This window comes from Papaver somniferum, chromosome 10 (assembly GCF_003573695.1).
Source record: "Papaver somniferum cultivar HN1 chromosome 10, ASM357369v1, whole genome shotgun sequence".
NCBI classification, from domain to species: domain Eukaryota; kingdom Viridiplantae; phylum Streptophyta; class Magnoliopsida; order Ranunculales; family Papaveraceae; genus Papaver; species Papaver somniferum.
The window spans coordinates 50,395,966-50,468,054 of NC_039367.1; positions in this window are offsets into that span (position 1 = coordinate 50,395,966).

The window sequence follows — 72,089 nt, forward strand, 5'->3', positions numbered from 1 at the left end:
CAGGAAGGGAAAATAATAATAATAAAATATTAAACAAAAGTGCCAGGGGACTAGGCTCACCAGCCGACCAGTCATGCCGTGACTAGTCCCGCGCCCAATTTTATATTTTACCATATTTTTACTATTTTCACGATCTCATGAAAATCCTCTCGTTCGAGCAAATTTCCTTTATTTCAAAGAAATTATCTAAATCACATGATTTTATCAAAAAATAATAAAATTAGGGAAAGTTGTCTCAGGACCGAGCACCAGCCGGCCATGCCTTGGCCGTGACCGGTCCCACACCTCACGTCCCATTATTTTATTATTCCTTCTCAAATTATGAAAATTCCTTGATTTTATGAATTTTCCCTAAAATCATGAAAATTACCTAATTTCATGTATTTTTATCAAAATCACATGATTTTATCAAAAATAATAAAATTAGGGAAAGGTGTAGCGGGACCGCCGGCCGGTCATGCCTTGACCGTGGCCGGTCCCACACCTCACGTCCCATTATTTTATTATTCCTTCTCAAATTATAAAAATTCCTTGATTTTATGAACTTTCCCTAAAATTACCTAATTTCATGTATTTTTTCTAAAATCATGGAAAATATTAAAAAATTAGGAAAACTTGTGGAACCGGGCTCTAGTCGGCCGGCCATGCGCTAGCCGGTCCCACATGCCCATTATTTTATTATTATTTGGTGTTTTGTTTCCTGATTTCATGTAAACTCCCTGATTTCAACAAAATATCTTGGTTTTCAACAAATCCCTTTGATTTTATGCAAATTATCTAAAATCATCAAAATTACATAAAATTGGGAAGAGTGCCTTGGGACCCGCACCATTGGCCGGCCGACCATGCCACGACCATTTCCGGTCCCACACACCCATTCCCTATTTTATTTTTTAATTTATGTCTCTCATATCATGGAAGTTCCCTAATTTCGCCAAACTCTCCAGTTTCATGGAATTTCCCTTAAATCAGAGAAAAATACATAAAATCACATAAAACTGGGAAAAGCATGTGGGACCGTGTATCAGCCGGTCGGCCACGCCCTAGGCGTGGCCGGTCCCACACCTTGTGATTCCTTGTTTATTTATTATTTTCATCATCTCATGTATTTTTGCCGGTTTCAGCAAAACCATGGATTTTGCATATTTTCTCAAAATGTTGCTCAAACGTGCATCAGAAAATATCAAAATTCTCAGGACTGAAGCACGGACATCATGGTCACACGGGCACATCCCCTTGACCGACCAAGGTGACCCCGAGGCTTGCAAACAGCTTCCAGCATGTTTTAATGATTTTAACCTAGTTTGCTCAGTTGCTCATATTAGGTTCGAACTCTTTCCAAACAATTGGAAGTTCACTCAAACGACCATCTACTGGTCCCACGACCACCAAGAGCCGGTCTCATGACCTCTTGGTCGGTCCCTCATATGATTTGTCGCTCACACGAGCATTATTTCAGTAAATGAATAAATCAACATTTAATCATTCTTTCACCAACTGGTCCTCAAGAGACTTTGGTATTTTTGCTCATTCGAGCATTTGGGCGTTATATGGTGAACCCGTCATCCCATGTAGCCGGTCCTATGTGATTTGCAGTAAATCATCATCTCGGTAAAATTAGGGTTTTGAATCCAGAACTCTGCAGAAACGTGATTCTGAGCAGATTCGAACACTCTGATAACTTTATGTTGATTCCATGATTAACATTCGTATTTATTTTGCTCGACCCAGCAGTCAGTAACTTAAATTAATATTTTACTTGGTTCAGCTACCAACAATTCATTAAAAGAACGATATTTGTTCAAACTAGCAATATTTTCTCGAACTAGCAATATTCGCTCGAGCCGGCAATATTTACTCAATTAGCAATATTCGCTCGGACTAGCAATATTTGCTCAAACCATAGAATGTTGGTTCAACTACCAATATTCAACAATTTAGCAACATCGTTTTGCTCGTCTTAGGTTATGATGATACTGTAGTTGCAGGAAATCCTACACTACACCCCTCATATGATTTCATTATTGATCAACTCATTTTTAGGTTTACACTCTTAATTTTATTGATAAATCTTTGAATGTTCTTACAAGAAAGATAAAGAAGTCAAGAATGATCTCTGCTCTGAACTTTCTCTCTCCTATTTACTTGTTTCTTCAAAAAAGATCTCTCCCTTTCCTTTACAACTGAACGACTATTTATAGGGAAGTACATAGTGGATGATAGCTAATCTTTCCTTTATTTTCGAATATGACTTGCGACATTCTCGCAACCATATAAATGTTAATCTCGCAAACTCTCTAATTTTCTCAGGACCATCACGTCTTTCTCATGACTTTATCTGATGTCGTTTATTATATCATTTCTGAAATTGTTCTGCGACGCTGTTGTTGTAATGTCATTGATGATTTCGCTGAAACGTTGTCGTTGCGAGATTCTGATCCTACATCTTGCCTCTTCTCATATCTTCTCTGCAAAGTAGAGAATGATGTGAGAAATGCCGCAACTGCTTATCTTTTCATATTCTGCATTTATTACACGTATTCTTTCTTCCATTTATTTCTCGACACGTCTTTTGTAACCGTTACTTTTTAACCGCTTATATCTTTCCGTATTAATCGTGTTTATTCTCTCGAGGATAAATTCCCTCTATACATATTCCTTTTCATGCTATTTTTCTTTCTTTTTATCTTCTCTGCAACTTCATCGTTCTTCTGCAAATTCCATTATTGCAACTTTTGTTCTTTCTTCTTCAATCTTTTTAATTTCTTCTTCATCTTCATACTATTTCTTCTGCAAATCTTCATAGTTCATAATTTTCTTCGAAACATTCTCCCTGCTATTATCTTCCATGGATTCATCAAGGTTAGTTTTCTTTTTTTTTCTTCTTTATGAGTTTTGCTGAAATTGAACTTGTTTATTGCCTTATTTGATGTTGTTTATGTGATTCCCATACTCTTGTTATTTCAGCAAAAGCGCTTCCAACACTATATTTACAGTTCAGAACCCTAACATTCCCAAGTCGCAGCATAAGGTTGTTGCACATAAAAGAAAGTCTGCGAATGAGAAGGTAGTAAGAAACACTATCCTTTTATAATAACAATATTGTTGCCTTTGTTTCTTATCTGGATTGTAATTCGCAGGGTGATAAAGATGTTAATAAACCAAGCAAGAAATCTCGCCACCTTAAAACTGTTCCAACTTTTTTTCCCTTCCACTTACTCATTTCTTCTAAATCTTCTGCGACATCTTCGCAAGATAAAACTTTGTCTCAAATTCGCGAAAAATCTGCCTCAGACTTCATTTCTTCAGCTGACCTCTCAATGATTGAAACTCCCTTTGTTGATTCTGCTGTAAATGAAACCTCTTCTCTTACCATTGAGAATGTTTCTCAACCTTCTATCTCTACCAGTTCTTTACCTAAGTCTCTTCCTCTTTCTAAAGAAACCGTGGAAGGGATAGATATTGCCTTCAAAGTTTTATCTGAAGTTCTGGATGATGTCAAGAAGTCTTCTACTGATCCCATCAAGTCTAATGTTTGTGAAATTTTGATCAAGCATTTGGGTTCTGATAGAGCTGCTTCACAGACAGCTTTGGAAAAAGAATGTAATGCTCTTCGTCTCGAAAATCAGAAGCTTCAGAATGTTTTACTGGATCGTGATAATCTTCGCAAGAAGAATGATGAACTAAGAGGTATAATTTTCTTATATGTGTCTTTAATTTGCCTTTTGAATGGTTTTATCCTTCCCATATTTAATTATCCTTGAAATACCTATTTCGCATGTTAAGCTTTAAACCAGAAACGAATAATGGAGAGATATCAATTTGAATCTGATGTTGAAGAAGCTCGTATTGATAAAGAAATCTTGATGGATCAATATAACTAATTAGATAACCTCTATTCATATTCTCTTGATCATATAAATAATCTTACAAATGAAAATACCCAATTAATTCAAAGACAAGATTTATTAACTAATGAAGTATCTCGTCTTTCTTATTCTTTAACCAAAGCTAATCTAGGGATGAAAACTTTATCAGATGAGAATAAAACCTTGTCCCAAGAGAAGAGAACTTATTTAAACAAGATGGCGATATCTTCGCAACAACTTAGTATTCTTCAAAAAGTATGTGATGACCAAGAGAAATCTCTTCGCTCTTTGAGAAATGAACTTAAAGAAGTAACAGAGTCATCTATCGCTGAAAGAGATACACTCATTCAAGGTAGAATAACTTTAAGTGTAAAGGAGAATCAGCTTAAAGAACAATATTCCAAATTAGAAGAATCTTATTCTTCTCTTGCGAAGAAAAATGCCTTTCTTATTTATAAAGAGAAAAATCTTCAGTCTCGACTTAAGGGTTTAGTTGGAGATAAATTTAATGACGTCATGGATCGTTGGGAGAATAGTTGTTTGTCCTTGATTCAACACCTTATTTCGCAAAAGGAAGGTAGTCATAATAGTTTGACTGCCTTTATTATCTTTTCTTTATCATATCTCTCTGAATTCCTTGTCTTAATAAAATTTTGTATTCTATTTTTCGCAGAGTCTGAGAAGAATCTTCATTCTTCTATTTCTGTTTTGGAGGCTAAATATGCCAAGATTCGCAAAGAAAATGCATTGCTCGTCTCTACCCTTACTGGTTCTCGCGACCGAGCAGAAAGAAGACTTGATTATATTGCTTATTTTAAGGATATCCAAGATAGGAATCATCAGAGAGCACTTCTTCGCCAAATTCATCTCCGGGATGAAGTCCTTGTAAATGACATTTTATTTTCCAACTCTCTTCCTCCTACATCAATTGATCCTTTAGAAGTAGATGATGATGAAGTTCCTCGTCCTGTTGATAGTGATTATGATTACGGAAGCGGTACAGAGGATAATTTCTTAGAAGATGAAGAACAGGTTCCTTCTAAAGAAGCAACTGTTGGTGTTAATCAGAATGAGAAAGAAATTTCTCCTGAAGAAGTAATTGCTGGCGATAATCAAGATGCTAGTCAAGGCGAAGACCAAAACCGAAATGAAGGGGAGGCTTGCGAGAATGTTGGCGAAGAATTTATGTTATCTCCTGCTACTGAAATTAATACTGAAGCTTGAGCTTCTTATTTAGCTCTGTCTTCTTGAACTGTCTTATTTTTATTACTTTTGCGAGTTACATTTTTCAACCAACTTTGGAGTTAACTTTTCCCTTTAATATTTTGTTGATGAGAAAGATAATGCTTCTTGTATATTGATTCCCATACTTGCCTCTCATTATCTTTCTTGCAAAAAATAATCTGTTACGAGTACTTATAAATATTTTGTTTGATCATATGGTCTTATTTTGCCTTCCTAATTAAAGGTCTTATTATGCCACCTCTTGTCATTGCGACAAAATCGCAGGACGTCCTTGCACTTTCATGCAAAAACCCATTGATCTTGCCTTAAATTTTTCTTTTGTATTATGGCCTCTTCAGGAATGTTGCGACAATATGACAGGCCTAAATATTCTTGCGAAAATAAAGTCCCATGACATTGCCGTCTTATCCTTTTCTTTTGTATTATTGCCTCTTCAGGATTGTTGCATAAATATGACAATCCTTAATATCCTTGCGAATAAAAAGCCTCATGAAATTTGTGTCTTAAGACACTAATCAGCTCCCTAATGGAGGGTGTCGCCCTTATCTCCCCCTGGTTGCCCCTTCAAGGAGGCGTACTTCTACCATACAAGGTTAGATCCTCCCATCCAGTCTTAACAACAACCAGTTGTTTTCGCAGCCTCTTATCCCTTTTACCTATAGGGCTTATGGTTACGAGACTGCACCCTAAGTGGGGTTTTCTTCAGGCCGAGTGCAATATTAGCCAAGACTTGTCAAGAATGGCAAGGTACGCTTGAAACGTCCCTGGCACTCTTGACTCAACCGTGTACCTCGGCGCCTTGATCAGATCTGCACTCCTTGGGAGAGTCTTTATTACCTTAGTCACCCAACCCAAGTCATATGCTTAAGCTGAGAATCCAAGGTTCCTCTCCCGGATGGGCTTTATTGACCCCAAATCTCCATGATTCAGGTTCCGGTGGCGGTGTAGCCTTTCCCTAAGCCATGCAACAGGTACCCCCTAATCTGACATACTTTAGGTCTTACATTTCCTCTTGCGAAATTTTATTCGCGAACTAAGGTGTACGCCATAAAGGTTCGCCCCTTTCTTTTATGTCATTGTTCTGTAATTATCTCTGCGAAAATTTCGCACATCATGATCTTGTTTTGATATGAGTAATCTTGCAATTATTCTTTCAAAATCCATAACTTCTCAAAGCTTCTTACGGATAATATTTTTTTAAGTACAACCTGTTCCATGGTCTATCTAATCTATGACCAACATCTCTTCCTTCTGGATCCATTAATCTATAAGCTCCTGTTCCAACTATCTCCTTAATGATGTAAGGTCCATCCCATTTTTCGCTAATTTTCCACCATTTTCTCGCTGATATATAGGTGTTTCTCGCAGAACTAAATCTCCTGGTTGAAATTCGCGTATTTTGACACGTTTATTATATTCTCGGGCTAGTCTTCGCTGATAATTCTCCATTTGTTGTAAAGCTTTTTCTCTTGGTTCTTCTAAGTCATAAAGTTTACTTAAAATAAGTCCCGCACTAAGATTTTTCTCCCAAGCTTCTCTTTTTGTTGTCGGAATAACAACTTCTGTTGGTAACACCGCTTCAATTCCGTATGTTAAGCAAAAAGGTGACATTCCAGTAGCTTCTCTTCTAGTTGTATTATAAGCCCATACTGCATTATTTACTTGTTCGCACCATGCTCTGTGATGTCCTTCCAATTTCTTCTTTAATATATCTGCAATTGTTTTGTTTGTTGCTTCTACTTTCCCATTAGCTTGTGGATACAAAGGAGTAGATTTTCCACATTTTATCTTGAATGCATTAAGTAGCATTTCTATATTATGTCCTTCAAATTGTTTCCCATTATCAGATACTAATTTTGTAGGGATTCCAAATCTGCAAATGATATTTTCGAATATGAATGTAAAGATATCTTTGTCGCGAATATGCTGTACTGCCTTCACTTCTGTCCATTTTGTGAAATAATCTGTTGCGACTATTAAGTATCTTCTTTGTCCAGATCCTGGTAAAAATGGACCCATAATATCTAAGCCCCACTTTCCAAAAGGACATACACTAGTTGAAGATGACAATGGTGCTCCAGGTGCATGTATTTTCTTTACATGCCGCTGACAGTCTTTGCAACGTCTTGATATTTGTTTTGCATCTTCATGCATGTATGACCAGTAATAACCTTGCGTTTTTGCTCTATGTGCCAAAGACCTTCCTCCACTATGATTGCCAGCATCCCCACTATGTAACATTTTTAGCACCTTTTCTCCTTCCTCTCCTGTCAAACATCTGAGTGATGGTCCATTAAAGGACTTTCGGTATAACAACCCATCTCTTAATTCATAATTCGTTGCACGGCTTTTTAACTTGTGTGTTTCCAATCTATTTCTTGGTGTTTCTCCTTTCGCTAAATATGCATGAAGTTCCCTTCTCCAGTCTGCGATATTGTTCATTTGTTCTTTTTTTTCATTGTCTATTATCATCACGTCCACGTCTTCTTCTTCTTTATTGATTGATGGTGACAAAAGTGTTTGTATTTTTATGCATCTCGCAGTTGGATCTGTCATCATGCTTGAGATAAAAGCAAAAGCGTCTGCGAGTTTGTTATCCTTTCTTGAAATGTGCCTCCATCTTATTTTTGGGATTTTCGCTGACAATTCTTCAACCAGCTTCTTGTATTTCTTCAAGGATGGTTCATTTGTAGTATACTCTCCCTTTATTTGGCGAATAACTAGCTGTGAATCACTAGTAATCCTGGCATTTTCTAGTTTCATTTCTATTGCGAATTTTAATGCATGTATCACAGTTTCATATTTTGTTTCACTATTAGTGGATGCAAATTCCAATCTGAATGAAAAAGCCATTTTTATTCTTTCTGGCGAAATTAAAACAATTCCAACTCCATTTCCTTCTCCATTTGATGATCCATCTACCAATATCTCCCATCTATTTGGTTCTGTTAATAAATCTTTTGGATCTCCATGTTCTTCTTCTACATCCATCATTTCTTCTACTGCTTCATCTTCTTCTAAAGGAAATTCTGCTAAGAAATCTGCAACAACTTGTGATTTTGGTGAATTCAAAATTTCATATTTAATATCAAAGTGGCCTACTTGTGCATTCCATCTCTCCACTCTTCCTGATCTTTTAGAATTCTCCATCACTGATTCAATCGGTACTTTTGTTAATACCTTTATCTTGTGTGCTTGAAAGTATATGCGGAGCTTAAACGATGCGTAAACTAATGCTAAGATTAATTTTTCAATCTTTGAGTAATTCTTCTCAGCAGTATTAAAAGTTTTGCTAATGTAATAAATGGGTTTTTCCACTCCTGCGTCTACTCGCAGTAATACAACACTTAATGCATGCGACGTCGTCGCAAGATAGATCAATAATTCTTCTCCTGATTCTGCCTTTTGTAAAATAGTTGTATTCATAAGATGTTCTTTGATTCCTTGAAAGCTTTTTCACATTCATCAGTCCATTTAAATTTCGCACCCTTCTTGAGTATATCGAAAAAATATTTGCATTTGTCTGATGATCGCGAAATAAATCTCTCCAGCGAAGCTAGAAGCCCATTCAACTTATGTACATCTTTTATTGTTGCTGGTGTTGGCATGTCACGAACTGCTTGCACTTTTTCTGGATCAACTTGTATTCCTTCTTTTGATACAATGTAGCCTAAAATTTTTCCCGATGCAACTCCAATAGTACACTTCTCTGGATTCAATTTAATGTTATACTGCCGCAATTTCTCAAAAATCTCCCTCAGGTCTTGTACATGGTCTTTAGCTTCTTTTCTCTTTACTAACATGTCATCCACGTATACTTCTAATGTTTTGTGTATCTATTTTGCGAACACCTTCTCTACCATTCTTTGGTATGTCGCTCCTGCGTTTCGCAAACCAAATGGCATTTTCGTGTAACAATATAAACCTCTAGGATCAAAGAAAGTAGTATGTTCTTGATCTTCTTCAGCGAGAGGGATTTGGTTATACCCTTTGTATCAATCTAAAGATGATACCCAATCATTTCCCGCTGCGGATTCCACCATTTGAGGAATATTTGGTAACGGAAAACTATCTTTGGGGCAAGCTTTGTTTAAATCAGTGAAATCTATGCAAATTCTGATTCCTTTGTTTTTATTTGGGACAATGACCATATTCGCGATCCATTCTGGGTATTTAGCTTCTCTTATAATTCCTGCCTCAAGCATTTTCTGTAGTTCTTCATCTATTTGGGAATGGTAAGTTGTTGCAATTTTTCTTATTCTCTGTTTAAATGGTCTCACATTTTTGTTAATCTCCAATTTGTGGCAAGCAATTGATGGATCTATTCCTGGTATCTCATCCATGTTTCTTGCGAAAACATCTTTATATTCTCGCAACAAGTTAACAGTTCTTTCTTCTTATTCCATATCCATTTTGGTTCCAATTCTCAATATTAGAGGTTCTTCTATAGTCCCAACGTTTATTTCTTTTGTTGGTTCTGCGGCAGTGTAAGTGGATTTAGGTTCTCCCGTTGGTGTTGGTTTTTTTATTGTCTTTGTGGGTCCTTCTCCTTCTTCCGAAATTTCGCTGGGTATTCCTTTGCCTTCTTTTGCCCTTATCATATATACTCTAAATTCTTCTTCCTTCTTTGCTTCCTTTGCCAATTTTCTGCGAAATCGTTTCTTTTTTGCTTGTCCTTCATAATGTTTGACTTTAATTTGATGACATAATTTCGCATTGTCAACATCTCCTCTGATTTCACCTATTCTATTTGGAGTGGGGAATTTAATACATTTACGCAACACTGATACTACAGTTTTTATCGCATGTATCCATGATCTTCCTAATAACATATTATATGGCGATTCCATATCCACCACGCACAATATTACATGTGTTTCGATTTCTCCAAGTGGAATTCGTCACGTAGTTGTAGCGAAGACCTTTAACTTCAGCTTCCAATTTGTTTATCTAAATGAACTTAGATCTAAATTTCGCCTCTTAGAAGTTGATCATAGATCCAGTTTAGGCTTAGCCAATAGATTTAAGCGTCTCCTTATTGATTCCAAAGAGAAAACCAATGAGTTAAGAACCAAAATTAGCGGTCTCATAGATGACAAGGAGTGCAGATATGATCAAGGCGCCGAGGTACACGGTTGAGTCAAGAGTGCCAGATACGTTTGAAGCGTACTTTTCCATTCTTGACAAGTCTTGGCCTATACTGCACTCGTCCTGAAGAAAACCCCACTTAGGGTGCAGTCGCGTAACCATAAAACCTATAGGTAAAAGGGATAAGAGGCTGCGAAAACAACTGGTTGTTGTTAAGACTGGATGGGAGGATCTAACCTTGTATGGTATAAGTACTCCTCCTTGAAGGGGCAACCAGGGGGAAGATAAGGGCGGCACCCTCCATTAGGGAGTTGATAAGTGTCTTAAGACGCAAATGTCATGAGGCTTCTTATTAGCAAGGATATTAAGACTTGTCATATTTGTGCAAAAATCCTGAAGAGGAAATAATACAAAAGAAAATGATAAGACGAGATCAATGGGTATTCGCATGAAAGTATGAAGACGTCCTGCGATTTCGTCGCAAGACGACAATGTCATGAGGCTTCATTTTCGCAAGAATATTTAGGCCTGTCATATTGTCGCAACATTCTTGAAGAGGCCATAATACAAAAGAAAAAGTTAAGGCAAGATCAATGGGTTTTTTCATGAAAGTGCAAGGACGTCCTGCGATTTTGTCGCAATGAAAAGAGGTGGCATAATAAGACCTTTAATTAGGAAGGCAAAATAAGACCACACAGGAATGAGACTTTGAAAAGAAACAAAATTCACTTCGCAAAAGGTTTCGAAGTTATACAATAAGAATTTTTTTATGAAATATCTCATTTGGATTCAAATAACAGAGGCAAGTATGGGAATGTATGAAATTAGAAAATGTTATTTGTCTCCATATGAGAGATTTACTCAAAAATTCAAGAATTAATGATTATATTGATTAACTGTATTGCAAAGAAGAATTTTTTTAATTTATGCAGGTCAAAATGAAAGAAACACAAATATACAGAAAGAAGAAACAAATGTACAAGTATTACAAAGAATCAAAGAAAGAAGTGAAGATTATTTCTTGGTTAATCCTTCATTATCTTCATCAGACTTGTTTCCTTCTTTATCTGCGTCAGAATCTTCATCACCATCAGAACTTCCATCACTATCAGATTCTTCGTCATCAGCTTCACTATCAGAGATAATCAAACTGGGAGTATTCTGTGGGATTTCTTCTAAAAGACAAGGATAATCAGAATGTGGGATATTATGATCATCACAAACCATTTGGATGGTTTGACTGCGAAAATGCATAGCGTCATTCTTAAAATTCGCAACAGTGATCTTGATTTGATTCTTTAATCTAGAATACTTGTCGTTGCGAGAAGAAAGATTCTTTGCGAGTTCCTCCTTTTTTGCTTCAAGTTCTTCAATCTTTTCACGATATTTATTTTCAAAATCTGCGAACAAAAGACAATCAATTATTAGCTTGATGAAAATTCATAAGAAGCAAAAGATTAGTAAAAAAGAGCAATTAACAACCTTCTCTGTCAGAAATCATATCTCTAATCAAGGATGTATGTTTAGCTTGGAGACTAACATTTACGCCTAAATCTTTTCTAGCATCATCTAAAATTTTCGCAGCCCAAATAAATTCATCCTCACTACTTATGAGAAGACGAGAACGAATTTGATTTTCCCTTTCGCAGAGTTCAATATTCTTGCGGTTAGCTTCATCTCGCTCAAGTTGAACTTCAAGGAGAGCCTCTTGGAATTTCGCCAAATCCTTGGCACCTTGATCAGAGATACAATCCTTGTCATCTATGAGACCGCTAATTTTGGTTCTTAACTCATTGGTTTTCTCTTTGGAATCAATAAGGAGACGCTCAAATCTATTGGCTAAGCCTAAACTGGATCTATGATCAACTTATAAGAGGCGAAATTTAGATCTAAGCTCATTTAGAGAAAGAGATGAAATTCTATCATTTGAGAAGCTATTTAAGGAATTGTTAAGACGTTCAAGAAGGGTATCATTATCCAAGGCATTAGGAAATGAGCGAAGAAGGGTAGCTTCATCAGAAAGACCATAAATGTCTGCAAAAAGGATCATTTAAATAAGATAAAACAATAGGATGAATGAATAAAGAGAAAAGAGAAAAGTAACATACCATAAAGCTGATTATTAGCTTGTTGAAGACTAGAAATTTTGTTCTTATACGAGGAAGAATCAATTTCTAATTGTCTATTCTTCTCGCGAAGACCTTTAAATTCAGCTTCCAATTGTTCATTCTTTTTGAGAAATTGAAGATTGTTCTTTTCAAGATTTTCACGTCTTCTCTCTAGATCTGAGGCAACAGCAAAAGAAGCTTTTCCAGCCTGCGAAAAATATTAATATAGAAAGAAATATTTAATTATAAAAATGAAGAAGTAAAAGGATAAAGATATACCAGACTATTGAGAGAATGCTAAAAATCGGGAGTTCATGATATGGAAACTCCACGAAGAGAGCTATCACCATCCAGTAAAGGAACATCGCAAAGAGTAGCGAGAGCTTTGCAGGTATCTGCGAATTGTCTATCTCCCATTCCGTGTAGAGAATCAGAAAAGAGGCCAGATAACTTAGCCATAGAAGATTCTGGTGGAAAATCTTCACTTGCAGCAATATCATCGTTGTCCTCATCACCCTTATCACTTTCAGAATTTTCGTGAGGAGGAATATTTGAATGGGAAGAAGAACGAACTTTCCTTTTCTTTGGAGGAGGACCAGTTGATTTCTCTCTGCGAAGAGCACCTTTACCTTTATCACCAATCTTCGCAACATCAGCAGATTCTTCTACTTCAGTATTAATCTTCACACACAGATAAGAATAAGAAATAGAAGCATGGAAGTAACAGTACTATTTAAAATCATAAGAGAAAATTTCTTACCTCATCTGTGTATGAGCGAAGAGCTAACAGAGTACTATATTTCCCAGTCCTGTTATAACTATCTTTCAGTTTTTCGATCTGCGAAATGTCGCAAGAGTTAGCGAACATAATAGAAAAAAAATCAATAAATAAATATAAAATGAGTTAAAGGGGAAAAACATACCTCTTTCTCCTTTTCGGGCCAAGAGAAAACCCAAGGTCGATAAGCAGCGAGATTCACAAGAAGAATATTTGACCCAGCAATGTAGGGTCCCTTTAGCATTAAAGGAAAAACACACCATTTATCATCTTTAGATTGGCGAGGAGTTGTGTTTTTACTAGAATTCCAGTCAATATCTTGCATGAGAACTTTTGATTCATCGAAATTATCTTTCCTTTTTAAACGAATACCCCAGCGAGTATTCTCTTTCTTAATGGAGATAAGTTCATAGTTCTCAAAGAAATTCGCCACTGTATACTTCTCAGCAACTATCTCTAGGTTTGCGAACTTAGGATCCCTAAGTTCTTTGAAGTACATAGATCCTCTACCAGCACCACGATTAGCGAACTCTAGCATCAGACGGATGCAGTCCCCACTCAGTTGGAAGATGGCTCGCGAAAATCCCGAATGAGCGAGAATTTCATAAAATAAAGGAAGATCTGGTTTATAAAGAGGAATGGGGAGACCTGTGAGAATCTGACCTAGCGAAATTATGATTGATTGATCATCACAATATTGATCAGAGAAAAGCTTGACAGAAAGAATTGATTTGGCATTCTCACCAGGAATGGTGGAGAGTGTGAAACCTTTATCAGCAAGATCTTTTTGGACATCTTGTAAATTCTTCTCATATCTATGACCACTTGAAGCCATGTTTGAATATAGAGTATGGGAATGTATGGAAAGTAAAAGGATTGAAGGAAGAAGAAGTTACAACAGCAGAACTTGCAGAAGAATAACAAAATTGCAGAGACGAGAGAATAAAAATAGAAGAGAAAGTAAAAAGAAAAATAGAAAGAAGAGTAAGATGAATATATAAAGGAGATTTTTTTTACTCGAAGAAATAAACACCGTTAAGACAAAGAGACGTGAGAGGTTCAAAAGTTGCGGTTACAGAAGACGTGTCAAGAAACAAATGGACGAAAGAATACGTGTGATAAATGCAGAATATGAAAAGATGAGCAGTTGTGGCATTTCTCATATCATTCCCTACTTTACAGAAAAGATATTAGAAGAGGCAAGATGTAGGATCAGAATCTCGCAATGATAATGTTTCAGCGAAATTATCAATGACACAGCATAACAGCGTCGCAGAACAGTTTCAGAAATGATAGAATAAATGACGTTATCTAAGATCACGAGAAAAATGTGATAGTCCTGCGAAGATTAGAGAGTTTTGCGAAATTAACAATTGTAAGGTTATGAGAATATCGCAGATCATATCCGAAAATAAAGGACAGATTAGCTGTCATCCACTATGTATTTTCTTATAAATAGTCGTTCGAGTTGTAAAGAAGAGGGAGAGATCTTTTTTGAGTAAGAAACAAGTTAATAGGAGAGAGAAAGTTCAGAGCAGAGATTATTCTTGAATTCTTTATCTTTCTTGTAAGAACATTCAAAGATTTATCAATAAAATTAAGAGTGTAAACCTAAAAATGAGTTGATCAACAATGAAATCATATGAGGGGTGTAGTGTAGGATTTCCTGCAACTACATAATTAATCATAAATTTAAATTTAGATATAAGTTCATATTCCAATTTGTTTCTAGCGCCATTATGTAGTTGCAGGAAATCCTACACTACACCCCTCATATGATTTCATTGTTGATCAACTCATTTTTAGGTTTACACTCTTAATTTTATTGATAAATCTTTGAATGTTCTTACAAGAAAGATAAAGAAGTCAAGAATGATCTCTGCTCTGAACTTTCTCTCTCTTATTTACTTGTTCCTTCAAAAAAGATCTCTCCCTTTCCTTTACAACTGAACGACTATTTATAGGGAAGTACATACTGGATGAAATCTAATATGTCCTTTATTTTCGAATATGACTTACGACATTCTCGCAACCATATAAATGTTAATCTCGCAAACTCTCTAGTTTTCGCAGGACCATCACGTCTTTCTCATGACTTTAGCTGACGTCGTTTATTATATCATTTCTGAAATTGTTCTGCGACGCTGTTGTTGTAATGTCATTGATGATTTCGCTGAAACGTTGTCATTGCGAGATTTTGATCCTACAGATACCTCGTCTCAGCAGACACGTTAAATTCATGATTTTCGAAACGTTTACTCACACATGTTCAACTCAGCGCTACATGGACTCATCGTCCCACAAAGTCAGCAACTGACTCCATGAGATTTCAATCGTGTCACATGGGGGGATATTAACTAGGGTTTTGGTCTGGCGGTCTACGACACGTGTGTTCACCCACGATGAGAATGTGAGCAAGTCGTGCAATCATTTGGAAAATTCAGCAAAGTAGTGGGTGGAAAGTTAACCAAGTCCTCCGCACGATGAGTAATTGGTTTAACGTGATTTCCCACTTCCCCACTCTCTGATTCCATCAACTGTCACACTTCATGGGATCATGGTGTTTTCAACTCCGGCATTATAAAATGTCTCTGAATCCTGATTGAAAAGACAGAAGTTTTCGAACATTCGAAGAACATTCGCCAAAACGAGCAATTTCTCATCAAAAGTTCATACAAACGATCTTTCGTCTACACGAAATCACAGAAATTACTCTCAATTGAGCAAAATTCAATCATTCAGAGCATTTTCACGCTGAATTCACAACACACCTACAATCTCAGATCACCATTGATCTCACGCATTTCTCAGCTTCCCTCCTACAGATCAACCAATCCTCTCTTGTGACCGAATTGACTCTGGAACGACCATTGTTCTTGGTTTAGGCCGGGTCTTACACGTTGATATCTCGAACTTAAAGCACTCCCTTCTTGCAGTGCATCTATGTGAGGTTCAACATTCTTCTCGGTTCAAGGAGTCTCCACACGGTCGACTCTTCAATTCCGTAAAAACCAGCAAATTGTTTTTCCCCACTCATAGATTGGCGACCACAGTGGGAGGTTAATCTCTCGGTTGCAATCCCACGATTTCACAAGATGGCTGGTCTTAGGTATGGGTTAGTTACAGGTTCCAACACAAACGACGCTAGTACTAGCAACAACAACAATGACAATCAGAATATCCCGAAAACGATTCCGGCCTCCAACACTGATGGTGGTGACATTACTCCTCCTCATGCTGAATGTCATCCCCTGTTCGGTCGACACCCTGAAGAAGTCAGAGGAAATCCACCACCTACCATTGCTGATCTTATCAAAGTGCATGAGACTCTCGCAAAGAATCAGACTGACATGGCTGCTACACAGAAGGAGCTGTGTAGTTATCTCAAAAATCTTACTGATAAGATGACAGAGAAGACTCAAGAAAAGGGAAAAGAGAAGGAGAAATCCTCAGATGCTGCTGATCCTGAAGTAATCCCAATCCATATAGTGGATGATGATGAAACTGGCGAAGTTGCAGATTCGTCAGCAAAGGAACCATCAAATTTTATTACTCGGGAAGACGTGGAGCGCCTTCTGGAGAACCGCGGAAAAGACAAGACATCACATGTCCATAGTCACCAACCTCCTTATCTTGCCGCTACGAAGAGGATTCCCCTTCCAAAAGGTTACATTTCTCCAACTTTTACTCTGTATGACGGAACTGGCAATGCTCGAGAACATGTCTGTCGTTTCCTCGAAGCCTTGGGAGATCATGAACATAACCATGTTGTTCGCCTCAAGGAGTTTTCAAAATCCTTGAAAGGCAGAGCATACACCTGGTACAACAACATCGCACCGGGGACTATCAACAATTGGGGAGAAATGATCAACGCCTTCTACAGGAAGTACTTTTTCGTGTCAGAGCAAGTCACTCTCTCTGATCTTGGAAGAATGTTCCAGAGGGTCAGTGAAAATCCCAATGATTACGTGAAAAGATTCAGAGTCCAGGCCCTGGACTGTCATGACCCAAATGTCACAGAGCAGCAGCTGGTAGATTTGTGTATCAACGGCATGCTCCCGGTTTACAGAGCTCTATTGGAGAATCTTCTATTCCAGAATTTCTCAAAGCTTCACGAAGCCACGAAGAGATCAGCAACCACTGCACCTGCCCTGTTAGAAAGAGAAAAGTACACAAAGACTGAGGAATCACGTGACACTCGAGGAAGCAGACGCCTGATCAACAAGCAGTACAACCTGCAACCCTCTGCAAATGCTGCTGAAGGGAGCAAGCGCAAGGCAGAATCCCCGAACAAGCATACTGCAGCTCCTCCAAAGACGTAAAAGAAGGACAAGAGATATAGGCTCTTATCCACCGCACATAAGATACACCTGATTTTCCTCTCCCCATTGGAGAAGTGCTCGAACTATTAGACACCTGGATCCAATATGGTGCAATCAAATTGCCATATGTCAGGAGAGACCCAACTGAGAAAGACATGGAAAATCCTCGTTACTGCCGATTCAACAGGTTCATCAATCACCCCACAAGTAGCTGCAAAGTTTTGAAACACATATTCAGAGAAAAAGTTGACTCAGGAGAACTTAACCTTGGAGCCGAAGGAGTACACAAAGATCCTCTTCCTGTCAGGACTTTCTCCATTTCTGAAGCACCAGTCAAGGAAGCGGTTCAGTCATTGATAGAGCATGTCTGTGAATTGCTCTATCTGTCAAAATTACAAAGGGGAGACATGTTCACAGCTTTGAACCACATAGTGACTGGGAAACGGCTATGATTCCAGAAGTACCTCCTGAACCTTCATCCACCGACAAAGAAATGTATGACTGGGGACTGCTCACCACCGTGCATATTAAAGGAAATGATTCAAAAGAGCATTCGTTGATGTCGGCACCGCCGTCAACATCATCCCTTTGAAAACTCTCAGAGCTGCTGGCATTACTCGACAAGAGGCTACTCATGCTCCCATAGCAATCAGGGACCACGAAGGAATCTCCAGAGATGCATACGGCTTCATCATTCTCAAAGTCACAGAGAATTTGGTCTGCACTGAGACCAAGTTTTACATAATTCGAGAAGATCCTGGATATGACATGATCCTTGGAAGAACTTGGATTCATGCTGGAAGGGTAATTTCAAAGCTTTCAACACTCTGTCGTCGACAAAGACTCCAAGTTGGAAGAGGAAACAGAGGACACCCCACCGTTCGAGCATCTGGAGGAAGTAAAAACCTTGATGGGACTTACGCAAGAACCTGGGGAAAATCCACATACCTTTGTCAAAAGGTTTCGAGCTCAGGCAAGTCTTATTCCTTTTCGTGCTCCAATATTACCAATGTTCAAATATGATGCTTTGATTCAAGGACTTCTCCCTACAAACGATTTAGCAATTACCAAAAGTTATGAATGGACAACTTCACCCCGCCAATATTATACCCAATGGTTGGGTTCAGAGCTTCTCCAAGTCGGTCATTCTATCAAGAGGTTTATTGCTGAAGACCTGGCTAAGCACGACAGACAGTATGCTGGGTACTCTCCTCTACATGAGTGCCCATACGTGCCACAACCATGGAATCAGCAAAAGATATTCAAGGCGCGAACTACTAAGCCGAACAAATTCGAGGAAGGGAATTTGGTTCTCAAGGCGGCTAAACGAGATCTCCACCGCAAGGAGCTCCAATTGGGAAGGACCATTTATGGTTGCTAAGTCCATAACTGGAGGATACTACAAATTGGTCAACACGGATGGCAGAACCCTGCCAGTAATTCACGAGAATTGGCTTAAGGCGTTTGTCTGAAATTATTGGGTATTTGAGGTACTGAGCGTTTGAGCACTCATGATGTCTGGATTTGGCATTTAGGATTTTCTTTCATTGTATTTCAATTCCTCCAAAACGTTTGCAATACTTGCAATCAGTATTTGAATTCACAATTTATCAAAAATTCAGTTCACTTTACTTAAAGGAAAATCTCAATCAAATCCAAAAGAAAATCCTTAACCATCTAGCAATCCAAAACCAGCTAATATCAAAACCCAAATGAAAACCTCACATCTCTCAGAAGTTCAGAAATTCATGGGATTATGGAAAGGAAACTAAAGAAAACCATCGAAGAAAGATTTCTTCCTCTGCCTCCTCCAAGACTTTCAGAGCCGCCTTTTCCACCTCCAGCTTCCTGGTTAGATCAGCAACTTCATTCATCTTCTTCAAAACATCACTGGTAGGGAAGGGAACATCGCCCTTTACTGCTTTCCTGATAACTTCAAGTCTTTGACGGAGCCACTTCAGATTGAAGCCAAGATCTTCAGCATTCTTCAAGTTGTATTCCCAATCAAGAGTACATCTTGAGTAACAACATTTCTGGCAGTAATCCGGATATCATCTATGACACGCAAGATAGCCTCCACTTGTTTCGTCAGAAAATAACTGCGTTCTGGATCCCGAGTGACAACAATGTGTCCATACATTTCCCACAGTTCCTTGTACATAGCAGCATATCCGATAGGAACGCTAAATCCTCCAACAAGCTGGTGATACGGGAGTAACTCACCAAATTGAGGATCAAAGGAAATCCCTGCAGTCGGATACTCATGCACTATCATCTGGTTCTCAACTACTGGAGCAGCATCGGTGATCATAGAGACAATTTCAGAAGAAGTAGCTTCCGCTATTTCGGGTTCGGGTTCCACCGTCTGAGGCACAATTAGAGTTTCTTCTACCTCCACGGCATCAACGACCAGCGCTTCATCATCTTGAGGCACAGATATGGAAGTCTTGTCACCGACAACTCCTGGATTGCCCAAACCATCATTACTGGATTCATAATTCCCAACTTCGTTATTCGGCACCTAATGCGAAGATTACATGGGATTAGAATGATTCAAGGATGGAAATCCAATACGATTATAAAATTAAAAAGTAAGTGAACTAACATCATCTAAGTTCCTTATCATGCATCTAAGACGTGTACAAGTAGCATCAAAGTCATGAAACACGTTTTCAAAGAAACTCAGCTGAAGAAATTTTACACTGCCCTGTGTTCAATGACGAACTGGGAGCAATTGGTATGGAGTCTAGAGTTGGGTCATATACCATTCTCTTCGTATGGAAGTCCTCTACAACATGTCAAAATTTCATGGCAATTGGGCGAACGAGCTAGGAGTGTGGTCAAAACATCGGGCAACATGCAATCTGAAAAAGTTCTGAAAGTCTCCTGGAAGTTTACTATTTCGTCTTTTTCAGGCCCTAAACGTGCTCAAAACTTAAAAATCTTCTTTAAAGCTTGGAAATTTCCTGGGCTTGAGGATACATATGCATATTGAAAATCCGACTCCAGATGAAGATTTTACGGCGTTTTTGGTAAAAAACTGGGTTCTGAATTTTCTGACGACGAAGTTCGACCAAGTTTTTCATATATACACAGATTCTCATTCATTCATTCACAAATCAGCACTTTCATACTTCTATGAAGAGGTACAGGGTATATACTTACTTTGGAGGTCTCCGAAGTACTCGAGGAATTATGATCGTCCGTATTAACGACAAGGGGTTCATTACTTCTATTTGGCTCCGAATCTTTGGAAGCGCCTTCATCTATATTCTCAGAGGAAGGTCGAACATCAGCACTTTCCGCCTCCATGATGACATCCTCCTGGACATATTATCAAGTAATTAGCATCTTCACATGAAACTTTTATGTCCGATGGTAAAGGAAATTACTCACGGCGACTTCTTCTTCAACGCTCAAATCAGAAGTCTCTCCCAGCAGCAGAGAATCGAAGACCGTCAATACTAGACGGAGCAAAGTCCTGTAACCAAATAACAAATATTGGTTTTGAGATCCTGATAATGCGGATGGAAGAAGTCACAGCGGAAAAATATCAACAACTCACCAAAAAGGCGACTGGGGACTTTATGGTGTTGGGCAACAACTTGCAATTCTTGCTCCTCCTCTCCACCGTGGGCAATTGCCTCCGCCTCTGAGAAATTCACTTCAATTCGAGGTCTCACAGCACGACCCTCCTGCAAAAGAAATTGATGTAGTAATTAAAGACGATTATACGAGTTGTATGAGGAATATGCAAAAGAATACATACCGGTGAACCTCCTGGAGATGTCTTTCGTTTGTCACCACCAGAAATATTCCTTAGTCTGGGACGAGAGGCACTCATCTCAGAAGAAGGGGGATCCTTCACTAAAGGTTGGGAGGCCGTCACATAATCATTAAGACGCTCAAGCTGCTGATCCCAGAATTCCATGTAACCTGGAGTCACGTACGTGGTTCGATCAATACAAGGGAACCAATAGAGCTCCCTTCATCATGTGTGTGATCTAAACAAGTCTTAAGTTGTTCCACTGATGGTCTTCTCCTTCTGAAGGTTGGAACACATTGGTCCATACCCATCTGACGGGCGGTTCTGTCAATTATACTCCTCCACCGAAAAATCTCCATACGCTGCTGATATTATGTGACCGGGAGTACAACTCAGCATGAAAGATCTTTCGCCATCACTCAAATCAGCACCGGATTTCAAATACTTACTTTCTCCAGCATTGAAAGTCTTCAATTGAGAAACGTGAGGAGGAACCACCACCCAAGGACGGAAGTTGAACTCAGACTCGTCATCTAATACGTCGATGAAGCGTGTCTTGGACTGAATTTGCTTCGTAGACCAGCGCATAATCCTAGCGTTGTCTTTCTCATGGAAGATACGTCGAGCATCAGCAGAGTTCAGACTTTGTAAGACACTACGGGGAATGGGTGCATAGTTTCCGAAACGCTCCCACATCAGAGCTTGGAGGAACATCGTATTGGCGTAGCATTCAATCTTCATGAAGCCGTTCGAAACACTGGAGTCTACGACTAAAGAGTCCAGGTTAGAATAAAAACCCAAGAATAAGCTACCGAGCGGAAGTTGTTCACCTTGAGCCAGTTTAATAGCGAAAGGAATTACAAACGGCTTCAACAAGGTACCAGCATCTTCAAACACATCTCTGGACAGCCATAAGCACAAGAAAGCAGCAATAGACAACATACCGTCGGGTTCATCAAGAGGGGCGTCTCGTGGCCACCAATGTGTCAACCAATGAGCGTAACAACCTTTACCAAAAACCTTGTTGATTCTCTCCATCTCAGCTGTTAAAGTTTTGGAAACTGCTTTCTCTTCCGCGTCCAAAGTTCTTCAGGAAAGTTACCTGTAATTGGAAGATGCAACAAAGCAACTACATCTTCCAAGGTAATAGTGAACTCTCCCCAGCTGCATATAAACGTATGAGTTGGGATGCACCAGCGAGCAAGAAGAGCTACAATACCTCGTGTCATGAAAGATATACAAATCTCCAGATGTTTGAAACCCTGGTAATTTGTGCTCTATCCAGCATAGCTCTAACACGAGGAAATCCAGCATGTGTCTAGACCATCCCGAGAACTTCTCTAAGGGCGTCGAGAAAGCTTGAATTCAATCATTGAAGCCTGGAATATCCTCGTTCAAGACAGAACCGAATAGCAGCACGAGGAGTCACCAATTTTTTTGAGTGACCGTCCTGGGATTGATCAGAAGGCGAATATACCGGGGACTTGAGACGATTTTCGGGCTCCTGAACCTCAAAGAAAGCGTCATCTATGTTTGGGACATTCTTGACTCCAGGTGTTTCGTCTTCCTCACCAACGGAAGTCTCATCCGTGCATGTTTCCTCTATGGAGATATCATCATCTGCACACCTTTCATCTCTGGAAGCGTCATTGGCTGGAGAATCAGACATCCTCGCAAAGCTGCTGTGAAATCCACACAATGTTTCAGTCATCCGGGAATTCAATAAGATGATGGAATCATGCAAATTAAAACGTTGGTGTCTACAAACGGTAAATCTTGAACTCTTACCTCTTTCAATTTCACTAACAATAGTGGTTGCAATACAAGAGTTAACAAACGAAATCAATTCGTTTCTTGAAACCTGCAATAACGAACAACACTTCATTAGTTCATGGAAAATGATTTTCTCATAAAATCATGTACATAATTTTCATAATGTGAACATTCACACAACTGAACTATGATATTTACAATAAGACATGACTTCATCACAAATAAGTTGTATAGTTTAAAGGTTACTCAAAACCCATGTCTTGATTTTACAAAACAATAATTAATGCAATTTGTTCATATAAATTTTCAGAATGTATCTAATAATAACAAATCCATGTGAATAAAATATGTCATCATGTTTCACATAAAATATGTCACGGCTACATATATATAAAAAAATCTATTTTCCTTCGTATTAGCGTTTTATTAAAAACGAAGGTTTATGCTAGTTTTGTGAAAGCTCACACCTATTGTGATAAAATACTAATTCTCATGAAAACTCATAAATAAAGTTTTACCACTGGACATAAGTTCACATACAAAAAAATATATATTTATTTTCCTCGAATGAGCATCGTCTTCTAAAATGGGGTTTATTTCGGTTTTGTGAAAGCTCACATCTATTAAGGTAAAATCTTGGTTCACATGAAAGCTCATACACTAAGTTTTATCACTGGACCTAAGTCCATATATAAAAATAAATAAATTACCTGGACGTTACCAGCCGGACGGTGAACGGACGGCGCCGGCGGTGGAATTCTGGCGAACTTCTCCTGCTGCTCCCGATGCTCGGACGTGAGATGGGAGGAAGATGAAGATGGTGGTCGGTTGTGGGAAGAAATTAAAAAAAAAAAGGATTAATTTCCTTTTATACCTAATTTTATTTCCAAAACCTAATTCCATAAGGATTTCCCTTTTGGGCCCGACCCGTGAATCCTAAACCAACCAAGGTTCCACCATCGAACCAGCGGTTCTACACGGTTTTATGTTCACTGGATGACGCTCTATTATGCCACAGAGGTTCCCACTCAAACCATGGTTTGCTCATTCAGTCGAAATCTGGTAATATCTTATCTTATGACTAAGTTCAATTACTTATTTTTATACCTGGAAAATCACCATTAAATGCTGATTGAGGAACATGATTGTTCTTCACTAAGCAGGGGACTTAATGTAGATGGTGGATTTTCGACAAAGGGTAGAATTGTAAAACTATACTCCAGATTCGGAAACCGGATGAGTATTGAGACTCATGTCTCTCATTAAAGCATGAAAGCTCATGTCATAAATCTCTGACTGAGAAGGCTGTCTCTCAGAGTACGTGTGTAGTCTCTCAGCTGAGGCCACGACACATCTCATGAATACTGAGCAATTTTAGTAATTACTCCGGATCCGGCAATCGGATGAGTATCGAGACTCATGTCTCTGTGCATGAATGCTCATGCCACGTCCGATGGAGAAAGTCTCTCAGAGAAGGTGAAGATGTGCAGTCTCTCAGCTGAGGCCACGACACATCTCATACTGTATAGAATCGAAATATTGGGCGGCTCCTAGACAGTATGTGTGCTAGTATAGAGCGACAACGTCTTCGGGATGTAACCAGATTTTCCCCGACTATGCAAGAGGAATATGACACTCCAGCAAGTTCATATTTCTCAACCCTCAGATAATTAATGCTCCTAGATAGGAAGCCCTTCTAGTATAGAGCCAGCAATTAATTATCTTAAATCGTCTGAATATCCAGCAATATTCTACGAGTCGTCAATTAATCGCTTGAATATTCAACAACATTCTACGATTCCTCGTTATATTTCGCTACTTCAATCTGTGGTTCTTCCCAGCAGAATTCCACAGGTTAGTAATAAATATTCAACAGAACAGGCATCTGAGCATCGAATAAGCCCTGACAAAAATGGTGCAAGTGTAATTAGCAGATAATGCACAGACCATCATTTTAAATGCACGAACGAGCATTTCAAAAGTACGAACGAACGAGGAACCTATGCAAAACAACAAGGGAAAATAATAATAAAATATTAAACAAAAGCGCCAGGGGACTAGGCTCACCAGCCGGCCAGTCATGCCGTGACTAGTCTCGCGCCCAATTTTATATTTTACCATATTTTTACTATTTTCACGATCTCATGAAAATCCTCTCGTTCGAGCAAATTTCCTTTATTTCAAAGAAATTATCTAAATCACATGATTTTATCAAAAAATAATAAAATTTGGGAAAGGTGTCACGGGACCAAGCACCAGCCTGCCATGCCTTGGCCGTGACCGGTCCCACACCTCACGTCCCATTATTTTATTATTCCTTCTCAAATTATGAAAATTCCTTGATTTTATGAATTTTCCCTAAAATAATGAAAAATACCTAATTTCATGTATATTTATTTAAATCACATGATTTTATCGAAAATAATAAAATTAGGGAAAGGTGTCGCGAGACCGCCGGCCGGCCGGTCATGCCTTGGCCGTGGCCGGTCCCACACCTCACGTCCCATTATTTTATTATTCCTTCTCAAATTATGAAAATTCCTTGATTTTATGAACTTTTCCTAAAATTACCTAATTTCATGTATTTTCTATAAAATCATGGAAAATATTAAAAAATTAGGAAAACTTGTGGGACCGGGCTCTAGCCGGCCGGCCATGCCCTAGACGGTCCCACATGCCCATTATTTTATTATTATTTGGTGTTTTGTTTCCTGATTTCATGTAAACTCCCTGATTTCAACAAAATACCTTGGTTTTCAACAAATCCCTTTGATTTTATGAAAATTATCTAAAATCATCAAAATTACATAAAATTGGGAAGAGTGCCTTGGGACCCGCACCCATTGGCTGGCCGACCATGCCACGGCCATTGCCGGTCCCACACTCCCATTCCCTATTTTATATTTTAATTTATGTCTCTCATCTCATGGAAGTTCCCTAATTTCGCCAAACTCTCCAGTTTCATGGAATTTCCCTTAAATCAGAGAAAAATGCATAAAATCACATAAAACTGGGAAAAACATATGGGACCGCGTGTCAGCCGGCCGGCCATGCCCTAGACGTGGACGGTCCCACACCTTGTGATTCCTTGTTTATTTATTATTTTCATCATCTCATGTATTTTTGCTGGTTTCAGCAAAACCATGGATTTTTCATATTTTCTCAAAATGTTGCTCAAACGTGCATCAGAAAATACCAAAATTCTCAGGACTGAAGCACGGACATCATGGTGACATGGGCACATCCCCTTGACCGACCAAGGGTGACCCTGAGGCTTGCAAACAGCTGGTTCCGCATGTTTTAATGATTTTAACCTAGTTTGCTCAGTTGCTCATATTAGCTTCGAACTCTTTCCAAACAACTGGAAGTTCACTCAAACGACCATCTACTGGTCCCACGACCACCAAGAGCCGGTCTCATGACCTCTTGGTCGGTCCCTCATATTTTATATATCAGGTTTTATGATTTGTCGCTCACACGAGAATTATTTCAGTAAATGATTAAATCAACATTTAATCATTCTTTCACCAACTGGTCCTCAAGAGACTTTGGTATTTTTGCTCATTCGAGCATTTGGGCGTTATATGGTGAACCCGTCATCCCATGTAGCCGGTCCTATGTGATTTGCAGTAAATCATCATCTCGGTAAAATTAGGGTTTTGAATCCAGAACTCTGCAGAAACGTGATTTTGAGAAGATTCGAACACTCTGATAATTTTATGTTGATTCCATGATTAACATTCGTATTTATTTTGCTCGACCCAGCAGTCAGTAACATAAATTAATATTTACTTGGTTCAGCTACCAACAATTCATTAAAAGAACGATATTTGTTCAAACTAGCAATATTTGCTCGAACTACCAATATTCGCTCGAACCGGCAATATTTACTCAATTAGAAATATTCGCTCGGACTAGCAATATTTGCTCAAACCAGAGAATGTTGGTTCAACTACCAATATTCAATAATTTAGCAACACCTTTTTGCTCGTCTTAGGTTATGATGATACCTCGTCTCAGCAGACACGTTAAATTCATGAGTTTCGAAACGTTTACTCACACATGTTCAACTCAGCGCTACATGGACTCATCGTCCCACAAAGTCAGCAACTGACTTCACGAGATTTCAATCGTGTCACATGTGGGGATATTAACTAGGTTTTTGGTCTGGCGGTCTACGGCACGTGTGTTCACCCACGATGAGAATGTGAGCAAGTCGTGCAATCAGTTGAAAGAGTCAGCAAAGTAGTGGGTGGAAAGTTAACCAAGTCCTCCGCACGATGAGTAATTGGTTTAACATGATTTCCCACTTCCCCACTCTCTGATTCCAGCAACTGTCACACTTCATGGGATCATGGTGTTTTCAACTCCATAATTATAAAATGTCTCTGAATCCTGATTGAAAAGACAGAAGTTTTCGAACATTCGAACAACATTCGCCAAAACGAGCAATTTCTCATCAAAAGTTCATACAGACAATCTTTCGTCTACACGAACTCACATAAATTAATCTCAATTGAGCAAAATTCAATCACTCAGAACATTTTCACGCTGAATTCACAACACACCTACAATCTCAGATCACCATTGATCTCACGCATTTCTCAGCTTCCCTCATACAGATCAACCCATCCTCTCTTGTGACCGAATTGACTCTGGAACCGCCATTGTTCTTGGTTTAGGACGGGGTCTTACAGATTGATCTCTCGAACTTAAAGCACTCCCTTCTTGCAGTGCATCTGTGTGAGGTTCAACATTCCGCTCGGTTCAAGGAGTCTCCACACGGTCGACTCTTCAATTCCGTAAAAACCAGCAAATCGTTTTTCCCCACTCACAAATACTAAGGCCAAGAAAATTCACCCAAACATATGCTGAAGTTGTTTTCTGTGCTGCAGGATTAAAATTTGGCTCCCAGTTTTTAATATAAAGGGTTTGCTCTTCCACAATCCAATTACCAGAACATATATAAAATTTATCCTCTTCATTATATAATTTTATTATAAAATAACCTTTTCCCAGAGGAATAAGTTGAACAGAACCCTTTAATCTCCATTGTCTTCTAAGTGTTGATTCTGCAATCTTAAACTTAACAGCCACAAGATCCAATCTACCAATCAAACTAAACTTTCATTCATCAATACTATCATCAATAATATCATCAGGAATAAAAAGAGATGGTGAATTCCCATGAGAACCACACTCTGGAAAATCAGAAATAATCTTTGATGTTTCGCTAAAATTAGATTCAAGAGTTTTTTCTTTCAGACCAGAACTAGATCCCGATTCTGTCATCTTATTTGCAATTAAAACTAACTAATCGGAATTTTTTTTATTACCAATTATTGAAACAAACCTGAAAAATCACCTGAATTAATTAAACTCTTACCAGGATCGAAGAAGATTGAGAATTTAATGAACGGGTTGAAAAGCGATTAGAAGCCGGGTTGATCGCCCTTTTTACTATTTACAGACACTCTCTCTCCTCCCTGACTTACTCTGACTTATGATCTGTTCAGACTTCACCATAAGGGTTTTATCTGAAATGAATTTCAAAAGGTTTTCAAGTACCATACTTAACCTTTTATTTTCATTGATCTCCAACTCAGGTTATAGGAGTTGATTAGACTCACAGGATTCATCACTGTTTGAGTTGGCAAGGAGTGCATTACAATTAGATATTTCTTCATTGGATTCTTCCTCTGGAATATCGTTAAGAGTGGAGACGTATGCCTTGTTGCACTTATAAATTCTTATGCTGGGACAGTGTCTTGCCATATGTCTGAATCTACGGTACTTGAAGCATTGTACTTCTTCGTTACCCTTTTTATGGCAAAACGATAGTGTATCAGGAACACATTTATCAATGGATAAAGTGTCATTTATTCGTTGTGATATAAGCACAAGAGTTGAGTCAAGATCTTTTTCAACATATACCTTGTCTTCTTGACAATGATTCTTAGTTTGATTCTTCAGCAGAATTTCTTTATCAAAGATCTTTAACTTTCCTACAAGAGAGTTTCGAGAAAGTATAGAGAGATCATTTCCTTCTATTATGGCATGTTTCTTATACTCGTATTTGGATGGTAACGATCTGAGAATTTTGCATACTATCTCCTTTTCAGGTATGACCATTCCAACAAAGTAAGATAGCAATAGTTTTTCTTAACCGGAACCAATAGAATCACACACACATCCATACACACATAATGGAATAAAAACATCAATTGTACCGAAATTTTGTTAAGCAAAAGCAAAAAGATATAAGCAATAACATTAGGCTTTTCTTAAACAGGAAAACAATTAACTAACAAGATTGTTACCTCAATTTCGCATCCAACTTCTCCAATATGATCGCATCTTCTTCTTCCAGGGAGAACTGATATCGAAATACCATTATGTTGTCATCCTTATGCAAAACAAAAGAATAACAACAACCAACCTTTACCACAGAAAGGTTGAAAACCGATTTTTAACTATTGCAAGCAAAAGTTGAAAACCCATGAAACACATATGATTTTATGCTAAACCAAACCGATTCAACATATTGTGACTTTTTCACATATTGTTTCTATCAGAACCCCTCATGATCCTTTGATAAAGCCTACCAACATGGGCTAGAACTTAATCCTTCTAAATCAAAAAGTCACCCAAATCATAAGGGTTCATATTATGAGATCGAATATCAAGGTAATAAAACCGAAATCAAACATCTCATAAACATACATAGCATTAAATAAAGCATTCAAGCACATGATATGTAAATCAAAAACTATCACAAGAAAAATTATAAATAAAATAACTTTATTCATAATAGACTCAATACAATCAATGAAAGAAATCAAAAATTGCAGCCTATTTTTTTTATCTCAGTTCTCGTGACGATTGCTTTCAAAAACTGGATTCAAATTCTTGTGAGCACTTTTCTTATCATTAGATAATTTGTTCATTTCAGACAATTGAGAATGAAAGTCCTCTAGTACTTCTTTTGAATCCTTTATCATCAGCTCATGATTTCTAATGAAACCTTTAACAGAAAGGATCTGTTTTCTCAGAGAATCTTGAGAGTTATCATCATGAGTTTCCGTCATAACAGATGCACATAGTGTTAAATCATCAAGGGATGACCCTTCCTTTCCTGATTTCTCCATTGAAACACAAGTAGTCTTCTTTCGGACAAGAAGAAGATATATAAGTTTGGAGAAAATCAAGGAATAATTCGATTTATGGAAACCGAGATTGTTTTTCCCAAAAATAAAAGATATCTTTTATTTTTCTCAAAAGGAGCAGACATCGTCGACTTGCCCATATTTATGCTTCCTCACAATCAGAATTTTTGGGCAACAAGTGAGGATGCATATTTCAACACAATCTATACATGTTGAGGTGGGAATGATTCTCACCATAGTTAACAAGGACATCCTTGGGATGACGTATAAACACAATAAACTGTGTTTCCTTTTGTTCTTTATTTCTCTTGTAATTGCAAGAGTTTGTAGTTTTCTTTTGAGATCTGATAAACCTACCAGTCTTCTTTATCCCCTTGCGAATAGCTTTGATAAGTTTATTTCCGAGAAGGACTGTAGTGAGATTACTTTCTCCACATGAAGGACTTATCATGTTATCAGAAAAACTAGTTTCTGATTCTCTTGGCTCTTTACCCAATTTTTCTTGTTCAGACTTCACCATACGGGTTTTATCTGAAAGGAAATTCAAAAGGTTTTCAAGTACCAGACTTAACCTTTTATTTTCATTGATCTCCAAATCAGGTTATAAGAGTTGATTAGACTCACATGATTCATCACTGTTTGAGTTGGAAAATAGTGCATTACAATTAGATATTCCTTCATTTGATTCTTCCTATGGAATATCATTAAGAGTGGAGACGTATGCCTTGTTTCACTTATAAATTATTCTGTTGCGACAGTGTTTTGCCATATGTACGAATCTACGACACTTGAAGCATTGTACTTCCTCGTTACCCTTTTTATGGCAAAACGATAGTGTACCAGGAACACGTTTATCAATGGATAAAGTGCCCTTTATTCGTTGTGCTAGTAGCACAAGAGTTGAGTCAATCTCTTTTTCAACATATACCTTGTCTTCTTGACAATGATTCTTAGTTTGATTCTTCAGCAGAATTTCTTTATCAATGATCTTTAACTTTCCTACAAGAGAGCTTCAAGAAAGTATAGAGAGATCATTTCCTTCTATTATGGCATGTTTCTTAGACTCGTATTTGGATGGTAAAGATCTGAGAATTTTGCATAGTATCTCCTTTTCAGGTATGACCATTCCAAGGGAAAAGACGCAATAACAATCTCAGAAAGTTTAGAGTTAAACACCTCAAAGGTATCGTTATCACCCATCTTGAGATCTTCCCATTCAGATGAAAGGGAAAGAAGTCTAGCTTCTTTTTCAGAATCATTTCCTTCGAATACAGTCTCAAGACTATCCCATGCTTCTTTAGAAGTACTGCAACTCAGCACATGATGTAGAAGATCATGGCTAACTGCATGTATGATGGCGTTCAAACCAACAGAATTATGTATTGCACGAATTCTTTCTTCATGAGTGTAGTCCGCTAAGCGCTTAAACTCAGTTCCGAATAATCCATCGGTTGTTGATATCCGTCTTCGATTAATAACCATTTATTGAAATCTCGGGATTGAAAAAAGGCTTTCATAGCAGATTTCCACAACGGGTAGTTAGTCCCATTAAATCTTGGTGGTACGTTAATTGAATCACATAATAGATTCATTATTATAGGATGGATCGCACCAAACACAGATTCTTAGATTTTTTTCGTGTTTGCCTGCTCTGATACCAATTGAAAAGGTGAGGGTAACCAAATATACCTCAAGCTAAAACTTTTCCTTCCTATAAGTCCTTTCTCCGAAAGTGATTGTCTATGGACTGAATCAAGACAATACAACTAATCGGTTCACACTTCGTGTGATCGTCTATGGATACGAGATCGAGACAATACAACAACAAAGTATGTTTACTTGATACAAAGGTTAGGACTTAACCAAACACAATAGGATTGCTTATCAAGTAAATAGGAATTAACGTTTGTGTAATTTACTTTAATTATAATAAAACAATTATAATGCGGAAAATAAAAGTAAATGACACAACAAGATTTTGTTAACGAGGAAAACCGCAAATGCAGAAAAACCCCGGGACCTTGTCCAGAATTGAATACTCTCAGGATTAAGCCGCTATACAAAATAAACCAACTTCGTATAGTTGAGACCAAGCAACTAAACCTATAGTTAACCTAGTTCCGTCTGTATTCCCACGTCTCCAACTTATAAATAAGTCACGTACTTGGAACAATTCCTTTGGTTCGTATTCCAAACAATAAAGGAACAAAAAATTTGTTTGGTATCAACTCTCTTCAACCAAGTGATATGAGTCGTACAAAGGCTCTTCTGTTTATATTAACATAAACTCCTTCGTCAGGTTCTTAGATCTATCTTATGTTCAATTACCCAAAGTAATCACAAAAATTTTGCAATCAATACCTTTAATCCCAAGGAACCGTATTGATGCCGATCTACTCAACATTTTATCCAGTCTACCACAAGGATAAACTGATTATATTGAGATCCTATTTTTACCAAAACAAGTATTGTGCACACCAAAGATTTATATAACCAAGTCAGAAATCTTCTATCTCTTCTTTGTCTTCAAATATTCTTAGATCTTCAATAAATTCCTGCACACAACTACTTGAATCTCTTGTGATCAATCACACACAGAACAGAGTCTGTTAATAATGGATTATCACAAGATCGTCTTTAGTACTAACAACAGTCTAAGGATTCTTGTCGAAACTTCGAACTAGTTTGAGTGAATCTTATACCAGAAGAGAAGATTCTCAAGCATAAACAACTAGGTGCAATCAAAGTTCAACCACCATTAGTCAATCAAATCAATCGAAAACAAAAGATAAACCGCAATTATCTAGTTTCCCACCAACGGTACTCGTAGAGCTTCTCAATCCCAAAGCAGTCTTTAAATTGAGCGACCGTAAGAGATTTCGCCAAATTAGGTTACTCTCCTCTCCGAATAGGCGTCTTCACCAGTAACAGTACAACAAAGGAAGTTTACTGTCACGAAGGATTAGTTTGCTAGAAATGCAAACTTCAAGTATTTATAGACAAGGAAGTTTGGACACCAAGGATTTTCTAAACCGAAAATATTCTCAAAATATTTAATAAAAATTTCCATATTCGGTTTTCATAATTCTTGAGAACGCTCTGTCCAAAATTATTGATCGAAATTCTCCTTGGAAAATCTTTAACTAGCAAATGCACACTACTAATTCTTATTTTCCATATATAATTAAAAACCTTAATTAAAAGATTCTTAACTTATTTAATTTCGATCCTGGGATTTACTTCCTTCTTAGCCGTTAAGGAATATCTTTGAACAATAAAAGATACGCATAAATGCACGTGTTCAAAGTGTGTCGACATCCTTACTTTGTAAGTCCTCTTTCATACTTACAAAATTGAAACCGATTTACCATGCTTCCAAACAATTTTGGAATTGGTTCATCTGACTTTCAAGAGCTATGCGATTGATTAAGAACTCTCAATCACAAATCATGGGTTTAACGGTTCTACCAAAACAAGTTTCGGTTCTACCTCCATGTGAGTACTGTGCATAGTCACACTAGCTTCCCAAAGGTTGACTAGGTACTAGGATCGGTTCCCCACATATATATGGTATCTAACTCATATGTGTTGCGCATGTCCATAGGATCGGTTCCCCTTTGCCTAAAAACGTGTTGCACATGTCCATAGGATCGGTTCCCCTTTCTGCTATAAACCTTGCTGCACCCCGTACAAGGATCGATTCCCCTTTGTGATGTGTTGCACCTCTTACTAGGATCGGTTCCTCTTTACCCATTGTTAGGTCTGACAAACTACACAAACTCGATCATACCATCAGGTGATTACTTAGATCGTTTTCACTAATAAAAGTCATACCAATACAAAAGTCAGGCCTCATGTGAATAGTTTTACCAAGAACACAAACAAGTCATGAGCGGTTATACTAATCACACATATTGGTCGTTCATAAGATATGCAATAAAGAACAATCCCTATAACGCCTGGCGATTTCCTTTTCGATTCACAAACAAAGTTCATTAACTTACTTCCTTGAAACACATGTAAAAAAATTGTTTCCTAGGATCAAATCCTCACCTCATACCCATACATAATCACAATAGCATTCAAACGATTATGTCGATGTCTTGTCTACAAAGTTTAATGGTTAAGCAATAAGCCTCGTATTGTATTCCTTAATACTATGTCTATCTAGAGTGTTCATGCTTCGCAGTTTTTTTTTTCAATATGCACGACATGAAAAATACGTTAGGGAATGAAACAGTTCAAGTCAAATATCGCTAACCTCAAGTGGTAGGATAATGTTGTGGTTGTAGATCCTTACTTCTTCACTTCTTCAAGTCTTCGCAATACTTGTAATGTCTCAAATCCTAATACTTTCAAGCTAACCTATACGAAGTTGACTCTAGTACATTTAATCAAGCGACTTTTAAATGAGTTTTGGTTCACTAAAATATGACAACCAAACTTGACATACCAACGCTTGGTGGGTTCAATCGAGCTATGCTCTAACAGTGCATATTGAAAACATAACTGCTAAGCTGTGAATGATTATACTCTAGTTAGACATAGTATTAAGGAATACAATACGAAGTATAACGTCTATCTTTTGAACTTCGTATATACAATATCGACATAATAGTATGAATGCTATTGTGATTATGTATGGGTATGGGTGAAGATTTCGTCCTAGGAACCAATGTTTTACATTCGTTTAAAGGAAGTAAATTTATAAACTTGTTTTGTAAACCGAAAGGGAAATCACTAGGCTTATTGGTATTGTTATTCATTGCAAATCTTTTGAATTACCAATATGTGTGTTTAATATAACCGCTCATAACTTGTTTATGTATCTTGGTAAAATTATTCACAAGGCCTGACTTTTGTATTGGTATGACTTTTATTAGTGAAACCGATCTTAAGTAATCACATAAGATGGTAAGATCTATATATTGAATTTGGTGTGACTACATACTAGCCATTGGGTAACCGATCATAGTAAGAGGTGTGATTGATCACAAGAGAGAGTGTAATCGATCCTTGTAAGAGGTTTAACAAGTTTTAGTAAGTTGGTGTAATCGATCCTATAACTTGGTCAACCGATCACAAGTTTTACCATAAGAAGTGGTAACCGATCCTAGAACTTAGTTAGCCATTTTTTGGTAACTAGTGTAACCGATCCTAGTACCCACTTGGAGGTAGAACCAAAACTTTATGTTGAGGTAGAATCGTGAAACCCATTAATGGTGATTTGATAGGATAATCAATCACATAGTTCTTGGAAGTCAGATGAACCAATTCTAAAATTGTTTGGAAGTGTGGCAAATCGGTTCCAAGATTGTAAATGAAAAAGGATTTACAAAGTAAAGATGTCGACATACTTTGAACATGTGCAGTAACTCTTATCATTTATTGTTCAAAAATATTCCTTAATAGCTAAAGGAGAATCCCGGATCGAAATAAATTGAGGCTCTTTTAATTAAGGTTTTTAGTTTTTATATGCTTTTAATTTCCAGCAATTAAAATGTATATATTTAGAAAATAAAAATTAGTAATGTATACTAATTGAAGATTTTTTTCTGAGATTTCGGTCATTAATTGGACAGAGAATTTCCAGGAATTATGAAAACCGATTTGGTATTTATTGCATATCTTTGAGAATATTCGGTTTTGGAAATTCCTTGGTGTCCAAACTTCCTTGTCTATAAATATTGAAATTTGCATTTCTAGCAAACTAATCCTCAGAGCCAGCAAAACTACGTAGTTGTGTTGTTACTGGTGGAGCCGCCTATTCGGAGAGGAAAGTAACCTAATTAGGTGAAATCTCTTACGCCCGCTCGGTTTAAAGACTTCTTTGGGATTGAGAAGCTCTATCAGTACCGTTGGTGGGAAACTAGATAATAGCAGTTTATTATTAGTTTTCGATTGATTTGATCGACTAACGGTTGTTGAACTTTGATTGCACCTGGTTTGTTTATGCTTGAGAATCTTCTCTTCTGATATAAGATTCACTCAAACTAGATCGAAGTTTCGACAGGGATCTTTAGACTGTTTGTAGATCTAAAGACGTCTTGTGATAATCCATTGTTAACAGACTCCGTTCTGTGTGTGATTGATCACAAGAGATTCAAGTTGATTGTGTGCAGGTGTTTGTTGAAGATCAAAGAAGATTTGAAGACAAAGAAGATATTTGGGTTCATAATCTTTGGTGTGCACAATACTTGTTTCGGCTGGAAAAGGATCCAACTATAATCGGTTTATCTTTGTGATAGATTGGATTGATTAGTTGAGTATATCGGCATCAATAGAATTCTTTGTGATTCAAAGTATTGATTGCAAAATCTTGACAATTACTTTCGTAATGTTTATTGGATATATCTAAGGACCTGACAAAGGAGTTTATTGGGATAAACGGAAGAGCCTTTTGTCAAACTCATATCACTTGGTTGAAAAGAGTTGTTACCGAACAGATTTGTTGTTCCTTTACTGATTGGAATACGAACCAAAGGAATTGTTCCAAGTGCGTGACTTATTGCAAGTTGGAGGCGCAGGGATACAGACAGAACTAGGTGAACTATAGGTTTAGTTGCTTGGTCTCAACTATACGAAGTAGGTTTAGATTTTGTATAGCGGCTTAATCCTGAGAGTATTCAATTCTGGACAAGGTCCCGGGGTTTTTCTGCATTTGCGGTTTCCTCGTTAACAAAATCTTGTTGTGTCTTTTACTTTTCTATTTCCACAATTATAATTGTTTTATTATAATTAGAAGTAAAATACACAAACGTTAATTCCTATTTACTTGATATCAATCCTATTGTGTTTGGTTAAGTCCAAACCTTTTATTAAGTAAACATACTTTGTTGTTGTATTGTCTCGATCTTGTGTCCATATTCAACCACACAAGTTATCTTGTTGTCGTATTGTCTCGATCTCGTTTTCATAGACGATCGCACGAAGTGTGAACCCGATTAGTTGTATTGTATCGACTCAATCCATAGATAATCACTTTCGGAGAAAGGACTTATAGGTGGAAAAGTTTTGGATTGAGGTATATTTGGGTACCCTCGTCTTTTCAGCGATCTTACTTTCACAAGAAAAGAAGGTTTTCTTTAGACATTAACAAATTACATAAGAATATGAACTTGTATCCAAAAATCTCAATTAAATTAACCACAAGAGAACCTATGATTAATTCAACCAGAAATGCTCACCTAGGAGAACTTACGGATCCGCACAGTATTTACATAAATATTATGGATCAGGGAAGATCAATACTGCGGAATAAACAAAAATTCATTCTATTTCTCATCACCATTTGCACAATGACATATAATTGACTTAATCTTTGTAAACAAAAGTTCATCCTTTCTTCCATCAATATTTGCATAATGACACAAAAGGCTTAGCTTTTGTTTGTCAAAAGTTCATTCAATCTTTTATCAATACTTGCATATTGACATATGAAAGACTTAACTTTTGGCCACGTATGGGACAATCACAGTTCACGAACGCAAATACACATATCCCATAACAAATTGCAATATATGAAACCATAAAGGTTAATACTGCAAAATCATCTTCCAAATCAACTTTAGAATTTAAATAAATAAATCTAAAAACTTTGCAAGATGAAAACGTTGGACATAGCTATGTGTAATCACAGTAATGGTTATTCCAAACTCTAGTTATCCTTCTTAAAACACAAGAATAAATTCTCATAAGAAGTTTCCCTGGACAAAATAAGAAAATCAACAAGCTAATAAGCAAAAAAAGACTCCTAAACCACCAAAACCGATCACGAACTGAAGTCAAATAGACGTTTCGGAATCCTCACGAGCCTTGAGATCTTTGATCTTGTGATTATAGCATCCATTGCATCTTCAGAGAAGATATCCTCATTGAGATGTTCTTTAACACGTGTCTTTATGAGACCAAGGTCAGAAGTAACCTTTTTCAACTCAGTTCTTAACACATCAAGGCTCTTCAAAGTATCAACGAGTTGCAGTTTTGTATCCTCAAAGTATTTAAGAAAATCATGAACCACTTCAGCAGAAACCATATCCTCATTCTCAATATCCTGATGTGTATAGGCATAATAACATGAGGTATTAGGATGGTCATCTTCTACTAGAGTTCTTTTCTTCCTCCCTTTGGACTCGAAACCGATACCTTTATCAAGAAAACCTCTTGCAAAGCCACCAGAGCATGAAGATCATGAAGAGGAGGACATTCTTGACAATCCACAAAAAAAACAGAGTATATGTACGAGACTCAAGGATTTGGTATTTAAATGGTTTCTTAGGGAAGGTAACTTTTAGGGTTTCCAAAATTGATTCGTGACAGTAACAGGTACTCGTACGAGCACGACGTGACCCAAAAGAAAATAAAAACACAAAAGGTCGTATTTTACGACACAACAAAAAATTTTCTATGTGAAAATTTTTAAAAAAATTTGGCTCAATAAATTTTATGAAAAAGTGGGGGTACAACAACCACACCCAATATTTCGCTTAGCAATCTGTATGGACAAACTCCAATATACTTTCTAGAGAATCAACTAGACAGTTAGACTCAATCTAGATAAAAAGTATATCAAAGAGTTTATATCTCTATCTCTCAATTTGATATATACTCAAGCAAATAGAAATTTGCGAGTCTTTATCAAATACAAGAGAGATAACTTGGATGGTACCAAAGACCAATATCCAAGTGTCAATCAATTTAAATCAACAACCAAAAGGTAGGATATTCTAATTGATTGAACAACGCACAACCTGTGATATTTCAATTATATAAACAAATATAATGCGGAATAGAAATAACACAGACACCAGAATTTTGTTAACAAGGAAACCGCAAATGCGGAAAAACCCCGGGACCTAGTCCAGATTGAACATACACTGTATTAAGCCACTACAGACAATAGCCTACTCCAAAATAACTTCGGTCTGGACTGTAGTTGAACCCCAATCAATTTCACACTGATCCAAGGTACAGGTATGCTCATACGTCTCTGATCCCAGCAGGATGTTACGTACTTGATTCTCTTAGCTGATCTCACCCACAACTAAGAGTTGCTATGACCCAAAGTCGAAGACTTTAATAAACAAATATGTATCACACAGAAAAAGTCTACGGTAATAGATAAATCCGTCTCCCACGAATATTCATACGATTTTTGTTCCGTCTTTTGATAAATCAAGGTGAACAGGATCCAATTGATAAACCAGACTTATATTCCCGAAGAACAACCTAGTATTATCAATCACCTCAGAATAATCCTGATTGACGCAGCGAAAAAAAATATTGTGGAATCACAAACGATGAGACGAAGTGTTTGTGATTACTTTTCTATATTGCCTATCAGAGATATAAATCTCGAGCCAATTATTACAATTGTACTCGTAACGATAGAAGATGCAAGATCAGATCACACAACTACAAGAAAAGTAGTATCGATCAGATCACACACACGACATACACTCTTTAGAGAATCTGTTACTGAGGTTGACTCGTGAATGGTTGTTGTTCTGTCTATGCGAATTGCAAAGTTAAGATGGTAGAATTAAGTTCCACACTATGTAAAAGTTGTTGCTTGTTGGTAAGACCGGCCGGCAAGCAAACCAACGTGAACATGTGTACATGTCGACAGCTTCTTAAGACTAAGTAAGGACATAACTACCTTGCGCATCCAAGACACAGCTTCTACCTAACTCAAACCTCATATGAGCTTCTTTTCGCTTTGCTTGCTGTCCCTGGAACTACCCTACTGAATATTAGTTTTGAGGGAAGGGCGTTTTCTTGCCCAGCTAGAGTAAGAGGACCTATTGCCCCCAACTTTCTTGATTCGTTTCATAGATGCCTGGATGTTCCAATTGGTGGGATGGTTGAGGTAGAGATGAAGATCCCATCCCGGGGGCTATGCAGCTCCTTTGGCGCCTACAAATATAATTTTATAATCCAGGAGATAGCAACCACTTCCACACAATCCCAATGAAGTCTTTAAGTCATTAACCTGGTTTTAGAAGAAACCAAAGGTTAAAGGAGAATCGACTCTAGCTATGCAACTAGTATCACACGTAAGGTGTGGGGATTAGGTTTCCCAGTTGCTAGAGTTCTCCTTTATATAGTCTTTCAAATCAGGGTTTCGCAATCAATGTTAGCTTGGTAACAAATCATTCAATATTCACAGTTAGATGAAAACCTGATTAGATTCAAGCTAATATTTCTCAACCGTTGGATCGAAAACTTAGCTTGTTACACACAAATGAAATGTCCAATTTTGGGTTTATGTAGTCGTTCCCAAACATTAACATTTGTTGGTTCAACAATAGTTAACCAAATGGTTATCCATATGATCACTTTCATATCCACGATATTCTTCTTCACCATAACTAGTTCAAATGACTCAAATGAACTAGTTAGAGAGTTGTTCAATTGCTTAGATCTTATGTAACTACACAAGACACATCGAAGCAAAAACGGTTTGATTCACTCGAATCGGTTCATGAACTTTATAGCCACGGTTTGCAAAAGCATTCCTTAGTTTATATAAACATGAGTTCTAGAACAACCGATTTTAGATATAACCTGCTTAAGTTCGTGGACTGGGTTCGCGGACTTAAGCTCACGTAAGGAGTTCACAAACTCCAGCAGAAATTCTCCGGTCGAGAACTTTCGCCAGTTCGCGGACTTGGCTCACGCCACATTTCGTTTCTCTTGATCAACAAAGTTCGCAAACTTTGGTTCAAGGAATAAGGACTTATACATATATGTGTTTCCACAACAATGCTTATATCCTACCAATGGTTATGTAATCTAAACTCTCATTTCAATCATTGAAACATTCTCAGAGGACGTTATATAGCCGTTATTCACAGACCATTTTTCGTCAGAGCAATTTACAAAGTGATTGAAACATAACATGACATTATTCACTAGGTAAAGATGAATTTGGCTAAAACGAAAGCTTACCAACACATATTTCGAGAAATATTTAGGCGAGTTACACTCGGCTCGAAATAACAAATGTGTATAATGAAAGTCTATATATCAAAACGACTTTTGTCTCAAGAATGGGAGATAAAGTAGATAGACTTTTGAGTGACAGATAAGTTCAAGTCTCCGTATACCTTTTAGTCGATAAAGATCCACCAGTTCCTTGAGTAGTCCTTCGTCTTGTATGATGATTGCCATGGAGTCTTGAGCTCAACTACACTTTTTATCCTAGTCTGAGACCTTTAACTATATAGGCTATAAATCAAGACTTATAGTTTTGATCACTAACATTGACAAACATGATTGAGATAGCAACGCATGCGAGTTCGACCGAGCAATGCTCCAACAATCTCCCCCTTTGTAAATTTTAGTGACAAAACTATTAATACATATGGAATACAATAAATAGATAAATTAACTTTTGTAGCTCCTATTCCACATTCCTAATCTTCAACATTACTCGAAATCTTCGTCACTTCCAAGTACTCCAATGATCCCAAAGGTTGTAAGTTTATCATCATCGTTGTTCAAAATCCGTAGCTATAACAACAAGAAAACAATAGTTCTCAATCATTACACAGTGTCACGGTATCATTACACAGCGTCAAAGTCCAATTGTATCACAACTTCAACAACGATACTATGGTGATATGTATCACTCCCCCTTAGTCAATACTCCATCTTACATGGAAACCACTCCCCCTTACATAATGATCCGAAAACCATATGTATTTGTAGTGTGAACTACATATTAATTCTCCCCCTTTTTGTCAATAAAATTGGCCAAGGTACAAGAACGGGTCCTAATGAAATTTCCGAAAGAGACATTTCTTGACCAAAAGAAAGCAAAGGTATATCATCTTATTTAGATGCAATCATAAATCCTAAGCTAAATGCATTCATCAAGGAGTTTGTAAAGATACAAGATAACCCCTAAAATATTCCACAGCCGCACTCCCCACAAAGATTTGGCAATTAAGCACAAGTTCAAAAGAACTCTCCCCCATAAAATGTCATTCCCGAAAGAACAACAAGAGCGACCTTAATTTCGAAAGAAAAGAAGGATTTCTTTGGACATAAAAAATCACATACAAGTATGAATTTGAATCCAAAATATTCAATTAAACTAGCCACAAGAGAATCCCATGATTAATTTAATTGAAAAATGCTCAGCATAAGTGAACTTATGGAGACTTAAAATATACAATTAGATTAATCACAAGAGAACCCATAATTATTATAATCGAAATACACAATCAAACTAATCACAAAAGTAATCAATTTAATTGGTCATACTCGACATAAGAAAACTTACGGAGCAACAACTAAATAACCAAACAAGATGATTAATTTAGTTGAAAATGCTCGACATAAAGTACCTCACGGAACAACAACATAGATAATCATAAAAATAATCAACTTGGTCGTCCAATGCTCAACATAAGACACTTTAAGGAGCCTCACAGTAATACATAAAATGTGGATCAGGGAAGATGAATTACTGCGGAATACACAGGATTCATTCTATTTTCCATCACCATTTGCACAATGACAAACAATAGACATAATCCTTGAAAACAAAAGATTTTAACCTATCTTCCATCAATAATTGACATAATAGGCTTAACTTTGTATTTATCAAAAGTCTATTTATTCTTTTATCAATACATGCATATCGACATACGAAAGACTTTACTTTTGACAAGGTATGGGACAATCATAGTTCACGGACACAAATACAAATATCCCATAACAATATTGAAATATATAAAATCATAAAGATTGATACTGAAAAAATCATCTTCCAAACAAATTTAGAATTTAAACCAATAAATCTAAAAACATGAAGATGAAGACGTTGGGCATAGCTTTATGTAGTCACAATAATGGCTATTCCAAACTCTAGTTATTCTTCTAATAAAAACAAGAAAAAGGAAGATTTACTAGACAAATATGAACACAAATTACTCTTCTTCCTCATCAGAGATACTCCAAGATGCTTGAATTTTGTTCAATTCTTCCTTGAGCTCGGGAAACTTCGTTGCAACCAAAGACAATTGTTCTTGGACACACTTTACCCTTGAATCGACCTTACACACACCCTTATGATTTTTTTTGAAGAAGACTCAAAGTGGTAGGGTCACAATCATTAAGTGAAGCATATCTTTGTCTTTTGCACACATTCTCCCTTATGCGTCTAAAGATACACGGACGAACTGGTTTGGGAACTCCTAGAGAGTTGCTAATCGAATCAAGACCACGATCACGAAAAATTTGTCCAATCATGCAAGGGTAACCTAACATCTTGATGTGTGAGGTCATCGAAGTCATTTGATGAATGATAAAACCACAAATATCGAGACTTTGAACACCCGATTCAAGGAAGTAGACTAATTCCACAAACTCATGACTCCACCAAGAATTCTAAATTGTGGAGGGACAAAGATTGGGGATACCAAGTTTCCCAAAATCCAATAACGGGATACTAAGATCATTAGTAGGAAACTTCCCTTGATTCCAAGCTACCTTCTTGCCACCAAGACCAAGAGAGATTTCATCACATGATGGTCGTTCATCACTTAGTCTAGGAAGACGTACGTTCCCCAACGGAATGTTGGTAATCTTCGAAATTAATTATCTATCAACAAGAAACCTTTCTCTATTTATCATGGATTTGAATTCCATCTTATTAAGATCAACATCATGAATGTTGGCATAGAAAATTTTGTGAGAGAATCAAAACCTTGACCATTACCATCAAAGATATTTCCAAGCTTGAAATTTTTAAAGCAAGCTAAATCCTCTTCATGCCCACTAGAGAGATCCAATTTATTTTCTAGGATAAAACATTTAGATGAAATCTTTTCAAAAATTCTAGCATAAGAATCATCCAAAAACCTAATCCTAAGAGAGTTTTGGTCACAAGGAACATTCATGCTAAAGATATTTGAGCTTTTGGAGCTTCTTTTTGAGCCCTTAGAATTCATCATGAGATCTAAGAAATTGAAAGGGACAAGAGGAATTTACTTACTTCGAGTGAAACTTGAACACCCTTTCTTTCAACTTCTCCAAAAAGGATTCAAATAAGGAAAACACACAAAACCCTAGAGGTTCACGTACGCGGACGGGTGATGAAGAAGAGGGTGCGCGAACTTCTTCTCTATAAGACCAATAATGGGATTGGACCCGTTTGTGAACCGTGACCCATATAAGGAAAGTGGGATTTTCTTAGCCAGTTGCACATCAAAGGCTATGCATCCCGTGACAACACACTTTTGTGAGAGACGATGGATGCAGTAGAAGACTTTATTCGGTATTCTAAAAGAGAATAGCAAAACTGTACACAACTCAACCATTTCTTGCCCCATTTCAAGATATATATACAAATGGGGTAGTGCCAAACTTGTTACCAAGAGGCATAATGTGCTGAGGAATTCTCATGCAACATTTCTGGTTCATATGTGTGAACAGTCCCCGTTGTATAATCAAAATAATGATGATAATCAGGGCAGTCAGAGCTTCCTATCCGTCGTTTGATCTGGCTAGAAGGAAAAATCTTCTGATTCCCATGTTGTACAACATGTACAGAATCCTTTTTGGAAGAATTCTTAGACTTAACCGAATTAAGTTTTTCTAAGAGATTAAAAACGCCTTCGAACGCTCTAAATAGACCTTTATGAATTGATCCATTACGATATTATTCCTAAAAGAGACCAAGAGTTAACCTGTTGAGGGTCCATATCCTTGAGTGTGACGAACGTTTCCTCAATTTTTTCTTCTTTTTATTTTTTCCTTTAGTAGGGTTCTCATCATCTAAATTTTCCCTTTTAAATGAGATAAGATTATCATGTGAACCAGGAGGTTTTGACCATAATAAATCTTGAGTAATCTTTAAGAACTTCTGGCGTGCGTTACAGATTCCAAGAGCAAGTTTTCTAAAGAAATTTCCCATGAGACAATTTTTAAGGAACGAACAAACACAAACTTATCGGGTTTGGAGTGTTTGCATGCTCTGATACCAATTGAAAAAGTGGGGTACAACAACCACACCTGTAGATGGTGGATTTTCGACAAGGGCTAAAATCATAAACTCATAATTATACGAAGCTCTGATCCAGCAATCAGACGTGAGTATTGAGACATGGGTCTCTCATCGAATTCTCAATGGAGAGTACTTTCTCTCAGAGTACATGTAGATATGTAGTCTCACGACTGGACAACGGCATATCTCATGAATACTGAACACTTTCAATGATTATTTCTATATAGTATCACGAGATGGACGGCTCCTAGACAGCTTGCTCTGCTAGTACAGAGCGATAACGTCTTCAGGAACAAAGAACGAGTTTACCCTGACTATATAAAGGATATGACTTACCGACAAGCTCATATCGGGATAATTAATGCTCCTAGACAGCTTGCTCTGCTAGTATAGACCCACAAAGTTAATTATTCCTAATTAAGATTAATTCTGCCGGGACATTCACTACTGAATTCCCAGAATAATATATTATTGCTCCTATTCCATGGTCAAATCCACGACTGGTCCCATGGAATGGCAATAACAATTGCTCCTACTCCATGGTCGAATCCACGACTAGTCCCATGGAATGGAAATAAACAATTGTTCTGATTCTATGATCGAATCCACGTCTTGATCTCATAGAATAGAAATAACTATATTATCTCATTACTCCATGATCGAATCCACAACTGGTCTCATAAATGGTAATAGATAAATCTTAATTACTCTGATTCTATGGTCGAATCTACGATCTCATGGAATGGTAATGCTCACTTTATTATTCTGAATTCGTAGTCGAATCTTCAGCCGATCCTATGAATTAATAATAAACATCTTATTACTCAGTTTTGTGAATTATTCTCCACTGAATTCCACAATTAGTAATAAATAATCAACAACCGGGCGTCTGAGCTACCTCTAAGTAAGCCCCGATTCAAATGTTGAAGGTGTATTCAACGACGATACACTAACAGTCACCGCACGAACGAGTATTTCAAAAATACAACGAAACGATGAACCTATGCAAAATAGAGAAGAAAATAATAAATAATTAAAAATATTGACCAGGTTGCTGGGAGCACGGACACACGACCGACCGACCGTGTCGTGGTCATTCCACGCCAGTTTTTATATTTTTAATGCATTTTTATTATTTTCCATTATTTGATGAAAATTCTCTCATCTTATCAAATCTCCTTCGTCTCGAGGAAACTCCTCGGTTTCATGGTACTTCCATAAATCCATAAATCCATAAAAAATAATATAAAATTAAGGAAAGGAGTGTGGGGCATGACCATTGGCCAACCGGCCATGCCTTGGTTCCAACCGGCCCCACACTCCACAGATCCTTACTATTTTATTATTATTATTATTTCTCTAATTTCATGAAAAAACTCCTTGATTTCATGGTATTTTTGCACAAATCATCAAATAATAATAAAATAAAATAAATTATGAAAACTGGTAGGACCGGACCTTGGCCGGCTGGCCATGCCCTAATCGGTCCCACACGCCCCTTTGTTTTATTATTTTATTATTATTAGTTTTCCTTGAATTCATCAAATTCCTTGATTTCATGGTATTTCTCTCAAATTAGGAAAAATTCCCTCAATTCATCAAAAATACATGAAAAATACACAAAAATTAGGGAAACTCGTGGGACCGGGCCCATGCCGGCCGGCCATGCCTTCCACGGTCCCGCACGCCCTTGTTTTTATTATTTTAATTTTTTTTTCTTCCTTGAACTCATGAAAACTCCTTCAATTCATGGAAACTCCCTAAATTCATCAAAATTCTCAAAATTCATGAATTTTTCATAAAATCATCAAAATATTATAAAATTAAGGAAAAGGCACCACGGGACCGTGGTCACGACCGGCCGACCATTCCTTGACCACGGCGGTCCCACGCCTCCTCATTCCTTATTTTATAATTATTTTTCATCATCTCATGGTGTTTTCCTCAGTTTCGTCGAAACCCTAATTTTGGCATATTTTCTCGAATGGATGCTCAATTGCACGCCAGAAAATATCAAAATTCTCAGGACTGAGATGCGGACGCCTTGGGGACACGAGCACGCTATCTTGACTGACCAAGATTGACTCTTAAGCTCACGGAAGCCGGTCCAATCAATTTTCACAGTTTTGACCTAATTTGCACAATTGCTCGTATTGGGTCCAAAACTCTTCCAAACACTTTGGATTTTCATGAAGTGATCGTCAGGCGGTCACGTGACAATCCAGGGACGGTTTCATGAATCCATGGTCGGTCCCTCGCCTCGTCATAATTAATTAGGTTTTCCCTCCTAAGGCTCGGACGAGCATTTTGAATAAATGATTAAGCCAGCATTTAATCATTCTTCCACCAACAAATCGTCAACTCTTCAGGAGTTCTTCGTATTTGCTCACGTGAGTATATGTACACTACATGGTTGATCCACGGTCCCATGTAGTCGCTCCCTCCTTCGTCCCATGGTTGAAATTATGACGAACCATGAATTGATCATCAATTGATCAAATTAGGGTTTCTGAATCCAAGGATCATCATTCCATATTCCAACCTTAATAATTTTACGACGACCTCATGGTCGTTAATTTTATTAATTATGCTCGGTTCAACGACCAGTATTCTAATTAATATTTTTGGTACGCTGCCAATAATCCATCAAATGAGCAACACATGCTCAGACGATCAAATATTCAACAATTCATCACATTAGCAACACTTGATCAGATGATAAATATTTGCTCAAACCAAGGGATATTGGTTCAACAATCAATATTCAACGATCCATTGAATGAGCAATACTTGCTCACTTCATCGTAAGAATTATACCTCTGTCTCATGACATGTTCAACTCAGCAACTACATGGAATCATCGTCCCATCAAACCACGAAGTCATCAATTGACTAAAAAACCACGAGACGTCAATCGTGTCACTTGGGGGATATCACTTAGGGTTTTGGTCTGGCGGTCTACGACACGTGTATTCAAACACACGATGGAATGTGATCAAGTCGTGAAAATCAGTTGAAGGAATTCACGAGGTAGTGGGTGGAAAATCGACCAAGTCTCCACACGTTGAGCAACTAGTTTCAAACACGATCTCCACTTCCCCACTCCTTGATTCCGTCAACTGTCACACTTCATGGAATCATGGTGTCTACAATTCCAGCAATATAAATAAGTCTCTGAATCATGATTGAATGATCGGCATCAACAGTATCATCAATCTCACGTCTCATCAACAACACGAGATCATCAACTCATCAATTGAGCAACTACTCTCAATTGAGCAATTTCAATCATTTAGAGCTTATCATATTCAGAATTCACACACCCACAATCTTTGATTACCATTGATTCCACACATTTCCCAGCTTCCCTCCTACATATCAACCCATCCTCTCTTGTGACTGAATTTACTCTGGAACGGTCATTGTCTTGATTTAGGCCGGAGTATTACAGATTGATCTCTCAAATCTAAATCACCCCCTTTGCAGCGGTGCATCTGTGTGAGGTTTAACATTTCGCTCGGTTCAAGGAGTCTCCTCCGTACGTTCGTTGCCTCAATTCCTTAAAAACCGGAAAATCGTTTTTCCCCATCTACAGATTGGCGACCACAGTGGGAGATCATTCTTTCGGTGGCAATCTCAATTCGGCAGAATGGTCGGTCTTAGGTATGGTTCAGTTACCAATCCGGGTTCAACACCCAACTATAACATTGCAAGTCCTAGTGGTACTCCCAGCAAGTACTACTCCTATTAACGTTGCAGGCTCTAGTGGTAGCGCTAACACCAATCCTCCGGCCAACAATATCACGTCACATGTTACTATCACTCTTCCAAGCACTGGTGCTCCAGAGATCGCCCCTGCAAGTGACGACGCTGGCGTCATCAACAATCCACTCTTCGGTTGGTCTCATGAAGAAACCAGAGGAAATCAGCTTGATCTCATGAAGGTTCATACTGACGTGGCTGCAACACAGAAAGAGTTGTATGCTTATCTCAAAACTCTCACAGACAAGTTTGCGTCTGAACGAACTCAGCCTCAGCGCGGAAAAGGAGAAGCTAAAGAAACATGTTCAACTTCTGATCCTGAAATCTCTCCAATCCATGTTGTACAAGATGAAGAATTCCGCAAAGCTGCAGATGACTCTCCAGCAAAGGAACTTGCAGGCTTCATCGCTCGTGAAGACCTGGAGCACTCTTTTGAGGATCGAGGACATCATCTGTCCATCTTCGCCAACCTCCATATCCTGCTGCCAATACTCAAAAACATATTTCTCGATTTTTGGAATTATTGGTCGAACAGGAGCAAAACCATGTCGTCCGTCTGAAGGAATTTTCAAAGTCTCTGAAAGACAGAGCATATACCTGGTACAACAACATCGCTCCAGGAAGTATCACCGATTTAGGAGAGATGATTAATAGTTTCTACAGAAAATACTTCTTCGTGTCAGAGAAAGTCACTCTCTCTGATCTAGGAAGGATGTTTCAGAGGAGAAACGAACATCTTGATGATTATGTGAAAAGGTTCAGAGTTCAAGCTTGGACTTCCACGACCCAACGTCACATCGCAGCAACTAGTAGACTTGTGCATCAACAGAATGATCCCGGTCTACAGAGCCTTACTGGAAAACCTCCGGTTCCATGCTTTCTCAGAGTTTTATGAAGCAGCCAAACGATCCGCAACTACTGCACCTGCTTTACTGAAAAGCAAAGTCTGCAAGATCGAAGAACCTCGAATCAGCCGAAGCCTAGTCAGCAATCAGTGCAATCTTCAGCCTTCGACAAACATTGTTATTGAAAGAAGTGAAAGGAAATCCTAGACACGGCATCAGATCGCTTCTCCAACATCCCAGACTCCTTTAAAGGCGCAAAAGATAACCAACCTTGAAATGCACAAACCTCGACCCGACATCAAAGAATGGGGAAATGATCGGGGACTCAAAATGCCATCTTCCAACTGAAGAGGTGATCGAGTTACTGGAATTATGGGTTTAAGATGATGCAATCTACTATTCATCATAGAGGGCCAACTGAAGGAAAAATGGAGAATCCAAGGTGCCGCCGTTTTCATAGACTCATCAATCATCCAACAAGTAACTGCAACATATAAGGTGGATCCACTATGGCTTCAACTGGGGACTGAAGGAGTACACAAGAATCCTCTCTCAATCGGAACCTTTACACTCTCCGAACAACCAGTCGAAGAAGCAGTTCAATCGTTGATTGAGCATATCTGTGAATTTCTCTATTCATCAAAGGCACAAAGGAAAGACATGTTCACAACACCGAATCATATTGTTTCAGACGTCTTTCCATCCTGGAAAACTCCTTAAAACCTTCATCCACATACAAGGAGATGCACGACCGGGGACTGCTTACCACAGTCAATCTCAGAAGAAACGAATTTGCAAGAACGTTGATCGATGCTGGCACCGCCATCAAAAACATTCCACTGAAAACCATCAGATCCGCAGGCATCACTCGACAAGAAGCCGCTCATGCTCCCGTCTCAGAGACCTTGAAGGAGCGCTCGGAAATACTTCTGTCTACATCACTCTCAAAATGAACATAAATCCAAACTGGGCAGAAACCATGTTTCACATAACCAGGAAGATCCATGACATGACATGTCCTTCAGAAGAACGTGGATCCATGCTGAAAATATGGGTACCTACAAAGTGCCTCTGGTTACACATCTCTCCAACGAAGAAATTTCTGATCCAGAAGATTTTACGGACATACCATCATCAGAGCACTTGGAGGAATTTCGAACTTTGACGAGATTGAAGCAAGAACCTGCAAAAGATGCATAGACATTCATCAAGAGGTTCCACACTCAGGCAAGTCTCATTCCTCCCGTGTCTATGTCATTTATTTCTTCACATGCTATCCTGGCATAGGGACTCAATTCTGCTAGAAACTCTGCAAGACGTTGTGAATGGTAGCCTCTCCAAATCGAGCACCGAAAATTCATTACCGAGATGATGTCCAAGCATGGAAAAGAATACTTCGGGCGTTTCTCCATAGCTTTGCAGGAGCGTCCATGTGTGCCACAAAATCAGAAAAATCTGATGGTTGCACAAGTGTTGAATCTTACTACCGCAACGAGAAGAATGCTGCATCAACAGAAGATACTCAGGGCCGAGATGATCAAAGCTACGACATTTGATGCTTAAGGGATATGATGCTTCAAAAATCAAGCATCTAAGAAGCCTTCAAATTGTACTCCCAATCAAAGAGTACACCTTCGATAATGGCGCCTCTGGCTTCAACACAAATATCTCTACACTGATTCAACACCAGCATGATCAAAGTATTACTAAACTACAATAGATAAGTCTTCATTATCCCATGATAATACTTCTGAAGCAGATGCAACATCATTCATACATGGATGGCACGCCTTACAAATTACAAATGTGCACGCCTCGTTAGCTGACTTCTAGAACTCCAAGTTGAGTGATTCTTTTCTCATGTGATAACTCAATCTCTTAGATTCAAAAGTTGGGGTCAAGCATCGAATTCCGACGTCGTATGAGGTTTCTACAGCTTCCAGAGCATACAACGCGCAACCAGAGATTCGTGGACGGGATTCATAACTTCCACAGTCGATCGGTGTCCACCAGGTCTTTTCGATAAGTCCTTTATCAAGGTACCTCCAACTTCGACCACCTAGGTCTTTACATCGATTTTTCTACCCGGGTCCTCTATCTAGGTCTTTACATAAGAAGGAAAACGAAAGAGGGAGATTCAACAATATACTGGGGACTGTCGGTCCACCAATCATGACGATCAATTTCACAGCCCAACACTCGTGGTGCCGGGATCTCCAGTGCTAATCATTCGTCATAAAAGAAATGCTACCACCGGGACATGAAACCATGGTCATTACATCATCCCCTCTTGAGAGCAACCTCAGTTATGGTCCCTTGACCAGGGTTTCAGAAGTAATGTTTCTACGACTGACAGAAACAAGGTGGTAATCAAGCACCATGCTCATGTACCAATCAAGGAGTCCTGATCTCAATTGAATCAATGGCATTAATCCTTCACCAACCGTTCAAGACACAAGCGAATGGTCTAAAGACGCAACATGAGTGTTTTACAACAAGCCCGTCTGAAATAATTTTATGCTGTCCTGTACAAACCGACGAGATGGGAGCAATTGGTGAAGAATCTAGGTATGGGTCATATACCATTTTCTTCGTATGGGTGTCCTCTACAACATATCCACAATTCACAACAATTGGAGAAACGAGCAAAGAGTTGTGGCCAAAACATTAGACCCCATGCCAGCTGTAAATTCTCTGAAGGTTTCCTGGAAGTTTACTGTTTAGTCGATTTCGGATCCTAAACAAGCTCTAAACTCAAAACGCTTCTTTTCAAAAGCTTGGAAATTTCCTGGGCTTGAGGATACATATGCAGATGTCGAAAATACGACCCCAAACAAAGATTCAACAGCAGTTTTACTAAAGGCTGAAGTCTGAAATTTCCTGGTGACGTATTTCGGCAAAATTACTCGTGTATTCACATGGGTTTTCATTCATTCACTCACAAATAAGAAATTTCATACTTCTATGAAGAGGTCACAGGAGATATACTTACTAGGGGAGTCTCTAAACCATTTGAGGGTTCGGCAATGTTGGAATCTCCATTGGCAACTCCATTATCTTCATTCGGTTCGGGATTTTGGGAACTCTCCATATTCTCATATCCCAAATAAGAGCACGCTTCATCAACATAATGCTTATATACCATGATTTCTTCCTGGGTTCGTCAACAATAATTATTATTATGTCATTCAAGGAGATGCCACGATCACGTGCACGAAAAAGGGTACTTACATCGACTTCTTCATCAGTGCTGGATTCATGAATTGTTTACCCGGGAACAAATTGAAGACCGTCAATCGATGGAGAAAAAGTATGAAAAGAAGTAACAAACCTTGATCTCATGATCCTAATTACACGGGTAAAGTCATGACACAAGGAGCGGTTGGGGACTGCACGTTATTTGCTAACACCCTATAGTCCTTACTTCTGGGCTCTCCGCTCCCGTAGATTTTCCTCCATTTCCATGGAGTTTACATTGATCCAGGATCTCACTACACGATTATCCTATGGTAAAGCTAACGGAATAACCAGGAATACAACTCAGTATGAAGGATCTCTCACCACTCAGAGCACATCGTTCATACAAAGCGCAGGATTCGACAGAACAATGAATCATGGATTAAAGGTTCTCACAACAGCGTCTACAAAAATGGTAATCCTCCACTCTTACCTATTTACGTTTCACGAACTTAGTGATAATAACGTAAAACCCTCGAAAAACTTGCTCGCTTCTTCAAACTTGCCAAGACGATCAAAATTCATTATTTAAAGTCAACACCTGACTTTGCGTGAAACTATGAATAATTCACATAACCCTTCATGTGAACATTCGCTGATTTTCTACATGTGTGCATACACTATAAAATCACAAAACTCATACATACATTATTTCATCACGTATACAATTGCTTACTTTCAGCAATTGCTCAAAAATCATGACTTGATTTTCATAAAGCCGTGAACAACCCACGTAAATTTTTACTATGTGAACACTCACTGATCTTCAAAAATTGTACAGACGTCCATTCTACAATTGTGAAGACTCACATATAGACATTATTTCACCATGGATAATTGTCTACTTTCAACAGTTGTTCAAAATCAAAACATTGATTTTACAAAATATATATATTCAACGTGAAACTCACGTAAATTTGAAAAATATATCTATATATTTTGCTCCCTCGAATGAGCATCTGTCTTTGAAGTGAGAGTATATTTTCAAAGATTTCCGAAAGCTCGAAGATAAAAATTTTCATGAAGGCTCATAAATAAAATTTTATTACTAACAGACGCACGTCTATCAAAAAAAAAAAAAAAATTCTCATGTACGAGCATCCACCTTTGAGACAAGAGTTTATTTCACTTTGTGAATTCGCACATATTTAAAATATAAAATTCCGGTTTCGTGAAAGCTCATAGACGAATTTTATATCATTAGACTCAGGTCTATTTTGTTTGTTCCTTAAACTAACGAACGAACGAGCGTCTACTCATAAAATAAGGATTTCCTTATTGGGCCCGGCCCGCGAATCCTAACTGACCAGGACTCGTCGTCCAAACCAGCGGTTCAACACCAATTTATGCTCATCAAACGACGCTCAAATCATGACATTGAAGCCTTCATCAAGTTGTGGTTTTCTCAGGCTCTCTAAATCCGGTAACTTCTCAACTTACGACTAAGTTCAACTACTGGTATTATTATTAATGGCCGGAAAATCACCATCTAATGCTGACTGAGGAACACAACTTTCCTCAGTAAGAAGGGGACTTAATGTAGATGGTGGATTTTTGACAAAGGATAAAATCATAAACTCATAATTATACGAAGCTCTAATCCAGCAATCAGACGTGAGTATTGAGACATGGGTCTCTCATCGAATTCTCAACGGAGAGTACTTTCTCTCAGAGTACATGTAGATATGTAGTCTCACGACTGGACAACGGCATATCTCATGAATACTGAACACTTTCAGTGATTATTTCTATATAGTATCACCAGATGGACGACTCCTAGATACCTTGCTCTGCTAGTATAGAGCGATAACGTCTTCAGGAACAAAAAACGAGTTTACCCTGACTATATAAAGGATATGACTTACCGACAAGCTCATATCGGGATAATTAATTCTCCTAGACAGCTTGCTCTGCTAGTATAGAGCCACAAAGTTAATTATTCCTAATTAAGATTAATTCTTCCGGGACATTCACTACTGAATTCCCAGAATAATATATTATTGCTCCTATTCCATGGTCGAATCCACGACTGGTCCCATGGAGTGGCAATAAAAATTGCTCCTATTCCATGGTCGAATCCACGACTGGTCCCATGGAATGGCAATAAACAATTGTTCTGATTCTATGATCGAATCCACGGCTTGATCTCATAGAATAGAAATAACTATATTATCTCATTACTCCGATTTCATGATCGAATCCACAACTGGTCTCATAAATGGTAATAGATAAATCTTAATTACTCTGATTCTATAGTCGAATCTACGATCCCATGAAATGGCAATGCTCACTTTATTATTCTGAATTCGTAGTCGAATCTTCAGCCGATCCTATGAATTAATAATAAACATCTTATTACTCAGTTTTGTGAAATTATTCTCCACTGAATTCCACAATTAGTAATAAATAATCAACAACCGGGCGTCTGAGCTACCTCTAAGTAAGCCCCGATTCAAATGGTGAAGGTGTATTCAAAGACGATACACTAACAGTCACCGCACGAACGAGTATTTCAAAAATACAACGAAACGATGAACCTATGCAAAATAGAGAAGAAAATAATAAATAATTAAAAATATTGACCAGGGTGCTGGGAGCACGGACACACGACCGACCGACCGTGTCGTGGTCAATCCCACGCCAGTTTTTATATTTTTAATGCATTTTTATTATTTTCCATGATTTGATGAAAATTCTCCCATCTTATCAAATCTCCTTCGTCTCGAGGAAACTCCTCGGTTTCATGGTACTTCCATAAGTCCAAAAAAAATAATATAAAATTAAGAAAAGGAGTGTGGGGCGTGACCATTGGCCAACCGGCCATGCCTTGGTCCCAACCGGCCCCACACTCCACGGTTCCTTACTATTTTATTATTATTATTATTTCTCTAATTTCATGAAAAACTCCATGATTTCATGGTATTTTTGCACAAATCATCAAATAATAATAAAATAAAATAAATTATGAAAACTTGTGGGATCGGGCCTTGGCCGGCCGGCCATGCCCTAACCGATCCCACACGCCCCTTTGTTTTATTATTTTATTATTATTAGTTTTCCTTGAATTCATAAAATTCCTTGATTTCATGGTATTTCTCTCAAATTAGGAAAAATTCCCTCAATTCATCAAAAATACATGAAAAATACACAAAAATTAGGGAAACTCGTGGGACCGGGCCCAAGCCGGCCGGCCATGCCTTCCACGGTCCCACACGCCCTTGTTTTTATTATTTTAATTTTTTTTGCTTCCTTGAACTCATGAAAACTCCTTCAATTCATGGAAACTCCCTAAATTCATCAAATTTCTCAAAATTTATGAATTTTTCATAAAATCATCAAAATATTATAAAATTAAGGAAAAGGCACCACGGGACCGTGGTCATGACCGGCCGAACATGCCTTGACCACGACGGTCCCACGCCTCCTTATTCCTTATTTTATAATTATTTTTCATCATCTCATGGTGTTTTCCTCAGTTTCGTCGAAACCCTAATTTTGGCATATTTTCTCGAATGGATGCTCAATTGCACGCCAGAAAATATCAAAATTCTCAGGACTGAGATACGGACGCCTTGGGGACACGATCACGCTATCTTGACCGACCAAGATTGGCTCTTTGGCTCACGGAAGCCGGTCCCATCAATTTTCACAGTTTTGACCTAATTTGCACAATTGCTCGTATTAGGTCCAAAACTCTTCCAAACACTTTGGATTTTCATGAAGTGATCATCAGGCGGTCACGTGACAACCCAGGGCTGGTTTCATGACTCCATGGTCGGTCCCTCGCCTCGTCATAATTAATTAGGTTTTCCCGCCTAAAACTCGGACGAGCATTTTGAATAAATGATTAAGCCAACATTTAATCATTCTTCCACCAAAAAATTGTCAACTCTTCAGGAGTTCTTCGTATTTTATCACGTGAGCATATGGACACTACATGGTTGATCCACGGTCCCATGTAGTCGCTCCCTCCTTCGTCCCATGGTTGAAATTATGACGAACCATGAATTGATCATCAATTGATCAAATTAGGGTTTCTGAATCCAATGATCATCATTCCAGATTCCAACCTTAAAAATTTTACGACGACCTCATGGTCATTAATTTTATTAATTATGCTCGGTTCAACGACCAGTATTTTAATTAATATTTTTGGTACACTGCCAATAATCCATCAGATGAGCAACACATGCTCAGACGATCAAATATTCAACAATTCATCACATGAGAAACACTTGCTCAGATGATAAATATTTGCTCAAACCAAGGGATATTGGTTCAACAATCAATATTCAACAATCTATCGAATGAGCAATACTTGCTCACTTCATCGTAAGAACTATACCTCTGTCTCATGACATGTTCAACTCAGCAACTACATGGACTCATCGTCCCATCAAACCACGAAGTCATCAATTGACTAACAAACCACGAGACGTTAATCGTGTCACTTGGGGGATATCACTTAGGGTTTTGGTCTGGCGGTCTACGGCACGTGTGTTCAAACACCCGATGGAATGTGAGCAAGTCGTGAAAATCAGTTGAAGGAATTCACGCGGTAGTGGGTGGAAAATCGACCAAGTATCCACACGTTGAGCAACTGGTTTCAAACACGATCTCCACTTCCCCACTCCTTGATTCCGTCAACTGTCACACTTCATGGAATCATGGTGTCTACAATTCCAACAATATAAATAAGTCTCTGAATCATAATTGAATGATCGGAATCAACAGTATCTTCAATCTCACGTCTCATCGACAACATGAGATCATCAACTCATCAATTGAGAAACTACTCTCAATTGAACAATTTCAATCATTCAGAGCTCATAGTATTCAGAATTCACACACCCACAATCTTTGATTACCATTGATTCCACACATTTCCCAGCTTCCCTCCTACATATCAACCCATCCTCTCTTGTGACTGAATTTACTCTGGAACGGTCATTGTCTTGATTTAGGCCGGAGTACTACAAATAGATCTCTCGAATCTAAAGCACCCCCTTTGCAGCATTGCATCTGTGTGAGGTTTAACATTTCGATCGGTTCAAGGAGTCTCCTCCGTACGGTCGTCTCCTCAATTCCTTAAAACCCAGCAAATCGTTTTTCCCCATCTACAACCCCAATATTTCACTTGGCAATCTGTATGGATAAACTCCAATATACTGTCTAGAGAATCAACTAGACAGTTAGACTCAATCTAGATAAAAAAGTGTATCAAAGAGTTTATCTCTCTATCTCTCAATTTGATATATACTCAAGCAAATAGAAATCTGCGAGCCTTTATCAAATACAAGAGAGATAACTTGGATGGTACCAAAGACCAATATCCTAGTGTCAATCAATTTAAATCAACGACCAAAAGGTCGGATATCCTAATTGATTGAACAACGCACAACCTGTGATATTTCAATTATATAAACAAATATAATGCGGAATAGAAATAACACAGACACCAGAATTTTGTTAACGAGGAAACCGCAAATGCAGAAATACCCCGGAACCTAGTCCAGATTGAAGATACACTGTACTAATCCACTACAGACACTAGCCTACTCCAAACTAACTTCGGTCTGGATTGTAGTTGAACCCCAATCAATCTCACACTGATCCAAGGTACAGTCATGCTCCTACGTCTCTGATCCCAGCAGGATGCTACGTACTTGATTCCCTTAGCTGATCTCACCCACAACTAAGAGTTGTTACGACCCAAAGTCGAATACTTTAATAAACAAATCTGTATCATGCAGAAAAGTCTACGGTAATAAATAAATCCGTCTCCCACGAATATATATACGAGTTTTCTTCCATCTTTTGATAAATCAAGGTGAACATGAACCAATTGATAATCCGGACTTATATCCCGAAGAACAGTCTAGCATTATCAATCACCTCACAATAATCCTAATCGACGCAGCGAAAAAGATATTGTGGAATCACAAACGATGAGACGAAGTGTTTGTGATTATTTTTCTATCTTGCCTATCAAAGATATAAATCTCGAGCCAATTATTACAATTGTACTCGTAACGATAGAAGATGCAAGATCAGATCACACAACTACAAGAAAAGTAGTATCGGTCTGGCTTCACAATCCCAATGAAGTCGTTAACCTGGTTTTAGAAGAAGAAACCAAAGGTTAAAGGAGAATCGACTCTAGCTATGAAACTAGTATCACACGTAAGGTGTGGGGATTAGGTTTCCTAGTTCCTAGAGTTCTCCTTTGTATTGTCTTTCAAATCAGGGTTTGCAATCAATGTTAGCTTGGTAACAAAGCATTCAATATTCACCGTTAGATGAAAACCTGATTAGTTTCAAGCTAATATTTCTCAACCGTTGGATCGAAAACTTAGCTTGTTACACACAAATGAAATGTCCAATTTTGGGTTTATGTAGCCGTTCCCAAACATTAACATTTGTTGGCTCAACGATAGTTAACCAAATGGTTAGCCATATGATCACTTCCATATCCACCATATTCTTCTTCACCATAACTAGTTCAAATGACTCAAATGAACTAGTTAGAGAGTTTTTCAATTGCTTAGATCTTATGTAACTACACAAGACACAATCGAAGCAAAAACGGTTTGATTCACTCGAATCTGTTGATGAACTTTATAGCCACGGTTTGCAAAAGCATTCCTTAGTTTATATAAACATGAGTTCAAGAACAACCGATTTTAGATATAACCTGCTCAAGTTCGCGGACTGGGTTCGCGGACTTAAGCTCACGGAAGGAGTTCGCATACTCCAGCATAAATTCTGGGGTCGAGAACTTCTGCCAGTTCGCGGACTTAAGCTAACGGAAGGGGTTCACAAACTCCAACAGAAATTCTCGGGTCGAGAACTTCAGCCAGTTCGCGGACTTGGCTCACGCCACATTCCGTTTCTTTTGATCAACAAAGTTCACAAACTTTGGTTTAAGGAATAAGGACTTATACATATATGTGTTTCCACAACAATGCTTATATCCTACCAATGGTTATGTAATCTAAACTCTCATTTCAATCATTGAAACATTCTCAGAGGACGTTATATAGCCGTTATTCACAGACCATTTTTCGTCAGAGCAATTTCCAAAGTGATTGAAACATAACATGATATTCATCACTAGGTAAAGATGAATTAGGCTAAAGCGAAAGCTTACCAACACATATTTCGAGAAATAGATAGTGAGTTACACTCGGCTCGAAATAGCAAATGTGTATAATGAAAGTCTATATATCAAAACGACTTTTGTCTTAAGAATAGGAGATTGAGTAGATAGACTTTTGAGTGACAGATAAGTTCAAGTCTCCACATACCTATTAGTCTATGAAGATCCACCAGTTCCTTGAGTAGTCCTTCGTCTTGTATGATGATTGCCATGGAGTCTTGAGCTCAACTACACTTTCTATCCTAGTCCGAGACCTTTAGCTATATAGGCTAGAAATCAAGACTTATAGTTTTGATCACTAACATTGACAAACATGCTTGAGATAGCAACGCATGCGAGTTCGACCGATCAATGCTCTAACAATATCCCCATTTGTCAATTTTAGTGACAAAACTATTAATACATATGGAATACAAAAAATAAGTAAATTAACTTTTGTAGCTCCTATTCCACATGCCTAATCTTCAACATTACTCAAAATCTTCGTCACTTCCAAGTACTCCAATGATCCCAAAGGTTGTAAGTTTAGCATCATCGTTGTTGAAAATCCGTAGCTATAACAACAAGAAAACAATAGTTCTCAATCATTGTTATACAGTGTCATAGTATCATTACACAGCGTCAAAGTCCAATTATATCACAACTTCAACAACGATACTATGGTGATATGTATCACTCCCCCTTAGTCAATACACCATCTCACATGGAAACCACTCCCCCTTATAGAATGATCCGAAAACCATATGTATTTCTTTGGACATAACAAATCACATACAAGTATGAATTTGAATCCAAAATATTCAATTAAACTAACCAAAAGAGAATCCCATGATTAATTTAATCGGTAAATGCTCAACATAAGTGAACTTATGGAGACTTAAAATATACAATTATATTAATCACAAGAGAACCCATAATTAATCTAATCGAAATACACAATCAAACTAATCACAAAAGTAATCAATTTAATTGGTCGTACTCGACATAAGAAAACTTACGGAACAACAACTAAATAACCAAACAAGATTATTAATTTAGTTGAAAATGCTCGACATAAAGTACCTCACGGAACAACAACATAGCTAATCATAAAAATAATCAACTTGGTCGTTCAATGCTCAACATAAGACACTTTACGGAGCCTCACAATAATGCATAAAATGTGAATCAGGGAAGATCAATTACTGCGGAATACACAAGGATTCATTCTATTTTCCATCACCATTTGCACAATGACAAACAATAGACATAATCCTTGAAAACAAAATATTTTAACCTATCTTCCATCAATAATTGACATAATAGGCTTAACTTTTGTATTTGTCAAAAGTCTATTCATTCTTTTATCAATACATGCATATCGACATACGAAAGACTTTACTTTTGACAAGGTATGGGACAATCATAGTTCACGGACGCAAACACACATATCCCATAACAATATTGCAATATATAAAATCATAAAGATTAATACTGCAAAAATCATCTTCCAAACAAATTTAGAATTTAAACCAATAAATCTAAAAACATGAAGATGAAGACGTTGGACATAGCTATGTGTAGTCACAATAATGGCTATTCCAAACTCTAATTATTCTTCTAATAAAAACAAGATAAAATAATATTTACTAGACAAATAGGAACACAAATTACTCTTCTTCCTCATCGGAGATACTCCAAGATTCTTGAATTTTGTTCAATTCTTCCTTGAGCTCGGGAAACTTCGTTGAAACCAAAGACAATTGTTCTTGGACACACTTTACCCTTGAATCGACCTTACACACACCCTATGAATTTTTTGAAGAAGACTCAAAGTGGTAGGGTCACAATCATTAAGTGAAGCATCTCTTTGTCTTTTGCACACATTCTCCCTTATGTGTCTAAAGGTACATGGACGAACCGGTTTGGGAACTCCTAGAGAGTTTCCAATCGAATCAAGACCACGATCACGGAAAATTTGTCCAATCAAGCAAGGGTAACCTAACATCTTGATGGTTGAAGTAACCGAAGTCATTTAATGAATGATAAAACCACAAATATCGAGACTTTGAACACCCGATTCAAGGAAATAGACTAATTCCGCAAACTCATGACTCCACCAAGAATTCTCAATTGTGGAGGGACAAATAATGGGGATACCAAGTTTCCCAAAAGCCAATAACGAGATACTAAGATCATTAGTCGGAAACTTCCCTTGATTCAAAGCTACCTTCTTGCCACAAATCCCAAGAGAGATTTCATCACATGATGGTCGTTCATCACTTGGTCTAGGAAGACATACGTTCCCTAACGGAATGTTGGTAATATTCGAAATTAATTCTCTATCAACAAGAAACCTTTCTCTATTTATCATGGATTTGAATTCCATCTTATTAAGATCAACATCATGAATGTTGGCATAAAAAATTCTTGTGAGAGAATCAAAACCTTGACCATTACCATCAAAGATATTTCCAAGCTTGAAATTTTTAAATCAAGCTAAATCCTCTTCATGCCCACTAGAGAGATCCAATTTCTTTTCTAGGATAAAACCTTTAGATGAAATCTTTTCAAAAATTCTAGCACAAGAATCATCCACAAACCTAATCCTAAGAGAGTTTTGGTCACAAGAAATATTCATGCTAGAGATATTTGAGCTTTGGGAGCTTCTTTTTGAGCCCTTAGAATTCATCATGAGATCTAAGAAATTGAAAGGGACAAGAGGAATTTACTTACTTGGAGTGAAACTTGAACACCCTTTCTTTCAACTTCTCCAAAAAGGCTTCAAAGAAGGAAACACACAAAACCCTAGAGGTTCACGTACGCGTACGGGTGATGATGAAGAGGGTGCGCGAACTTCTTCTTTATAAGACCAATAATGGGTTTGGACCCGTTTGTGAAACGTGACCCACACAAGGAAAGTGGGATTTTCTTAGCCAGTTGCACATCAAAGGCTATGCATCCCATGACAACACACTTTCGTGAGAGACGATGGATGCAGTAGAAGTCTTTATTTGGTATTCTAAAAGAGAATAGCAAAACTGTACACAACTCAACCATTTCTTTCCCCATTTCAAGATATGTACACAAATGGGGTAGTGCCAAACTTGTTACCAAGAGGCATAATGTGCTGAGGAATTCTCATGCAACATTTCTGGTTCATATGTGTGAACAGTCCTCGTTGTATAATCAAAATAATGATGATAATCATGGAAGACAGATCTTCCTATCCTTCGTTTGATATGGCTAGAAGGAAAAATCTTCCGATTCCCAGGATGTACAACATGTACAGGATCCTTTTTGGAAGAATTCTTAGACTTAACAGAATTAAGTTTTTCTAAAAGATTAAAAACGCCTTCGAACGCTCTAAATAGATCCTTATCAATTGATCCATTACGATAGTATTCCTAAAAGAGATCAAGAGTTAACCTGTTAAGGGTCCATATCCTTCAGCGTGACGAACGCTTCCTCAATTTTTCCTTCTTTTTATTTTTTCCTTTAGTTGGTTCTCATCATCTAAATTTTCCCTTTTAGATGAGATAAGATTATCATGTGAACCAGGAGGTTTTAACCATAATAAATTTTGAGTAATCTTTAAGGACTTCTGGCGTGCATTACAGATGCCAAGAGCAAGTTTTCCAAAGAAATTTCCCATGGGACAATTTTTAAGGAACGAACAAATACAAACTTAACAGGTTTGGAGTGTTTGCCTGCTCTGATACCAATTGAAAAAGTTGGGGCACAACAACCACACCCAATATTTCACTTAGCAATATGTATGGACAAACTCCAATATACTTTCTAAAGAATCAACTAGACAGTTAGACTCAATCTAGATAAAAAGTATATCAAAGAGTTTATATCTCTATCTCTCAATTTGATATATACTCAAGAAAATAGAAATCTGCGAGTCTTTATCAAATACAAGAGAGATAACTTGGATGGTACCAAAGACCAATATCCAAGTGTCAATCAATTTAAATCAACAACCCAAAGGTCGGATATTCTAATGGATTGAACAACGCACAACCTGTGATATTTCAATTATACAAACAAATATAATGCGGAATAGAAATAACCCAGACACCAGAATTTTGTTAACGAGGAAACCGCAAATGCAGAAAAACCCCGAGACCTAGTCCAGATTGAACATACACTGTATTAAGCCGTTACAAACACTAGCCTACTCCAAACTAACTTCGGTCTGGATTGTAGTTGAATCCCAATCAATCTCACGCTAATCCAAGGTACAATTATGCTCCTACGTCTCTGATCCCAGCAGGATGCTACGTACTTGATTCTCTTAGCTGATCTCACCCACAACTAAGAGTTGCTATGACCCAAAGTCGAAGACTTTAATAAACAAATCTGCATCACACAGAAAAGTCTACGGTAATAGATAAATCCGTCTCCCACGAATATACCTACGAGTTTTGTTCCGTTTTTGATAAATCAAGGTGAACAGGAACCAATTGATAAACCAGACTTATATTCCCGAAGAACAGCCTAGTATTATCAATGACCTCGCAATAATCCTAATCGACATAGCGAAAAAAGATATTGTCGAATCACAAACGATGAGACGAAGTGTTTGTGATTACTTTTCTATCTTGCCTATCAGAGATATAAATCTCGAGCCAATTATTACAATTGTACTCGTAACGATAGAAGATGCAAGATCGGATCACACAACTACAAGAAAAGTAGTATCAGTCTGGCTTCACAATCCCAATGAAGTCGTGAACCTGGTTTTAGAAGAAGAAACCAAAGGTTAAAGGAGAATCGACTCTAGCTATGCAACTAGTATCACACGTAAGGTGTGGGGATTAAGTTTCCTAGTTCCTAGAGTTCTCCTTTGTATAGTATTTCAAATCAAGGTTTGCAATCAATGTTAGCTTGGTAATAAAGCATTCAATATTCACCGTTAGATGGAAACCTGATTAGATTCAAGCTAATATGTCTCAACCGTTGGATCGAAAACTTAGCTTGTTACACACAAATGAAATGTCCAATTTTGGGTTTATGTATCCGTTCCCAAACATTAACATTTGTTGGTTCAACAATAGTTAACCAAATGGTTAGCCATATGATCACTTTCATATCCACCATATTCTTCTTCACCATAACTAGTTCAAATGACTCAAATGAACTAGTTAGAGATTTTTTTCAATTGCTTAGATCTTATGTAACTACACAAGACACAATCGAGGCAAAAACGGTTTGATTCACTCGAATTGGTTCATGAACTTTATAGCCACGGTTTGCAAAAGAATTCCTTAGTTTATATAAACATGAGTTGAAGAACAACCGATTTTAGATATAACCTGCTCAAGTTCGCGGACTGGGTTCGCGGGCTTAAGCTCACGGAAGGAGTTCACAAACTCCAGCAGAAGTTCTCGGGTCGAGAACTTCCGCCAGTTCGCGGACTGAGTCAGTGGACTTGGCTCACGCCACATTCCGTTTCTCTTGATCAACAAAGTTCGCAAACTTTGGTTCAAGGAATAAGGACTTATACATATATGTGTTTCCACAAAAATGCTTATATCCTACCAATGGTTATGTAATCTAAACTCTCATTTCAATCATTGAAACATTCTCAGAGGACGTTATATAGCCGTTATTAACATACCATTTTTCATCAGAGCAATTTCCAAAGTGATTGAAACATAACATGACATTCGTCACTAGGTAAAGGTGAATTTGGCTAAAGCGAAAGCTTACCAACACATATTTCGAGAAATAGATAGGCGAGTTACACTCGACTCGAAATAAAAATGTGTATAATGAAAGTCTATATATGAAAACGACTTTTGTCTCAAGAATAGGAGATAGAGTAGATAGAATTTTGAGTGACATATAAGTTCAAGTCTCCACATACCTTTTATTCGATGAAGATCCACCAGTTCCTTGAGTAGTCCTTCGTCTTTTATGATGATTTCCATGGAGTCTTGAGCTCAACTAAACTTTCTATCCTAGTCTGAGACCTTTAGTTATATAAGCTAGAAATCAAGACTTATAGTTTTGATCACTAACATTGACAAACATGCTTGAGATAGAAACGCATGCGAGTTCGACCGAGCAATGCTCTAACATTTTATATCTTCAGAGAGAACCAATTTAGAGCACAAAAGTAGCATGCAACTTAGTTGCAACAAAAACTTATTTGAAAGAAAAAAGAAAAGAAAAAAAGAACAACCAGGGTGTTAGTCGTCAAGGGAGTTGGGGGAGTTGGGTGTAGTTTGGTTTTTTCCTGTTAGTCGTGGGGGAGTTCAAAGAAGTCTCTCGAAATCTCTGTTAGTCGTGGGAGAGTTTAGAAGAGTCTCCCAAACTCCCTAGAAAACCCTGTTAGTCGTGGGGGAGTTTTAAAGAAACTCTCAAACTCCCTGTTAGTCGTTAAAATTAGAATTCTAGGGAGTTGGTGTTTTTGGGGGAGTTCTGGGGAGTTCTAGGGAGTTTATAGTGTATTTTTTCCTCACTCCAAATCTCTCAAAAAAGTAGAGATTTCTGGAGAGTCTCTCAAACTCCCCACGCTCAAAACACCAAACTCTCTCAAACTCCCCACACTCTCTTACACTCCCTCAAAATCCCCAAGATTCAAAATACATTAAACTCCCCTAAACTCATTCGTGGACTAACCCCTGGAACATCAGACACAACTAATACTTAAGCAAAGTTTTCTGCGGACAATAGTTTAGCTATGGACGATAAGAAAATAGCTCAACTAAACAGAAAGCAATTTTTCCAACAATATACCTGATTATTAACACATCTTACTCACACAGGATTTTTATGAGTAAGTTCTCAACCCTTGTGATTAATTAGCACAAGTATGAGCCCTAAGCTCATTAGATGAAATGTGTTTAATGTTGGGTCTCTTTTTCCTTTCGAGTTTAGGAAAGAATCCCTTTTGATGTGAGAAAATATCATAAAACTTACGGTCATCAAAATACAAGACATAGTTTGAGTTCTTACCGGAAGAATTTTGACTAGAGGAAGTTGTCAACCTGTTGACGATTTCTTTAAAACCTTCAATTATCACCTTTAGGTTATTTCTCATTTCATCATTTTTGCTTCCTTCTCCTGATACTTTGTTCACATCAAAAGTAACATTATCACCCTTTTTGATAGAAGAAAATTCTTGATCTCTTCTTAGATTTGTTGAGACGTCTGTTATGCTTCTGAGCATTTGAGGAACTCATCAAACTGACTTTCCTGGTAGAAAACACATGATGAGTACTGAAACCAATTGGTTTAGACATACGAATGTCAATTACACCTTTGAGGATTAAGTCTAAGGTGTGTTGAAGTCGAGCAATGGAATTGTTATTCAACCTAGAGTTTCTCTTTTGCTTAACAGGCCCCTTTGAAGCACAAAAGAGACATACTATCTGATTACGAGGGTGATTAGATAGTACAGACTTAACATCATCGTTTGGAGATTTATTCCTTCCATGTGATGTGCAACATCCTTGATTAGAGGAGGCTATAGGCACATCTTTTCCAATAGGAAGGGATTCCGGTTTTACTTCTGGAACTGGAACTCTTTCAGTTGTGATAGAATTAGATGGTATAAAGGACTTTTTGGAACATCCTTGAATCGAGAGTTTACTTAAGCGATGTTCAATTTCCAAAGCATCATTTTTGAGGCTTGCCTCGAGTAAGATACGTGAAGACTGAACTTCAACATTTTCTTTGGAGTCACAGTCGCTTACTATACCAAGAAGAATATTGACATTGTTTTTCAACCGATTAAATCTATCAGCTTGGATTCTAACAAGGTTAAAAATCAGTTTACTCTCTTCAGCTGCTTCCCTTTCATCAACAAAGTTAGACTCTTTTGAAGGGTGATCGGGATAACACATGTCAGTGTCTGTCTGTCTCGTCAGAACACTAGGTTCGTCTATATTTAAGATTGAAGAATCTTTCTCTTTAATAGACATTGTCGAAACAGAACTTTTGTTTCTGGTGACGCGTTTATCAGAGATAGTACTCCTGTCCATAGAGTCAGATCGCTACAAACACAGACTTATAAGGTCTTAACCGTGTTTTCCTGCTCTGATACCAAATGAAAAAGTGGGGGTCTAACAACCTCACCCAATATTTCGCTTAGCAATCTGTATGGACTAACTCCAATATACTTCCAAGAAAATCAACTAGACAGTCAGACTCAATCTTAAGAAAAGTTTATCAAAGAGTTATATCTCAATCTCTCAATTCAATCTGCAATCAAACAAATAATAATTTGCGAGCCCGATTGAGTATAAGAGAGATAAACTTGAACGGTACCAAAGACCAATGTTCAAGGATCAATCAATTTCAATCAACAACCAAAGGTTGGATTTACCAATTGATCGGTTCAACACACAACCTGTGATATTTCAATTATATAACAAAATATAATGCGGAAAAGAAATAACACATACACCAGAAGTTTTGTTAACAAGGAAACCGCAAATGCAGAAAACCCTCGGGACCTAGTCCATATTGAACACCACACTGCATTAAGCCGCTATAAACACTAGCCTACTACAAACTAACTTCGGTCTGGACTGTAGTTGAACCCCACTCAATCTCACACTTATTCAAGGTACAGTTGCGCTCCTTACGTCTCTGATCCCAGCAGAATACTACGCACTTGATTCCCTTAGCTGATCTCACCCACAACTAAGAGTTGCTATGACCCAAAGACGAAGACTTTAATAAACAAATTTGTCTCACACAGAAAAGTCTACAGGAATAGATAAATCTGTCTCCCACAGAAATACCTACAAGTTTTGTTCCGTTTTTTGATAAATCAAGGTGAACAAGAACCAATTGATATACCAGACTTATATTCCCGAATAACAGCCTAGAAATATCAATCACCTCACAATAATCTTAATCGACTAGCAAAACAAGATATTGTGGAATCACAAACGATGAGACAAAGATGTTTGTGACTACTTTTCTATCTTTCCTACCATAGAAATTAATCTCAAGCCAATCTTAAGATTGTACTCAAATACAATAGAAACAGCAAGATCAGATCACGCAACCACAGAGAAAATAGTTGGTTCTGGCTTCACAATCCCAATGAAGTCTTTAAGTCGTTAACCTACAAAGTCTGGATAGAAACCTAAGGTTAAAGGAGAATCGACTCTAGATTATAACTAGTATCACACAGGAGGTGTGGGGATTAGGTTTCCTAGTTGCTAGAGTTCTCCTTTATATAGTCTCTAAATCAGGGTTTGCAATCTAAGTTACCTTGGTAACAAAGCATTCAATATTTACCGTTAGATGAAAACCTGATTAGATTCAAGATAATATATTTCAACCGTTAGATCGAACTTAGCTTGTTATACACAAATGAAATGTATCTTCATTTAGGTTTGAGTAACCGTACCTAACCGTGTACACTTAGTTGGTTCAACAATAGTTAACCAATGGTTATCCATATGAGCACTTTCATATCAAGCTTATTCATTTTCACCATAATTAGTTCAAATAACTCAAAAGAACTAGTTAGAGAGTTGTTCAATTTCTTATATCTCATAGAAGTATACAAGACACGATGGAAGCAAAAAGGGTTTTGATTCACTCGAATCGATTCATGAACATTATCTCCACGGTTTGCAAAGATTTAATTTATAAATGTCTTAGTTCACGAATAAACCATTTTTAGAAAATAACCCACTTAAGTACGCATAACGGTACACATACTTAAGTACTCGGATTGAGCTTGTTTTTTGGTTCAAAAACTTCAGCAGAAATTCATGGGATGTGAACTTCCAAAAATACGCGTACAGGCACGCGGACTTAGCTCCAGACATCCTAAACCAGTAAAGTACGCATACTTTGGTTCAAGGATTTTGGACTTATACAAGTATGAGTTAACATACAATGTTTATATCCAATCATGGATATATAGATTAAACTCTCATTTCAATCATTGAAACTTTCTTAGAGGATGTAATATAGTTGTTATTCACAAACTATTTTTCATCAAAGCGACTTTCAAGTTATTGAAATAATCAACATGACTTTCGTCACGAGTAAAGATGAACTTGGCCAAAGCGAAAGCTTACGAACACATATTTCGAGAAATAGATAAACGAGATAAACTCGGCTCGAAATAAAAAATGTGTATAATCGAAGTCTATATAGCAATACGACTTTTGTCTCAAGATAGGAGATAAAATAGATAGACTTTTGAGTGATAGATAAGTTCAAGTCTCCACATACCTTTTTGTCGATGAAGTTCCACCAGTTCCTTGAGTATTCCTTCGTCTTTGCATGATGAACGTCGTGGAGTCTAGAGCTCAACTACACTTACTATCCTAGTCCGAGACTTAGCTATAAGTAGATTAGAAAGACTTATAGTTTTGGCAACTAAACTTGATAAACAAGCTTGAGATAGCAACGCTTGCGAGTTCGACCGAGCAGTGCTCTAACACTTTGGATCTGGGTACCTCTTACCATGAGGGAATCTCAGTGAGAATTTAAGGAAAACAAATCTTACAAAACATTTAATAGCCTCTTATCTTGGGGGATCTGACTCCTGTTTTCAATCATTTTCAACATTTAAGATTTTTTTTCCAAGGGTGTCATAAGAAATTAAATACCCATCTTTTCAGACGTCATTCTAGTACTTTATCTGAAAAAGCTGCTTAGCCGTCTTCCGTGTCATAACATTAATTGCTACTTTTAACGAAGACACCCTAGCAGCGAACTTTGTCGTTTTTCTGTGACCACAGGGTAGCAAAAAGCCGAAGGTATTCAGAAACCAAGTGATGTACCAACAAGTTCACGACCTGTTGTTACAAGAGGCAGATCTCAAAACCCATCTCGAAAAAATCAAAGGAATGAAGCGGAGGACGGACAAAGAGAGATAGCAAGAAGAACGTCTTCTAGCAAACCACCTACTCCTACTGAAGGGATGGTGCAAACATCAGGATCACAACCACCCTACGGCATGCCATTACCGGAATGTCCCAATGTTACGAAGCCACCTGCGGCCAATGAAGGGTTACCCAGAACCTTAGTTCCTATGGGACGAGGGTTGGGAAACCTAACTCCAATCCAGATAGATACCGATGTTCCGGTGATAGAAGAAGGCGTGGATGACTCTGAGGATCCAGCTGATAGCACTCCTCAGGATGGTGGAATCCACAATGAAGAACAAATAGCAGAGCAGGTATCTTTGCTACTACGCAACAAGGTGCACGAGGATGCAATGCACGTGATGGCTCAGGAAAACCAGAACCTGAAAGATATGCTGGAGGTGCATATCGAAGGTTCTCAAACTCACCCTCCTTTGAAGAAGGGTGAGCACGGAGCTATCTTAGGAAAACGAAGTGGGGGATCTTAACCCACCAAAGGCTAACCCACCAGAGGGATCCAGAAGAACACGACATGATCCAGACGAGGTGGATCCAACTTACAATCCCTCTCAGTCTTATTATGATGAGACATTTTCTAGATATGATCATAATATGAATATGGTCATGGAACAAATGGAGAAAATGCGGAAATAAATACAAGGATTAAAAACTGGTCGCGCAGTAGCAAAGCTAGAGGAGGTACTCCAAGAAGCGGCAACATTTCCGTTGTCCTTTCGCATTTAGAGGGAGCCTATCCCTGCGAAATGCCTGGTACATGTGTTTCATGCATACAATGGTACCTCAGATCTCGTAACCCACCTACGGTACTACACTCGTGTCCTTGCCCATTAGGAAAGAGATGAGATAGTATTTTGTAGGTACTTTCCTGCAAGCTTGACGGGATCAGCATTGGCGTGGTAGGACAACTTACCGGCGCACTCAATTGACTCCTTTGAGAAGTTGTCTATGGTGTTCTTGGAGACATACATGTATAACAAATCTACGAAGGCAGGGTTAGATAGGCTATGTTAGAGCATAGCTCGGTTGAACCCACCAAGCGTTGGTATGTCAAGTTTGGTTGTCATATTTTAGTGAATCAAAACTCATTTAAGGAGTC